Source organism: Spermophilus citellus, assembly GCF_964194105.1.
Source record: "Spermophilus citellus genome assembly, chromosome: 1".
Lineage (NCBI taxonomy): Eukaryota > Metazoa > Chordata > Mammalia > Rodentia > Sciuridae > Spermophilus > Spermophilus citellus.
The window spans coordinates 116832712-116904800 of NC_138182.1; the positions used below are offsets into that span (position 1 = coordinate 116832712).

At 40.7% G+C, this 72089-nt stretch overlaps 1 protein-coding gene and 1 pseudogene across 2 annotated transcripts; both read left to right on the top strand.

Moving 5' to 3' along the window:
- Window positions 1-11273: 11273 nt before the first annotated feature.
- On the top strand, window positions 11274-54294 carry LOC308647678 (olfactory receptor 2T33-like; the record flags this gene model as incomplete). The annotated part of the gene is made up of 2 exons (XM_081291990.1): window positions 11274-11312; window positions 53346-54294. The coding sequence occupies exon 2, from the start codon at window positions 53359-53361 to the stop codon at window positions 54292-54294; it is 936 nt and encodes a 311-aa protein (XP_081148116.1). The 5' UTR covers window positions 11274-11312; window positions 53346-53358.
- A 5950-nt stretch (window positions 54295-60244) lies between these two features.
- On the top strand, window positions 60245-61030 carry LOC308647717 (olfactory receptor 2T8-like; annotated as a pseudogene). Its single transcript has one exon. The product of its transcript is annotated as an olfactory receptor 2T8-like (transcript).
- Window positions 61031-72089: the final 11059 nt, after the last annotated feature.

Consider the following 72089-nt stretch of genomic DNA (forward strand, 5'->3'; position numbering starts at 1 on the left):
TTTTAACTTTTTTATTCTTTTAGTCAATAAACTCAATGCAATGAACTTTCCTCTTAGTACTGCCTTCATAGTGTCCCAGAGATTTTGATACGTTGTATGAGTGTTCTCATTTAACTCTAAGATTTTTAAAATTTCATCCTTGATTTCTTCTACTACCCATTCATCATTCAAGTGTGTACTATTTAGTATCCATTTCTGACAGTAGCTTCTATTTTTAATTTTATCATTGATATCTGATTTCATTCCATTGTGGTCTGATAGAATGCAGGGTATTATCTCTGCTTTTTTGTATTTACTAATAGTTTCATTGTGGCTTAAGATATAATATATTTTAGAGAAGGAGTCATGTGCTGCTGAGAAGAAAGTGTATTTGTTTGTTGATGTATGAAATAATCTATATGTGTCTATTAAGTCTAATTCTTGGTTGCATTATTTAGTTTTATAGTTTCCCTATTTAGTTTTTGTTGGAAAAATCTGTCAGGAAGTGAGAGAGGTGTGTTAAAATTACCCAGTATTGGTACATTTGACTTTTGAAATTGAGAAGGGTTTGTTTGATGTTAATAGATGTTAATTGTTTGGGACATAAGTGTAAGTGTTATATCTTGCTGATATACACTTCCCTTAAGAAGTATGAAATAACCTTCTTTGTCTCTTCTGAATAACTTTGGTTTGAACTCTTCTTTATCTGAAACAAAAATGGAAACCCCTGCTTGTTTCAGCAATCCATTTGAGTGATAAGTTTTTCCCCATCCTTTCGCTTTCAGACTGTGGATGTCTTTGCCCATGAGACAGCATATTGTTGGATCTTGCTTTTTAATACAATCTGCCAGTCTCTGTCTTTGGGTTGATGAGTTTAGGCAGTTAATATTCAAGGTTATTATTGAGATATGGTTTGTGTTCCCTGTCATCTTGATTTATTTCTGGTTTTTGATTTGTTCTAGTTTCTCCTTTGGTTGAATGTCTCTTTGGTGTAGACCTGCCCTTTGCTGGTTTTCACTATTTTTTTACACTTCATCCTCATGGAATATTTTGTTGAGAATGCTCTGTAGTGTAGACTTTCTAGTTGTGCATTCTTTTAATTTTTGTTTATTGTGGAATGATTTAATTTTATTTTCAAATCTGTATCTTAATTTTGCTGGATATAAAATTCTTAGTTGGCATCTATTTTCTTTCAGTGATTGAAATATATTATTTAGGACTTCCTAGTTTTGAGGGTCTGGGCTGAGAAATCAGTTGAGATACAAATTGATTTTTCCATATATGTAATTTGATTTTTTTTTCTCACAGCCTTTGAGATTTTATCTTTATTCTCTGTGTTAGTCATTCTCATTAAAATGTGTCTTGGTGTGGGTCTGCAGTTATATGTGAGAGAGAATCTTTTCTAGCACTGGTGAGGTCCTGGGTTTTAACCTCACCATGGAAACAAAAACAATAACAACAAAAATTACTTGGGGAGACAGAGGCAGGAGGAGCCCAAAGTTCAGTTCAGCATCTGCAAACTGTGAAACCCTAGCTCAAAAAACAAAAAATAAAAACAAGTGTCATAGATTCAGCTCAGAGGGATTATTTCAGAGCACTTCAATGAAAAACATTTCTCTATACACATATAGTATCAGCTGCTGCAATTTCAAGCAACTTAGCAAATTATGCTTGTTAGGTTCAGGGCAGGCTGAAAAAACATTAGCTGCAGGATAGCCCAGGCACTCAACTCCCCCCTCTGTCTTGTCCTTTATAACCTGTTTGCATCAAGTCTGAACACTCAACCCCACTCAAGGCTGAACACTCAACCCCACTCAAGTCTGAGCACTCAACCGCATTCAAGGCTGAACCCTCGACCCCAACCCATCTGGTGCAACTAAAACCCACATCTGATCCCTGCCCCATCTGCCTGAAGGCAGAAGATGACACCTTAGCAACCACTGTATGATCTAATCACTGTATGCCTACAAGGAAGCTTGCAGACCCAGAGACTCCATTAGATTTTGGCTATAAAAACTCCCTCCTGCTGTGCCCCCCTCTCTTGCTCTCTCTCACTGTCACTCTCTCTCACTCTCCTTTTCACCCTCTCTCTTGCTTTCACTCTTCCTCTCCCTATCTCCTCTCTCTCTCTCTGCTTTCCAGGTCTTTCTTTTCTCCTTCCCCACTCTTTCTTTCTCTCTCTCTCTCTTCTCCTCTTTTGCACTGATGCAGTAAAGATCTCTTGGTTGCTCCTAGTGTTGGGGTCACTTTCCTTTCAATGCTGCCCAGCCCAGTGGCGCATCCCTGCAATCCCAGTGGTATGGGAGGCTGAGGCAGGAGAATTGGATTCAAAGCCAGCCTCAGCAACTTAGCGAGGCCCTAAGCAAATGAGCAAGACTCTGTCTCAAAATAAAATATAAATAAATAAGTGAATAAAATAAAATAAAAATAGCTAGAATTTTTGGCTCCACAATTTTGCCTTAGTTGTGTTAGGTGCAAGGCAGGCTGGAACTTGATGAAGATGGTGACCTGTGAGAGAGAGAGCATGAAGTGCAGGATAACCTGGACACTCAAACCCCCGTCTGTTTGTTCTTTATCGCCTATTTGTCTCAAGTCCAAATGCTCAAACTCTGCACTCAAGGCTGAACACTTCACCCCCCCCCCTTCTCAAGGCTGAACACTCAACACCATCTCCACCCCCACCCCCCCAGCACCCCCCAAAGCTGAACACTAAAACCCCCTTATGCCAACAAGGCAGCTTGCAAACCCAGAGACCCTATTAGATTTAGGCAGCACAGCAGAAGGGCTACAAATCCCTTCTGCTGGGCTCCTTCTCTTTCTCAAACATCCATTGGAGAAAGGATAGTTTTTTCAAAAAATGATGCTGAAAAGTAGGAATTTAGATGTAGCAAAATGGAATTAAACCTCTACTTGTCACCACGTACAAAACTCAAATTAAAGTGGATCAAGCACCTAGAAATTAGACTGGAGACTCTGCACCTAATAGAAGAAAAAGTAGGCCCACGATTTCATCGTGTCAGATTAGGGCTTGACTTCAGCTCCTGCTCTCTCTCCCAGAGGTCACCATCTTCACCAAGTTCCAAGCAAATGCTTCCTACCTGAATTAGTATCCAGCCCAATCAAAAAGCTCCAACTGAAAAGGGCTGGAGCCAAGAACCTGTCACTTTAGCTAGTTTCTAATTATCTTCAGCTGTCAGTCAGGATACTGAGGCAAGCCTGGCCAATCAGGGACGCGGGTGGAACTGTCCAATCAGGTGCGCCAATGGAGGGGAAGGGTGGGCTTCTGCAATCTCAGGAGCTTTTGTCCTCATCAACTCCGCTTTGCCCTTTTCAAGGCCCAAGTGACTCTGGTGTGTGTGTTTAGACAGGGTCTTGCTTAGGCCCTTGCTAAGGGCCTCAGACCCATGAGTCACTGGGTTTACAGGTGTGTTCCATGGCTCCCGGCTTCATGCTAAATTTTAAGGACAATTATAGCAGTACCTGAAATACTGAAATGTGGTCATTTAATCACTAAATAATTTACCATTGAATTAGTAAATGACACCTATTTTCTGAAAAGGATATATACATGTTTCTGAAAAAGAGAGCTGATTCCCTTCACAAGCACTCTCACCATGTCACCTAATTCCTGTTCCCTCCCAAGTGCCTCCTCCTTGGGCCACCCCTTTGGGAGCTGAACTTTTAGCTTATGAAGTTTGGGAGTTACATAAATGCTCTGTCTACACTCACTGTGATCTATCCAACATTTTGGCCGGTCTTAGATATGGTCTACTATTTCTATTTTTAGAAGTAGTATTTCATAAGTTCACCAACAAGCAAAGCATACTGGTCCTAGATTTCACCGAATTTTCTAAAATACTCATTGTTTCTTTCTGAGAGTGTAGATCATGGGGGAAGTTCAGTCTCCTTGGTAAGAAACTGTATTGTCTTTCCATTGATTTCATTGTATTTTATGCCTCTAATTTTGTGCTTTTTCTATTATAATCATTTTTTTTTATCATTCATTAGATGTATTTTAGTTTTTGTTTTCCTTTTCTTTCTTTGTGTGTGTGTGTGTGTGTGTGTATGTGCTGGGGTTGAACTCAGGGCCTCATGTATGCTTGGCAAATCCTCTACTATCAAGCTGCTCCCCAGCCCAAGAAAATTAGTGTATAGACTGCAATTTATTTACTCATGTATTGAGTGTTGGGGATTCAAGCCTGAGATAAGAGAGTTATCCTTCCAAGAATACTTTCAACTTTATGAAAGGGTTTTCCAGGTGGGTGGGTATTTTACTCAGGATTAAAAATAGAGCCACTTGGGCACTGAGCACATCCAGCACATTTTTTTTTAAATTTATTTTAAATTTTTTTTATTGTAGATGGACAAAGTAACTTTAATTTTTTGATCTTTATGCGGTGCTAAGTAGAGAACCTAGTGCCTCACACATGCTAGGCAAGTAAGTACCCTGCCTCTGAGCAACAGCCCCAGTATGCCCATTTTTATTTTTGATTAAGACCAATTCTAACTAAATTTCTGATGGTCTCCACTGGGAGCTGGCTTTGAGACATTTGTGAAATGAGTATGTTTCATTTCTTTGAATGTTAATGTCCAGGTGCTTTGGCAACATTTTCCAAAAGAGTATGTTTTCCACTGATTTTCCTTTGCTTCTTTGTCAAAGATCAGTGGAATGTATTTATACAGTGTCAAATACTACACCATCTTGATGATTGTAGTTTTTTTGTACTTCTTAACCTCAGGTAGTGTCCATCCTATGAATTTAGTATTCATTACTGTGTTGGTTGTTCTGAGTCTTTCATGACTGAAAATCAAATTAATAGATATTTTATTAGGATTTTATTGAATGCATCACTACAATTGGTATGACTTGATGATAAAACTATTTCCATGTATGAACATGAAATATCTCCACATATTTGCATTGTCTTTTATACTCTCCTTAGAAGCTTGCAGTTTTTGTCATAGAGATTTTTTTCAGATTGCTATATGAGTATTTCTCTATTTTTTTCCTTAGTGCTATATAAGTGGTGTGTGTTGTTGTTAATGTTTTGTTTTCTGTTGCTAGGTGTTGGACTCAGGGGTGCTCTACCATTGAGCTACATTCCCAGTTTTTTTTTTTTTTTTTTTTTTTTGAGACAGTCTTGCTGAATAGCCCAGGCTGGCCTCAAAGCTGTGATACTCCTGTCTTTGGCCCCTGAGTCCATGAATCTTAGGCATGGCTTCTGTGCCCAGATTGCTGCTGCCATCAGTATAATGATAGTCCTACTTATTAACCTTGTGTTGCACAACCCTAATGTCATCTTGTTGATTTTCATAATTCTTTGGTTTATCTCACATAAGGTAGAGAATCATGCTGTCTCTTGATAAAGAAATTTGTGGGTTTTTTTTCTGATCTTGAGTGCATTATTTCATTATTCTTGACTTTTCTTAAACTGTTGATAAACTCATGATGTTTATTATTTAGCTTTTTGTTGTGATGGATGCTGTTAACTGGGTTTTAAATTTTGAATCAGCCTTGCATAAGTGTCCTAACTCCCTCTTGGACTTTATGTATAATTATTTTTTTTATATTTTTGGATTCAGTTAAGTAACGTTTGTGGAGGAATTTTGCATTTATGATCATGAGTAATTCATTGTTTTCTTATTTTATCTGTTTAATTTTGATAATATCATAACATATGCCTCAGAAGAAATTAGAATGTGCTTACTCTGCTTCTGTGTTCCAGAAAAAGAAAGTAGAAAATAAGTGGCAGTTCTTCAGTGTCTTGCAGAAGCCTGTATGACTCTCAGAGTCTTGTGTTTTCTTTTTTGTGTAGTACTTAGTTATTGAGTCAGTTTGTTCAGTAGGCATGGGCTCGTCTGTTTTGTGTATTTCTCTTTCTGCAGAAGCTATAGAAGATTGTCTTTCTTAAAGAATTGGCTCAGTTCCTCTAAGTTATCTGATTGTGTCAAGCACATGTTCACAATGTTCTTGAATTGCCCGTGAATGGTAAAGATGGCTCCTTTAAACCTAATGGGTTTCTCTGTCCTGTTTTCTTAATTTTTCAATGTTATTGTATTTTTTAAACCTTTATTTTATTTAGTTCTTATATGTTCTGGTGAGGATTGAACCCAGTGAATCATAGGTGCTAGACAAGTGCTCTACCACTGAGCCATAATCCCAGCCCCTGTCCCCCATTTTCCTAGCCTCATATGGGTTCATCAGGGATGCTGATGTTCATGAAGGACTTGGTTTTGCAGACTTCTGATTTCCTGATTGTGGTTCATCAACACCCTCTCTTTTACTTTCCTGTGCTTAACTTTCATTTACCTTGCTCTTTTTTCTCTGGTTTCCTGAAATGGAAGGTTCCATGATTATTTTTAGGTCTTCTTTTCTCAAATGTGCTTTGGATGCTTTCAATACCACAAAAGTACCATCTGTGATGTTTTTCCACATTGGACTTTTCCATTTTATTTTCCTCAAAATGGTCAACTTTTCCCTTGAGTGAACTCTTCCTCCTGTTTACAGACCTGTTTCACCTCCCATTTCCTGGAGGCTTTCCAGCTGCTCTGATCTAGTTTCTGATTTAACTCCCATGTTCTCTGAGCATGATCTAGATTTCACTGGTGTTACATGCTTGTTGAGGTGGGGTTTATGGCTTGGAGTGTAGCTGTTCTGGTAGCATTGCTATGACCCTGAGAAGGCTTTGTGCTTTGCTGTTGGCTGATGGCTAGAGAAGCCCTCCTGTCTGCTGCTCTGCTTCGTGGTCTCAGACCCGACTGAGTTGTGCTGATGTCTCCCAGTGTAACTGTGGATTCCTCATCATCCTGGGCAGTTCTGTGTGTTTCCACCTGATATATTCTGACTCCGTTTCAGGGGCATGCATATTAAAAAATTCTAGACAGTTTATTGAAATTTGAGCCTAGTGCCACCACAGTGGCATATGCCTGTAACTCCAGCATCACAGGAGGCTTAGACCAGAGGGCTGCAAGTTCAAAGCCAGTCTCCGTAACACAGGCCCTGAACTGCCTAGAGATTTTTCTCTCTCAAAATAAAAATTAAATTAAAAGAGCTGGGGATATGCCTCAGTGTTTAAGCACCCCTGGATTCAATCCCTCATCCAATAAACAAACAAACAAATAAATGAAAAGAAAAAAAATTAGCCTAGGCATCCTAGAGCCTGATCTTTCTCAAGGATGGTCAATTTCAATGGTTTATTTTCCATTCATGAGCCATGATTTCCTGTCTCTCAGTATTCTTTTTAAACTTTTGTTGTTGTGTTTGTTGAAAAGTGAATGAAATGTGTTTCTCCCCTTTCTCCTATGGTGCTATTTCTGTTTGTTGAAGGCTTCGTGTGTTTTTCTAGAGATATATGTTATATGTTCTCTGTGTAATGAGTTAGTGTTGTTCACTCATTTGACAGATTTTTCTGAATGGCAGTGTGGTAGGGCAGAATGGAAACTGCAGCAGTTTCAGAGCTGACAGGCTGTTTTTCACCTGATGCACAGCAGCTCTGCTTAATGACACTTCATGTAGAGGCTTAAGAAGCTGCAGGTGCCTGTAACAAGATAACCATGGCAGCAGAAGGAGGCAACAAAATATCGGGGAGTGAACAATGCCTTTTAGTCTTACAAGTAAGTCTCTAATCTGAATGAGCTGAGTCCTTAGGCTGTTGACAAGCTTGTGCCCACATAAGGAATATAAAATTGACCCTCCAATATATTACCCAACTCCCTTGCTTGATGTCCTCAAAACTTGCTTATATATAAAAGTAAAAGCCTGCTGTGCTCAGGGCTCAGGCTTGGGGAATTATTCCTCTGAGCTCTGGTGCCACTAATAAACTATTGATTCCAGATCTCGGATCTTGGCCCTCATTTGCCCCTACAACAGAAGCTAGGAAAGAGCCATAGAAATAGCAAATGCTCAGTTGTCATTTTTTTGTTGTTGTTGTTGGATTTTTTTTTTTTCTGGTAGTTGTTCTCGGGTCTCTGCTTGAACACACAGTGGAGATATTTAAAACTCCGCTGTGCCTTTACTCTGCAGAACCATCCTGGGGAGCATCCAGTGCTGAGCATGTTGGTCTTGGTCCTCTCTGAAGGGATTTCTCCTGGCCTGTGTGGGCTTCCTTCCATCCTCAGAACACCTTGGTTGTTTTATTTTGGAGAAGGATACTATGGTGTGAACCCTTGGGTGCTTAATCAATGAGCCACAGCCACAGCCCTCACCATATATATATATATATATATATATATATATATATATATATAATTTGAATAGAGTTTTGCCAACATGCTAAGGGCCTCAATTTGTTGCTGAGTCTGGCATTGAACTTGTGAGCCTCCTGACTTGGGTTTTTTTTGGGAAAATAAATTTCTAAAAGAAACTCTCCCTTCAATGTACTTTATCAGACTTTAAGTGATGGTTGAGTGGGGAAACAATAATTTGCTTTTCTTGCCAGATGCAGGCTGTATGTTTACTTAAATTCTTTTAAGGAATTTATGGTAATTTTTCACAGTGATCACTTCTGACTTAGGAGAGTGAGAGGTTGTTTTAGAAAGTAAGATAGTTTCCATAATGATTTTAATATTACATGCAGAAATGTGGATAAGATCTGCTGTGTGCACTCTGGATCCAGTGACCAGGGTCTCACAATGGGATGTGAGGCCACCATCCTACGTAAGAGAGGGGCCGTCTGAAGGGCAAGTGAAGGCCACATCATGCTCTCTGCTCTCCACTGCTCCTCATGACTCTTCCTGAGGCTGTGGTGAACTCTTCAGGGCTTTGGGTCATTATGAGGTTATTGTTCTGAAGGTTCTGCTTGTGTTTCAACTTTTCTCTGGAGGTTATGTATGTGGCGCACTCCCTCTCCCTGGAGCCATCGTCATCTTGGATATAAATGACTTTCCTTCTTCAGAGGTCAACTGAGTACATTTGTAGGAGTTTATTTTGGGTCTGTATTCTGTTCTAGTTTATGTCAGACTCTTGACAGTTCCAGACTCTCCGTTCTGTTCTATTTTATGGCAATATCATGATGGTCCCAGACTCTCGGTTCTGTTCTATTTTTTTTTTTTTTTTGGCAGTACTGTATTGGTTCCAGACTTCCTTTTCAGTCATTTTGATGTGAGTGTTTATCTTTTTCTTTGCTGCTCATCATGTTTATAGAATTATTTAGGTTATTCTTCTGTAAAACTAAATTTCCACTGGGTGAAGTGATGCATGCCTCTAATCCTAGCAGCTGGAGGCTGAGGTAGGAGGATAACAAATTTAAATGCTAGCCTTAGAAACTCATGAGGCAATTAGTGAGAAAGTTAGTGAGTACTGTCTCAAAATAACAAATGTGCTGGGAATGTGGCTCAGTGGTTAAGTGACCTAGGGTTAATCCCTGCTTTTTTCTTTTCCCCACCATAATAAATAAAACTAAATTTCTTGTACACTTCTTAAAAGTGTTTTAGTCTTTCACATTTGGATGTGTAATAAATGGACTTTTGTAGAGGAATGTAGTGCCTTTTGGCACCTAGATTCCAGTTTGTCTGGACCATCATTTTGATCTGTCTCTGCAACATTAATTTTTTTATGCTGTGAAGGCCAGCCAAAGAGTCTTGGTCCCTTGCTCACATCTTGTTATACTGTGCTCTCAGGAGGTCACATATTTAAGTCCTTGAGTATGCTTGTGTGTCAGGGGCACAGGCCATTCTGGTAGGTGATCTTGCTAGCTGTTCCATCGCTGTGCAGACATCATAGCATGCTCACAGATGCCCATGAGGTAGCCTGTTTCACTCCCAGACTCTGTCCGATACTTGAAGATTCTGGGTTGCAAACCTGTTGCTTTACCACACTCTGGAAGAGCTCATGTGTTGGTTTACTTGCACTAGCATTGCTACAGGCACTAGGTATCTCTTTCACAGCAGACAACCATTGCACATGGGTCACATCCTTGATGAAAGTGTCCTTGAACAGAATATGCCTATGTGGCACCTGACTACTTCATGCTAGGGAGCTGGTTGCTCTTCATAAGTGTTTGACAATCATTGGGCATACATTGTTGCTATGAGGTTTAGAAAAGTAATTTCTACTGTTTATTAAGGAGATTATTATGAGACTTATAACATGTTATAAGAGTGTTATTTGGACAATGTGACATCTTGGTGTCATTGAGTTATTTCTAAGAAAAGTGGCATCGTTCCACTTAGCCCATCTTCTTTGACATTAACCAGAAGAAATTATCATTTTTTGTGTGTGTGTTTATTAATCATTGTTCTTGTTTACTAGTTGGCTAAATTTGTTCTATAGTAAAGCAGCTAGAAAATTCTAGTTACTATCTTAGTGTAATCACACAGGATGAGCTCAGTCCCCAGTTAACACCTTGTGACAACCTGTGGAAAGGTTGCCTAAATGTTGTTTATGAGGGAAGCTCCTTAGTGACCCAATGCCAAGAGGCTGTTTTGGGAGAGCTGATTCTAGGCATTTATTTAAGAATGGAGCAGTGGACTTGCAGAAGGAAACAGGAGCTCAGTAAATACCATGTTGTTATCATTAACTATGTAGGCACAGTGAACCACTGTGGTTAGCAGGATCTGTCCCAACTGATGAGTCTCCTAATTTCAGCAATTTCCTACTCAGTCAACTTTCTTTTCTAAGGATAAGTAATATCCGGGGTGCTAATATTATCTCTCTACTGCACACGAAGTTCCTAGGTTGTGTAATAGAGGTGCAAACAACAAAGAAGTTATCAGTGATCAGGAAACCAGTCTTCCTGTGAACTCACCAAAAAAGAGTGTAAAACACTATACTGTTTGCTTTTTTTAGTGGGCCAATCCTAGTGTTGGAATGACTATGTAGAATTAATTGTAGTTAATATTTGATGGACCAAATCATGGAATTAACTGGAATGCCAGAGAATCACTGAACATCATGTATGTTGAGTCTAGATTCCTCATGCTGTCAATCTCTCTTGGCTTCCACTACACTTTTGTGGGATAGTTTAGATCTTAGTGACCCTTAAGGATGTGGCTGTGAACTTCACCCAGGAGGAGTGGGCTTTGCTGGACCCTCCCCAGAAGAACCTTTATACAGATGTGATGCAGGAAGTCCTCAGAGACCTGGCTTTTATAGGTAATAATGATGTTTTTATAATTAATCCAATAGAGAACTCCTATTTATTTCGTTCATTTATGTAGAATGTGAAAAGGGAATCACTTGGTAAATTATCGCGGCATGAAAGGCATGTGGAATTTGGGAAAGTTTTGCTAGGTCCTAAAAATTTATAATGATTGTTCTGGGTTGGTAATTTAGGAATCAAATGGGAAGACAAGGACATTGAAGATCAAATTGAAAATTCTGGGAGCAATCTAAGGTAATTGTACTCAGAAGTGGAAGCAACACCCTTGAGGGATACTGAGAATGCCATAATTTTTAAAAGAAACCAACCAAAGAAATATGCACAATTTGTATTTATTCTTATAAGATTGTTTACTAGAAACATATACTTAACTGTAACAGATAGTCAGTGTTTTCAAAGTACACGACATGCAATACATACTATGAAACTGGATATGTAAATATCATTATTTGGATAATAGTCATAGGGAAGCTCTTTTGCAAAGCATTGTCTCTTTCAATCTCTTTATTTTCAGGAAATTTGAATAAGTAAGAAAAACCTAGGCTTTACCTGCTGTTGGTAGAACTGTTAGCCTAAGACTTATTAATAAATAGAAAATCATGAATGAATCAAGCATTGATAATGTGCTGGTCATTCTTTAAAGAAGTCATATGGTAAACTTCAAAGGTAAAGAAGATTGTGTGGGGAAAATTTAAGTGAGATTCCAAATCTTAACCTGCCCCCCCCAAAAAACCCCAAACATTGTAAATCCATGTTACTTTATGACTGCATTATGTGTGCAAAAGACTTAATAGGTCCTTCATTCCTTCATAGGCACATCACATCTCACTCTAGACACAAACAGTACAAGCATGAGGAATGTGAAGAAAATCCATGTGAATTTAAACAATGCAGGAAATCTCTGGTTTCTCTCAAAAATGTACAAACACAAATGTTAACACAAATGGGAAATGAACCTTCTAAAATTACAGTGTGTGGGAAAGTCTTCAGTTGTTCCAGTTGTATTCAAGGACATGTAGAAACCCTTGTTGGGTGGCAACCCTCTGAAGGTAAACAATGTGGTGAAGAATTTTCTTCTCTAACAGATATTCAAAGATACAGGATAACACCCATTGGGGATAAAACTTTTACGTGCAAAGTCTGTGGAAAGTCTTTTATTTGTGTTCCTTATTTAGAAGACATGAAAGAACTCATTCTGGGGAAAAACCCTATGAATGTAAAGAAGGTGGTGAACCTTTATTTCACTCACAAGTCTTCAAAGTCACATGGTCACGCACACTGACGATGCATGTTTTAAATATAAGGTATATGGGAAAGACTTTGCTTATCCCAGTTTATTTAGAATATATCAGAAAACGCACACTGGGAGAAACCCTATGAATTTAAGCACTGTGGCAAAGTCTTCATTGAGTCCTCTACCCTTCATTCACATGAAGAAACTCATAGTGGAGAGAAGCCCTATGAATGTAAACAGTGTGGCAAAGGCTACACAACTTCCTCTTACCTCCAAATACATGAACAAATTCATAGTGGAAATAAGCCATATAAATGTAAGCAGGTGGCAAAACCTTTACTTGCTCCTCTAGCGCACTCACATGAACAAACTCATACTGGAGAGAAGCCCTGTGAATGTAAACAATGTGGTAAATACTTTGCTAAATTCAGTTATCTTAAAAAACATGGAAGAACTCATACTTGAGAGCAGCCCTATGTTTGTAAACAATGTGGAAAAGCTTGTACTTCATTTAGTCAGCTTTACTCACATAAACTAATCCATACTGCAGAAATACTGTACTAATGAAAGCAATTGGCAAAGTCTTCTGTTATTACTATTTGACTCATAACCATGTAGCAAAGTTTTTGGAAGAAAAAAGTTTGAATTTAAACTGTGGAAAATCAATATTCTCTGTCAACTTCAAAGACGAGAAATGGCTTAAACTGATATGTATGTATGTATGTATGTATGTATGTATGTATGTATGTATCTCTCTAAGAGAGATCTCCTATCTGAGTCTATACTCAAGGGACTATACCCAGGATTGTCTGGTGTGGCTGACGACTCCCCTTCTGCTGTAGATTAGTGGTATGCACCACCTACCCCTGTTGTCTAGGTGTGTAAAGACTCGCAGGGATGGGGCTGGAGATGTGGCTCAAGCGGTAGCGCGCTCGCCTGGTATGCGTGCGGCCTGGGTTCGATCCTCAGCACCACATACAAACAAAGATGTTGTGTCTGCCGAGAACTAAAAAATAAATATTAAAAATTCTCTCTCTCTCTCTCTCTCTCTCTCTCTCTCTCTCTCTCTCTCTCTCTCCTCTCTCACTCTCTCTTTAAAAAAAAAAAAAAAAAAAAGACTCGCAGGGAGCTCTCCTGTGCTGTGGAGCCCTGGCACACTCTGCCCCTAATCTGGGTCCTCTGCCAAGAGTAGAGAGGGTGGCCTCTAGGAGAGACCCTGGAGTCTGATCTGTTGTAAGAGTGCTATTTAAGTGACCTTTCTCTCTGATACTGGGTTTTTGGTGTATCACTTTTAGTGTTCATTTGGAAAGGCAGGTCAAAAGACGGTGTTATGGTGCTTCTGTTTTTAATAATTTGAGCTTAAGCTACCCAGTAGCACTTAGTTTTTAAAGGAGAATTTTGGAAGCTTTCAAGGATTAATGAAAACTTTCTTTCCACGTAATGAGACAGTCTGGAAATTTCCTAGTTTTATTTATTTGATTCAGTGGAAATATTGCATAGTGGTGTGTAACCACTTGATGCAGAGCCAGGATTTATCTAATAAATCCATTTGCCAAAGGCAGGAGTTACAGGTTTGCTACTGGCCAGTGTGAAGCACATGAGTAAATGCAACTGTCCTGGGGTGGGGGCATGCTCTGTAGGAGTTCAGTCTTAGTGAGTATATCTGTAGCTGAAATCAGACTCCTAGGAGGGCCACAGTATCTCCTGATAGGTCCTGCCTACTAATTCTGGGCAATAGTGTTAGTATGTGTGGTGGAAGGTGGATGGCAACATTCTGATGTATTGGGGTGAGTAACTGAGCCAGTAGAGAGGAGGTACAATGATTAAATGAGAAATAAAAGATTCTTCACTACTGAAGACATGATTTGGGAGCCAAACACCATATCAAGTAACCTCTTGGACTTTGAGACACATATTTCCCTTCAAGTATGCATTTTCCCACAAAGGAGACATGATGCTTTTGTGGAATGAACTGAGATTAATCTGAAGAGGATTTATTTAATGGTATAGTGTACTGGAAGTTTTGAAAACCTACAGCAGACTTAAATTCAAACTCTTGTTACAATTTTATAAAAGATTGTGAAATTCTCAAAATGGTTACAAATTGCCAGGTGTGGTGAATCACACCTGGAATCCCATTGGCTTGGTATGCTGAGGCAGGAGGACTGTGATTTCAAAGCCAGCCTGTACAAAAGAGAGGCACTAAGCAAGTCAGTGAGCTCCTATCTCTAAATAAAATACAAAAGGCGGCTGGAGATTTGGCTCAGTATTTGGGTGCCCCTGAGTTCAATCCCTGGTACTCCACACCCCAAGAAAATGCATATAAATCGTGTTTGAACATACAGTGCGCCTGTCCATTATACCATTTTATTCTTTGGATTCTCAGGAATGGTTTGGCAGTGCAAGAACTCTATACAATTAACAAATTCAACAAAAAGCAAGCATATGAATTTTTAAAATAATGATATAACCAGGGCCATGAGGAGCAGTTCCCTGCTCTAGGAATCCTCAGTAATTGTTGGTTATCACGAGTAGCCATGGTTTTCTTATCATGAAACGAAGTTGTGAAAGCCTCTGCATTGCAGAAATTTCTGAAGGTGCTAAGAGTGTCTGCCTGTTCAGAGTCTTTGGTGGAAGAATCCCATGTGGGCCTTCCCTATTCATAGACACCATCATCATGAAGTTCACGTGAGACTTACAAGCAAGGAACACATTGCAACTAGGTCCAGTGCAGCCTAAAAAATGTCAGATTTGCTTGTCTTTAAGGAGCGTTTCAGGGATTCTTGGAGGAGGATGTCTGCAATGAAAGGTCAACTCTCTGCTCCTGGAGAAAGGGGGATGCAGCAAGTCCCATTTCAAGGTCACATGTGAAAAGCTGTTGAGTACTCTGAAGAAAGTGTTTGGTCCTTTTAGAGGTAAGGACAATTTTCAATAGAATGGCTATTGAAATATACACAACAGAAAATATTAGCCAAGTCTTTCTATTTTTTAATGTAGAAAATCAAGCTATAAATTTTCCTTTCAGAATTGTCTTCATACAATCTCAGATATTTGGTATATTGTATCTCTTATTTGTTTAAAAAAATTCTTTTTTCCCTTGATTTGTTGTGGGGCAGGTCACTCAGAAAACACTCCAAGTCCCAGTTTTGTCCAAACTGAAGAATCTTATTTATCTGGCCAGCTGTGACATCTCCCCACAGGACCCATAACTGTTTCTGCAAGCAATAGGAGCCTGAGCATTTTAGGATATTTAAAGACAAAAAACACATCTGGGTTGATGTAGCTTCAATCAAGCAGGTAAAGAAGCTGGACTGAGCAGTTAGCAAGACAATGCAATGGGTACATTGGTATTTCCTGTGAGACCTATCAGGTTTGCATAGGAGCAAGCAAGCAGAAGGGAAGTGGGTCAAAAGGATTATAGTTGAGTACAAGTTTGAGAAAGGTACTAATGTCTAGACAATCAATATCTGACAGGGTACATTGCCCAGGAAAAATGGAAATCAAAGTCAATAATTTTACAGTGTATATGAATTTCTATTTTGTGTTGCCAAGTATGTTATGCTAGGTAAGTATTAATGGGTACACAGGTAGGGCTTTCCTATGGGAGAAACTTTTCTTACATGATATGGAGTCTCAGGGTAAAATGAAATCTGTCTGGCCATTGCTCTATAGCTTGGCCCACAATAGACTTTTTTATGATTTATTCTTCTTTCGAATGTGTACAATGTAATCTTCAGGTGTTATAATGATTTCTGCTTTTCATCTTATTGTTTTCTAATTTTATTCCACTGTGATCTGATCAGATGCAAGGAATTATTTAATTTTTGTGTTTGATAAACTTGCTTTGAGCCCTAAATCATTTTAGGGAAAATTCCATGTGCCTGAGAATGAAGTGAGAATGAGAATGAAGTGAATTTGGTTGTCAGAGAATTAAATAATTGATGGATGTCTGTTGGGTCCTTTTGATTAATAATTCTTTTTTGTTCTGAAGAGTCTTTACTCAGGATGGCCTATCTAATGGTAATAGACTTGTGTTGAAATCACTCAGTATTGTGTTCTCTAATTCTTTATATTGAGAAGGGTTTGTTGTGTAGTTACATGGATGTTTCGAGAATAAATATTTACAATCATTATATTTTGTTGGATGATGTCCTTAACCAGTATGAAATGGCCGTGGCTGATGTTAAAAGTGCTACCATAAGGAAGGGAGTGCAGGCATCTCTTTAATATAAATCATTTCCTTTGAATATACACCCATTACTGTTGTTGCTGAATCCTCTGAAAGTTCTGCTTTCACTTTCTAAGGAACTCCCCAGCTTTTTTTTTTTTTTTCATAATGGCTATACTATTTTCCATTCCATCCAACAGTGTATAAGAGTCCCTCTTCTTCAACAGACTCGTCAGTGTTTGTAATAACTTTTCTAAATTGAGTGACATGATTGCAGTTTAGATTTGCCTTTTCTTGACAACTTAGGAAAGTGAGAAGATGCAGAAATGAGGAAGTTTTAAATAATAAGGTATTACAATTTGTTCTTTTTGAAGTTTTATATATCCCGTCTCAATAATTTGATAGCTACAATTATATATATATATATATATATATATATATATATATATATATATACACACACACACACACACACACACACACACACACACACACACATATATAATTTTTATTTTTATTGCTTAAATATAAATTCACCCTTATTTCAGATTCATTACCTAAATACATTTCAGGTGTAAGTTAGTCAGACCATGCATTTTTTAATGCTTCTATGTTTATATTCATTTTCAGAATGCAAAACATACTCATGTGTGTGCATATGTGATACATGCATACATACATGTAAAGTTGTATATGATTTTATGTATATGTGTGTACAGTGTATTAGCTAGGGTCTAGGGAAGTTCTCTTAAACTCCTGACTCTCAATTGTGTCATTTTTTAAGATGTGCATGATGATATCCACTTAATGGGATTAAATCTGACAGCATATAGGAAGGCTCCTGTCACATACCAGTGGCCATTACATGAGAATGGTCAACAAATGTTCATGCATCTTTCCTCCATTCTTGTAGGACACAGTGCACATTCAAGTCTCCATTCTCCTACTGGGTGAGAAACCTTCATTGGAGTTTCTCACACCCGCTCTCCTCCTGTGTGCAGGTTATTGCTACTGGGATGGAGACTGCATGATTTGAGGGAAAAGCAAAGCAAGTAAAAATGTTGTGACATGGGCTTCAGGCAAGTTACCTACAGCTGTTTCAAGGGATAAAAATTAAAGTGGACAAATTATCTCAATTTGACTTTTTACTTGAGAAAAAATGTTCTCACATTATTGAAACAAATGCATAATGAATAAGGCTGCTTCTATGTGAGGTGTAGACTCTATTTTATTAACAACTTCATATGATAGGTGTATGATTTTAGCAGACTGGAATATGGGTAATGAAATAGATGCTGTGTTGGCTTTTAAGACTCACAAGCAAAGATATCAGATGTATGTGTCATTCATTATTTTTCTTCCATTGTCTTTTTTGAAAATTTTGAATCAGGATAATTTTGGCTATCCAATGGTAGGTGAGTCATGGACAGTTCTGTAAAAAAAACAGAAATGACAGAAATTATTCTAGTATTAGTTGATTTCAAATAGTATGTTTTTACTTGCTAATAACTAATTTATTTAAGCATCATGATACATGATGTTATCAGTTTAATGTGCTTGTTTCATGTTGATTTGAAATGGCATTTAAAGAATAATTCACTCTCCCCATTTTTTTTTTGTGGGAGACCATCTTTGCACATGATTGAGTTTCCTCCATGGCTGGGTGTGAGGTGCTCAGTCAATTTTTAATGTGGCAAAGAGCTTTCCCACCCTTCTTGGGTTTGAGAGCTTGTCCATGTGGAGGTGTGTCTCACCACTGCCTCAAAGATCCAATCATGGCACCTGACCTTGCACACTGCCCCCCTTGACCTTCATTGGATGGGATTTTCCCCAGAATTCTTTGTTCCCCAATAAAAGCCCTCTCCCCAGTGTGCTCTCTCATGCTATCCTCTTCAGTAAATCTTGTTGGCCCCCTGGGTAGCTTGAGACTGAAGGCTCCAGGAGCCAACCCGGAGCTGATTTAAAGGTAAAATGGAGTCTGTGTCTTTAATTTGAACTCCCTGAGGATTTTCCTGCATGAAGGAACACTTCACACTATCTGCACTGGCTGCAGACTAAGTTTTTTCTTTTACAAATTATCAAAGCTCATACCATAACTGAATATCAATTACTCCATGAAACCTCAGAATTCTGCCTAAATTATTTTAAAATACATCTGTCCATCCACATTTAGAATAACTGAAGTTCATTTAAAAGTTTTGGCTTTTATAATAGGGTAAAGATACATAAGATATAATGAAACATTTCAATCATTTTTAAGTGCATAATTTTGTGCTATTAAGAGAATTCACCATCTTGGGGGACAGTGGTGGAGATGTACATCAGGTTCATGAGGGAGAGCTGGCTGAGGAAAAAGTACATGGGGGTGTGAAGATTGGGGGTCCAAGAAGATGAGGGCAGTCATCCCTGAGTTCCCCCAAAAAGGTGAGAACAAATATAAATAGGATCAAGAGTAAGAGAAGTAGGGTAGTTTAATTTCGAGAAAACAATCCCCAATAAAGTAAAATCATTTGATGTTTCATTCCATTTCTCCATGAAAATGTACTGCCTTAATTTCCTTTAAAGAACAGTAAAAAGAAAAACCTAAGTAATAATCATAGTCAAACAGGAAAGGAGAATAATAGAAATTAAGTTTATTAGTGTTTTTTAGAGTGAATTGTTATTATTCCTACAACACTGCAGCTTACATTCAATGGACTTTTTTTAAAACAAGTATCTTTATGCTTCAGATAATGAATTTTATGTGTAGCAGTAGCTAATATGTTTCTATTTCCATATTTTTATTGCTGCATTATAACTGTACATAATGATAGTACTTGTCCACATACACAATGTAACTACATAATGTGGCTTATATCCCTCTCTGGAACTGTCTCTCTCCCTCCTCACCTCTCCCATCTGGTCCCTTTCCTCTATTGATCTACCTATGATTTTCATGAATTCTAACCCCCCACCTTTCTTTCTCTTTGTCCTCTGTAGATTCCACAATATATGACTACTGGCTCTGAGTTTGTCTTCTTTCACTTAATATAATGGACTCCAGTTCCTTCAAATAAAATGTTTTTTTTCTTTATTGTTGAATATATTTCCAATTGTGTAGATGAGCCACATTATCTATTAATGGACAACTGGATTGGTTTTGTACTTTGGCATTGTCAATGCTGCTGCTATAAGCTTGGGTACACATGGGTCACTGTAGTATGATGACTAATTCTTTAGGATGAACTCCAAAGAGTGTTCTATCTGGAGCATGTGGTTGCTCCATGCCCAGACTTTTGAGAAACCTCTAGTCTGATTTCCATACCAACAGTGTAAAAGTGTTCCTTTTTCTCCACATCCTCTCCAGCATGTATTATTATTTGCATTCTTGATGACTGCCATTCTGACAGGAGTGGGATTAAATCTCAGAATATTTTTGACTTGCATTTTTTTAATAGCTAATGGTACAGAATAGAAGATACAGAGACAAAGCCAGATACCTGTAGTCACCTGATTCCTGAAAAAGTTGCCAAATCATACATTGGAGTAAAGACAGTCTTTTCTACAAATAGTGCTGGAAAAGCTTGCTACCCATAATTAGAAGAGTAGAACAATACTCTTGTCTCTCACCCTGTGCAGAAATCAACTCAAAAAAGAACAAAGTCCTAGGAATCAGACCAGAAACTATGCAATTCCTTGAAGAAAACATGGGGTCAATATTCCAGCATACAGGCACAGGCAATGACTTTTTCAAGAGGACACCCAAAGTTCAGGAAATAATGCTAAAAGTTTATAAATGGGATGCCATCAAGTTAAAAAGCTCCACACAAAGGAAATAATTACTAATGGTATAAAAATATTTGCTAGGTACTCTTATGGCAGGGAATTAGTATCTAGAACATATGAAGAACTCAAAAAACTTATTAGAAAAACATTAAAAAACTCAATAAATGGGCAAATGAATTAAACAGATGCTTCTCAAAAGAAGAAACACAAATGGCCAAAGAATATATGAAAAAGAATCAATTGATTTTAATATATGAATTGAATGTTCCTGTCTCAATTCTCCCTTGTAACCATCTTAATTCTAAATACAAAGTCTACTACCAGGTTCAACAAATACAAATGAAATCGCTTAAGGAGTCCTTCCTAGATAATGCTGGGCAGGAGCATTCCTAGGAATATGCACCAGGCTCAGCCCCGAGGAAGCCAGGACCCTGCTTTCCCAGCTCCCCAGCTCAGCATCAGGTTCACCACAGACATGGCCTGTGGGGTGCAGAAGTGCCCTGTGTGCTTGAGTCTGCATCCTCAGTGACCTCGCCTCCTCCACACCTTTAGTGCCTGCTCTCCCCTCCCCACTGGTACTGCTGCAGCTGAGCAAGCCAGGGTCTTCTCCCAGAGCTGTGCTGCTCACCTCCTAAACAGAAGCTGCTCAGCTGGCCCTTGAAGTGGGCCACCATCCAAAGCATTGTTTTAAAACTGTGAAGGTATCATGACTCCTAGAAGATCACCCTAACTGTAACATGTTCCTTGGATATTGTCTCTTTCCTAATGAGGTTTCCATCTGTGGAAACTTTATAAGCTTAATATCAAATGTGTAGGATTTCTTATATGTTATCCTTTTCTTCAAGTAAGCAAATTATGCAGGATGAAATTGAGAGTACAAATAATATACAATAATTCCATTCAATAGTCACAGTGGCAAGCTAGAAATACGAACATGTTTTGAGAGCTGTCAGGTTGACAAGCAATGAGAGTGAAAAAGGCACCGTCAGGAAGCCAACAGGAGTAGAGCATCACTGCACCTGAGGAAGTGATGGGATCACAGGTCCCTGGCATCCAGCATGGCCTAGAGACAAATCTCCTGAGCCTACAGAGAAAGAAAACCACGATGTCCCTAGCACTGAGATGCATTCATCCCTTCAAAATGTGCTCATTGCTTCTGTTTTGTGGCAGTGCTGCTGGGGTTGATTTGCTTTAGCAGTTCAAATACACAAGATTTCACAACCCAGAGTTAATCCTTAGTGGGTGACACAGACAATAGAGCAGCAGCTCACACATGCTCTGAGGTGACCCAGCCATTCATATGGGAAAGAACCATAGGGAGGAAGGACAGAGGGACAGCTGGGCAGCAGCACTGAGCACCACTCCAAGGAGGTGTTGCTGGAGCCCTCAGGCTCTGGACCACTCTGCACAGACTGAGGAGCAGGACCAGCCCTGGAGGGATCCTGCCTGGGTCATCAGGGCAGCAACAGGGACAAGAGGGCTCTGGAAGCTCCAGGCCCCAGGGCAAGCGTGTAGGGAGTGGAGGACTCAGACTCTGCTCTGGACCAGGTGAGAGGCCAGTGGGTGTGGCATGGGGTCAGGTTCCCTTCTGGAGCTCACACAGGAGGTTTTGGTTGAGCAGAGAGCTGACAGGAGGAGCCAGGGCAGAGACTGGGCAGTGGGCAATGAGGACAGCTGGGTTTAGCAAAGGAAGCCAAGCATGCCAGGGATCCCTGAGGCCTGCACATCAGCACAGCTGGGTGCTGCTTAGGGACAGGATGGGACACATTGAATCCTCTGTCTCTGGTCCCCATCTCAGGGGCTATTGCATCATAGGCTCTCAGCAGATCTGCTGATTAACTAAACCAAATGTGATGCTCAGAGTTAAATTAGCAATATAGATCAAACAAAGAAAATGTGATTTAGGCTTGGGTTGTGGCTCAGTGGCAAAGTGCTTGCTTCACAGATGTAAGGCACTGGGTTCGATCCTTAGCACCACATAAAAATATATAAACAAAGATATTGTGTCCATCTATAACTCAAAAAAAATAAAAAAATGTGTCTAAATAATTTTGTAAATCAATCTTTGACATACACACTTTGCAAATCAGGGCATGATAGACTCTTGGGTACTTGCTTCATTCCTCAGTTTAGTCCAAGTTTAACTTCAGAGGAGGAAAGGTTCCAGCAGTCCTGGCAGTGCCAATGCCTGAACACACAGTCTGCTGTACGTTTATGACTTCCTTGGGCAAGTCATTCTGAAGGAAGGCATTCTGTGGCTTAGGATGCCATAAAAATGTGTTGATAATAGTCCTGCAATATTTTTATCCTAAGTTGAAATTTTTAATTTTGTCAGGTAATTGATGATCATAGTTATTTTCCAGTCCCTGTAAATCTAGGATTTGAAGTTTTTTGGATCTAGAACATTGGCATTAAGCATGGAATCTATTTTCACTGATGGAGAACAACTTTCTTTTTTTTGATATGTATTTCGATGATTATTTTCATTCAACACTGGTACATTAGTATTGCTTCAGTATATATACATCAGATGATATATCCTTTCATACACAAGTTCACAAATTTATATGTACAATTCACTTTCAATCACTTCCTGTGTCAGAACAAATATATTCCTCTATGTTTCTTTACTTGCTTTTTCATGAGTCTTGAGAACAACTTTCTTAATTGGGTATGGGACATTACTTCATGCATCAATATCCCACGAAACAGTTTCCTTTGGTTACATTATACCTTGGAGGAGAATATTGTTCAGTGGCCTCAAAGGGGGTCTAAGAATAGTGTTTCCATCAGTTTGCCTATAAGGCACATTGCTCAAATATACAGGGTGGAAAAAATTCATTAGACAGGGCTTAATACAGTAAGCATATCAAATGTTGGACCCCAAGTTTATCTTGCAAAGGTAAAAGTATTACCCAATTTTTTTAAGTATTATGGACAACCAGCCCAAGAACAATAAGAAAATTATTTGGATCTCAGCTAAATTAAACTCAAAAATATTTTATAAAAATCTAGAGATAGAAGTGATCTCTGTGTGTCTAGCACATACAGAGTTCTGAGTGTGTGCCATTTCCTCTCTTCCTTCTACACTTTAAACATTGAGAATACTCAAAAGCAAAGTAATCACTGCCTCAACTAGGGTTGTACCCCTGGAGAACAGCACCTTGTAGACTCTTACCAGGTTTATATCATTTCATGTTTATACTTTTTAATTTATTTTATTGGTTCTTTTAGTTCTGCATAACATTAGAATCCATTTTGATAGTATTATACAAGCCTGGAATATATCTTATTCTAGTTAGAAATCCAGTCTGTAGATGTAAAGTTACATTAGAGCAAGAATAATTGCCTTCTACAGTCTGGTCAGTTTCCAGAAGAAATTGTTGGTGTTTCTGACAGAATTATATTATGCTATAAGAAGACAGTTTCTTCTATTTGAGGAGAGGTAGACAGTTGGTTCATAAAAATATAACACAGTCAGAAATTTAACTAAAGGGGAAAGTAGACTCAGAGGTCTTTTGATAAAATGAGGACTTACAGTCAGAGAGAGGAGTCCAGCCTGCCAGATCCACCCTGACTAGGAAAACGTGTTGAGACAATTTTGTAAGACACTAGTTTTTTGCCAAATCTTTAAAACAAGACTCACATTCTGTGATCTAGCTGGATGTATGCATGCCCAATGTCTGCAAAGTGTCTGTTTCAGGAGTAGGAATGGACAGACATGACAATATCTTATTATCTTACTAAACTACAGATTGGCAAACCAGAGAATGGTACATTTCAGGTTGTTTTGGGTACTTATCTGTGATGTGGAGACTCTTATCATAGGAGGAGATGTCAGAAGACAATTTAAGGACATTGTACACATACATATCAGTGACCCATTATATGGAAATATGATGAAGTACAAAACTTAACAAATGAGTTCCATTGCTTCAAATTTCAGTTATAAACACACAGAGATTTTTTATTGCCATTGTTCATCTTTTGTGGATATCTCCTGTCTCTCCCTTATGTAGAATTGTACCTTTTGTTTTACCTGCAAAACTCCAACCCAGCTAATCCCCATTTCCTGCCTGTCACCAGGACAAAAGAATCCATATGGAATAATGAAAATGACAGAAGAAGAGTACAAGCCGTACTGATGGATCTAAATTCAAACTTAGGAACAAAAACCTCATATTTGTGTCTTTGGTGTGTCACAGTTATGTTTTTATTCTCTGAAATCTAGTAATGCAAGCCTCCTCTGAACTCCAGCCCCCTTCCAAGGGCTGGAAGTGGTCCAGCTATTGCACCAATCCACTTGTCCACTTTTGCAAGGGGCCATGTCTTCATCTCCTCTTTCCATTGTTTCTCAGTTGGACTCTTCTCACAGGTGAGTAAATGTGATTTTTTTAAAATAGGAAAAGTAGGTGTATATGTAATTTAATACTCTTCTTCAAAACAATGTAAAATTGAAGAATCTGATATTAGATTGAGTTTCCCCTTCTGTGGAGAAGAAAGTGTTAGGGTCTGTAAACAAGTCAAGATGGCGCCTGGCATTTTGCCAGAGGGAGTGGTTTGTGAAGTAACTCAAGCCAGCCATTAAGTGTGGAGATTCCTTATTGTTTGACTGCTGTATCTAGTTTATGTTAATTAAGATAAGCTGTGTGGAATGTATATATACCCCTCCTGTCCTACAATAAATGGCTCCCACTCCAGCTATATCAATCTACACAAGTTGCTCGTCACCACCCTCCTACCCCCCACCCCGGTTATCCGGTAATTTTGCTGCAGCCGGACTGCGGCAAGAAAGTTCTCATCATAAGTAATGATGATTGATGAGTAATTGTGACTGATACCGTTTTCTTTGAGGTCACAGTATATTATTCCAAAGGTTTCTGACTTTTAGGTTCTGGGCTTGGAAATCAGTACAATTCTCATTGACATACCTCTAAATTTGACCTGCTACTTTTTCTTGCAATTTAAAAATAATAAATCTATTCATATCCTGTTTACTAGGCATTTTAATGGAAATGGGCCTTGGAGAGGATTTTTTTTTAATCTTGCCTATTTGGGGTTCTCCATAGCTCTTGTGTTTGGATTTCTACTTCATTCCTAAGATTTGGAAATTTTAAATTTTTTTTCAGTGAGAAATTCATGCAATAATTTTGTTTGTATTTTGGAGTATTTTCCATATTTCTCAAATTTGGCCTCTTAATGCTATCTCAATGTTGAACACTTTGGTACTGGTCTCTTAATACATTTTCTTTGTTGTCAACTTTATTTTCAAGTTAATATGCTTTCTCTTACAGGCCTGAGAATCTGTCTTCAGCTTGATCTAATCTATCAGTGATGCTTTTAATGGAATTTTAAATTTGATTTATTGTGTTTTACATTTCCTGGATATCTGTTTGATTCTTTTCCAGGAACTCTCTCCACATTGAAATGATCTTTCACTTCCTATATTTTCTAAGTTCATTTGTTACATCTTTTTTTTTAATTCATTGAACATTTTAACAATGAATTTTCAGTAATCTTCCCCTGATATCGAATCTACTCTTTGTCAATGGGATCCATTGCTGAAGTCTTGTGAGCTGTTTGGGGTGGTTTGTTTTGTTTTTTCTTCACAATGTCTTTATGTTGACCCATATTTTTGGAAGATTATCACTTTTATTTTTGAGGAATGGACTACTTAGTGAGCTTCTTTCTATTAACTACTCCAGGCTATTCAGGTATTGATATTTGCATTCAATGTGTATCTTGTGCTATTCCCAGTGTCAGTAAAATTTTGAGAGAAGACACCAAGCCCTATTGACTGTGAACATTTTAGAATATAGTGACATACTAACAAACCTTACAGAAATTACAACAACCAAAACAACAGCAAATTTGTTGAAAATATTCTTTATAGTTCCTCTAATCTTGGTATAAAATTGCAATAATACTCTGGGACAGGTTGAGAAATTATTTAGTAAAGATTATGAATTACCATTATAATATGTAGGGACTGGAAAGGTGTGGGGGAAATACCAGGCAAAAAAAATAGAAAGTAGAAATTGAGATAAATAATATAAATCAAAGTAAAAAGAAGGAAAAGAGGGGCTGGGGCTGGGGCTCAGCAGTAGAGTGCTCACCTAGCATGTGGGAGACATTGGGTCTCCACTCCATCATTTAAAACACTGGAAAAAATACAGTAAAAGGGGCTGAGAGTGTAATATCAAATGATAGGGAAACATCCATCAATTCAAAATGGAAAGTAATATATACAAGATTAAAATCATAATTAGAATTATTTAGAATAATGTATGCTGAGATACAGAAATTTCTTATTGACTCTTCCTGGTTTGGATAGGTCTGGTCCACAGCTATTCAGCTTTCCCTCCATGTCTCCCTGAGTGGGGAGATGGTGACCACAGCAACCCACCTCTCGTGCCTCTCTAGGAGACCTCTTCAGTCTTTGGTGTGTCTAGGTTCTCTCCAGCTTTCTTTGGGCCCAGAGATGTTCCCAAACTGTCTGGGACGGAGAGGCCTGGTTACTCCCTGTTAGAGGTTCTAGTCATGTGTGCCCTTTGAAGAATAGCCCCATGTATCCAACACTGTGAAATCCTTGTGGGCTACCCTGTGTGTATTTTGGAATATGTGGGGTGCAGAGGCCTGAAATAGAGGGAATGTAGTTTATTTGACGTGGCATTAGGTGGTCCATTGGGGAGGAGAAGGGCTTCTGCCCTCTGCAGTGGGCAGGTGGCAAGTCATTCATTGGCTGGTATGAGGGCTCACTGGTTGTTGACTGGTGTCTGTGAGGAGTTCCTCTGTAGGCCCCTTTGTGGGGTGTACTGTCCTGCATATGTGTGTGTGTGTGTGTGTGTGTGTGTGTGTGTGTGTGTGTGTGAAGAAATTTTAAAAGTTGAAAAAAACATACACTCATGTAGCAGACACAAATGCAAATACTGAATTTACTAGAATTCTGAGGGCAAAAATGAGTGGGAATTTTGGTGGTCTTTAGAGAGGAAAAGATGTCTTAGATATTATACCAAAGGCAAAATCAGGAACAATATTTTATAACTTTTTATTTATTATATTTTGGGTACCAAGAATTGAGCCCATGGGTACTTAAACACTGAGCCATGTGCTGAGCCCTTCTTCATATTTTATTTGGGTACAGGGTTTTGCTGAGTTTCTTAGAGCCTCACCAAGTAGGTGAAGCTGACTTTGAACTCAGAATGCTTCTGCCACAGCCTCCCAAGCCACTGAGATTAAGGAATGCAGCAGCATGCCAGCAAGAACAGAAAATATGATAAAGAGTACCTCATCAAATTTTTAAAATGTTCTTTAAACACCATAAAGAATATTAAAAGTCTCTAGATTTAAGCATTCCAAAATGTGTGCATACATAAAAACATTATTAACACATAAAATTACTCTTATATATTATAATTATAAATGTAATTTTATGTGAAATTATTTTTACAAACAAGTTGCTCAATAGGAGAAAATTTTTCACATTCCATATTTGATTAGTTTCTAATATCTAGACTGTATAAGGAACTCCAGTGAGTCAGCAATAAAATGACAGTTGCCAAACTAAAAGATGGATTCACAATTGTGAAACCCTCATAGTGGCTGCTGCCTTTCATGGTTTTTGCTGAGGATGACGATCAACAGGCCAACAGTTAACCTGCGGTTCCCGATCATGGGGATGATCCTACAGGGAGGCCGCCCCTCTCCTGGATCAGGACATGGTGCCTGCAGGGTTGTTTTAACTCACCTGTTTTCCCAAGGTTGTTGATATGCTCTGTGCAAATATGGGGCACCTCAGAAGCCTGGGGAATCTGAGGTTCTGTCTCCTCTCCCTGCTCAGGTGACACATTCTGAGGCCAACATGGACTCAGAGTGGTGCAGCCATGTGATCCTGCAGGAGCCCGGGAGGGGGCGCCCTTCCCACACACTTCACACTTCTTCAGTTTTCTTAATTAGATCAGAACTGATGGAGTCTGAATCTCATTTATGCTTTCACTGCAAGTGAAGGAAGAAAGCAAATTTTAAGGAAAATGAAAGGAGACAGAACAAAGTACAGAGGCATAAGCAAAAGCTGCTCACCTGAGCTGCTAGCTTTGTTTATGTCAACAGGTTACTTCAGGTCATGGGCACCATTAGTACATATTGTTGGAGGTATCACCAGGCATGTTACAGACTTAGCCACATCATGCAGCCTATTCCTCAGTCACATACTAAGTTTCCATGTGCAAAGTTAGGAGCTTTGTGTATCTCTCAGAAAATCCATTGTATAAAGTTACTGTTATGTGGACAGGTTTAGGATCAGTGAAACATTGTGGTTGTCCAACAAGAGAGTTCCTTTATTCCTAGGAGTTATGGGCCTGAAATCAAGGTGGAGGCTAGTAAGACTCTAACACAGAGCCTCCTCGTGAAGGACATTTTCATAGCAGCCAGGCATCCTGTGTCTCTGCACAGAGGTTTCCTAGCAGTCAGGTATTCTGTGTCTTTGCACAGAAACTTCCTAGCCACCAAGCATGCCACAGGCATGAAGCTATCAGTGACCTCAATCCCAAACACGGAACCCTTACAAACACCTCCAAAGCTGTAGAGGATAAATCTTAGTATCATACTCAACTCTAGCATTAACTAACTATAAAAATTAGGGCTGGGGCTGGGGTTCAGTGGTAGCACATTTGCCTGGCTTGTTTGAAGCACTGGGTTTCATTCTCAGCACCATGTATAAATAAATAAAAAATAAATATTTATCAACAACTAAAAAAAAATTAAAAAAATGAAATGTTTCTCACCTTTATCAGAATAAGAGGAGGTGGGGAAGGGCTGTCAGGGATGCAGGAAAGGGACAACTGCTCTTTCTGTAAATTTCCTGGAATCCCAGGAAGAGGCTTGCCAGTTTTCCTGTCTTGTCAGAGCCAAAGGGGCTGATTGGAGCTCCAGGGGCCTCAGATTCAACCTCCTGCTGACGAAGAGGGTCCCCCTGACCTTGTGTGAGGAGGAGGTTCTTCCACTGAAAGGGCTATGACCTGCAGGCCAGGAGGCTGCACAAAAGGTGGGGTCTCCACAGGGCCTCCCTCAGAACGGTAGGCCAGCCTCCTCACCCACATTGCCCAGTATGATCCAGCTATGGTCACTTGACAGTACAAATATGTGAGCCTGTCATATGGAAAATGTCCCAAGCATTGTATGCACACAAGTGAAAGATGTCACAGAATCATTTAGCTTGGGAAATCAGGAGACTAATTTCCAGAGACTGAAGCCATTTTGTGTCTGTCAAGTAGACACAAAAGCTGGAAATGACCACAGAATATTATGTGATCTGCCCTTATAGCCTCCCTGGATATGGATGCTTTTCAGTTTCTACATTAGCAAACCCAAACCAAACTCAGAAGAACTTAATTCTAAACTCTAATTGACCTCAAACTAAGGACTTTCTATCTTTCTAATAAAATATTTTGGTTTGTTCCAGGCATGGTTGTGCATGCCTGTAATCCCAGCCACTCAGGAGGCTGAGGCATGTACATCTTGAGTTCAAAGCCAGCCTCAGCAATAGTTAGGGGCTAAGCAACTCAGTGAGACCCTGTCTCTAAACAAAGTACAAAATAGGATTGGGGATGTGGCTCAGTGGCCATGAAACCTGAGGTCAATCCCTGTTAACCCCCCTCCCCCAAATAGAGGCCCTCCTTCCCTCTGATGGGCAGAATCACAGCCTCGGGACAGAAGCCCCTGTGCTGCCCCTTTATGAGCAAATCACTAAAAATTCTTCTACCCTTTTTCTCAAAGCTGATTCCTCATTATTGGATTGGCATTTGGAGCAAGGATGGAGCTTTCAATAACACCTTAATTTCACATTTCCAAGCCTCACAGCTGTTATCTATCAGTACATTTTTGGCTTTGAACTATCTTGCCTGATGCTAGGAGAGGAGCTGCAGACAGCTCACTCCTCTGCCTGTCTGCATGGTGGATGGTTCACACCCTTTTGTTTTCAGTCTCTTTATACATTTGCTCCCAACAGTGACCACTGTAGATAGCACAGAAGTGGGCCTAGTTTTCATTCTGTCTGATGACCTCTACTTGGGACAGAGACCTTCAGTTCACATTTAATGTCACTGTTGATATAGTGAGGTTTAGGTCAGCTGTTTTACTTTCTCCTATTTGCTCATGGCTTTTTTTATTTCTCCATCCCTATTTATTGCACATGTTTTGTTTTACTGAGGATGGAGCCCAGGGGTGCCCTAACACTGAACTACATCCTCTGTCCCTTTTCAAATTTTATTTTAAAAGAGAGTGAGGCTAAGTTCCTGAGGGTGGCCTAGAATTTCTGATCCTCCTGCCAAGGTTTGCACCACCATTCCAGCTCCTGCTCTGTTTTGTGTGGTTATTGGTTTTTTTTTTTTTTGTTTTTTTTTTTAGTTGTTGCTGATTGCTAATGAAGAATGTCTTCAATGATTTTTCTCCTAGTTTTTTATGTACCGGTGTAGTAATGAGTTACCATGTGTGAGAAATGTGCTCACTATTTAAACCCAAACAACAGACTTGTTACAGAGCTGGGGCCTATCAAGAAATGGAGGAACTGTAGAGTCTCCCTTCAAACTCTGATTCTTACAATCAAAACAGAAAGGGTTCATACATGTTGCCCAATAATAGGAATGAACTTATTGAAGAGATAAGAAAAGGGAAAGGGGCACCTGAAGTGAGAGAGTGGGTTCTCTCAGTGAGGAGAGGACACTGGGCTTCTCCTGCACTCCAGTTGTATTGGGGTCCCAGAGAACTTTCCAGAGAGTCCTACCCAGGTCCACCTCTTGGCTTTTGACTGACAGCATGGTGCTAACAGACTTTCAGCTTCTCAGTGTCATGGCAAGTCTATGTCACCTTGGCCCCTGCTGAGCAGTTCTAATTGGATTCTTAACAAAAAAATTACCCTTATCTTCCATAATCTGGCCTGTGAAAAGATTCACTAATTCTCTCCCTGAAAAATAACTTGGGCTCCTACTACATTGTTTCCTGCCAGCATTTCCCCTGCACATAAAGGTAGTTTGCTGAGGAATGTGACATCTCCTGTCCACTTAGCTCAGGAAGGGCTACAGGTAAATTGCTTTATGGCAAAGAAAGCATGTGGGGGTCAGCACATGGGCCTATTTTATACAATTATTCTTTTAACCTTGTGTTCCCACCATTCTCATCTGTCTATCCCTTAAAATACTGAGAGACAAAGGTTCAGAGAATACATGGCTTTTACTGATGGTCTTACAAAATGGAACATCTGAGGGACCAGGCACACCCAGGGCAGTTATGATCAGCATTTTATCCTCTGTCGCACAAGGCTCTCTACCCACCCCAGTTCCTCAATGGCTAAGAACTATGGGGTGTACCATCTTTTAAACCATCACCTGGGTTTTGCTGTCATTTAAATATGCTACTGGCACAATGGCACATGTCTGTAATCCCAGTGGCTTGGGAAGCTGAAGCAGGAGGATTATAAATTCAAAACCAGCCTCAGCAATTTACCAAGGCCCTAAGCAACTTATCAATTACCTGCCTCAAAATAAAAATAAAAAGAGCTGAAAATATGGCTCAGTGTTTTAGCACCCCACAGTTAAATCCTTTGTATCAAAAGACTGTATACACACACACACACACACACACACACACACACTGTGTGTGTGTGTATCATTGCTTGTCCTCACCACCCTTTCTTCCCTGTGGCAGGAGAGCCTTGTTGGATTGAGTGCATCTTGGCATGTAGACAGTTTTTACTTCACCTTAATTAACAGGTGTTTCAATCTCTGTTGGTCAGGTTGACCCCTCCCCCACCTCCTGTGTGTCAAGGGGGGTTCAGATGCATGGACTCTAGATCTGCCATATCTACAGGCTGTGGTGCTGTTCCTGTAACCTCACATTCTTCTCTATTTCCCCTCAGACTGCTCTTCTTATACCACAATGTTACATTTAAGGCTAAACACTGTATTCTGAAATGGATCTCTCAACTTTTTGTTTCTCACACCATGAAACTCTTATCAGAATCATTCACACATTCTTACTAACTACTCCAGATAGAAAGAAACATTATTCTACATAGCTCTATATTCTTCTACACATAGAGCTGTAAATCCTTTTCTATATTCCATTTTGGCATATTATTTTGACTTATATCATATCTGTAAAAATTACAAATCAAACAGTAACTGTCTCAAGTAATTATCGCACTGTGTAATTCTATGTATTTTGAGGAAGTTAAAGAAAAACCAATAATATAATTAGATTTTTTTTTCTGTACCAGGGATTTAACTCAGGGGCATTCTAACACTAAGCCACATCCCCAACCCTATTTTGTATTTTATTTAGAGATACAGTCTCACTGATTTGCTTAGAACCTCACTTTTGCTGCAACTGGTTTTGAACTAGCAATCATCCTGCCTCAGTCTCCCGAGCCACTGGGATTACAGGCGTTCGACACCATGTCTGACCTAACCTTCTTATTTGTCATTTTCTTCATTTGATTGATAATAGATTGGAGACACCACCTGGAGTTATTTTCTCAAACCCATCACAGATATGTTCCACACACCTTCTTTTTACCACAATGAAAAGGGAGTGGGGATGCAACTCGGTGGTAAAGTGCACCTGCCCTGGGTTCAATCCCTAATTCTGGGGAGAAAAAATAATAACTACGGCAACAAAAGCACCTGGAGTTCAGCCCTCATCCCTGGCAGATATGTGGCCTCAACTCCACACTTGTGGGGATATGAGCTCCCCTTGAATCCTAGTGGGAGGGTGGGTTGTTACAAAGCAGCACAAATGAGGAAATTCTGAGAAAATTGTATAGCATCTCTTTCACTGAGAGAATTCTAGGATTGTATTACAACTAGATAAAAAAAAGCAAATGTTGAAAAGGTCTCAGATACACACAGAGAAAGCACATTATCTAAAGTGGTGGAAAGGAACAGAAAATATGGGAATCAGCCAGTGAACAGAGAAAGAAGAAGATGGAGGGGATGAGGAGAAGGAAGGCAATCAGAGGACACCACGCCCAGAGGGGAAGACAGCAGACATTCCAGGTTTCATTCCTTCCAGAGACTGTAAGCACACTTCAGGACCCAAGGAAGAGCAAAGGGTCTGGACTTAGAAAGACAACCATTGGGGATGCAGATGCAGGACATGAAAAGTAAGATGGGCTCATCACACAGGCACTAGCTCAGCAGCTAACTTCGTAGCCTCAGACATGAAGCAGAATGCATTTTAAAGCACACACATTGCCAGATATTAACTGAATCTTATCGATACTGTAAGGCAGGTGTTATCAGTCTGCCAGCTGTCCATATGTCCCTCTGTTTTCAGATGGGCTTACAGCTCCCCTCCAGATGTGCTTTCTAGAACGTGACAGATGATATGTGATACCCATGACCTTGTGACAGTTGTCTGTCCTTATGACATCCCAGTGCTGGCCCCAGTGATGGGTTGGAAGCTCTGCAGAGCAAAAGTCAAACAGATCCTCATTCCCTTCTCTCTCTCTGCTTCAGTGGGGGATGTTGGCTGAAGTTGAGACTTCCATTGATTCCAATTCCCATGAGAAAGACACGCAGCACAGTTGTAGACCTCAGGCCTGAGAGGCTCAGGAGTCAGGCTGCCAGTGCCCCTCTGCTTCCCAGGCCTCAAAGCTCCCATGCTCCTTGTTCCTGGCTGAGTCATCTTGCATGGCTCCGTGGTCCTCATGCCTCCTTTTACTCTCTCTCCCTCCCGTGATTTCTCTCGGTTTGAAATTCCAGTGTGCCTTTCAGTCCCTTGACCTGATTCTTGGGGAAACTTCCTAATTTCACCATAAGGAGACCATGCATAAGAACGTTCAGGTTTGGAAAGACTCGAGCTGCTCAGGGCCTTTTTTTTTTCCTTATGCTGAAAGAAGCAGGAGGAAAGGCAGAAGGAGCATCTCTGCCATCCCTGCTCAGGACTTGTGGGGACACAGGCACTCAGACCCAAGGCACTCAGACACAGGCACAGAGTTTGTGAGCAGATGCCTCCCAGGAGACCAGGAGCAGGTAATGCCCACCTGGGAAACAAGGCTTACCAACCACTCACCGCCCATGGGCCATGGGGGCTTGATTCAGAAAATGACATCGCAGCAAGGAGAGCATTTTCCATAATTGTCCTGCAGATAAGGCTCTTAGAAAATGGAGACTAACCCAAAGGAAACAGTCAAAACAATGCTGAAAAATGAAGGTGGGAAAACTTTTTCCAAAGAAGAAAATACTGTCCTTATTTTTGATGTTCCTCATCCAGAATGCAGAAGGTGCTCATGTATTCCCTCAGGGATCTGGGACTGGGTAGCCATGATGTGCGGGTTTTCTGTTCTCACCTTTCCCCAGGAGTGGGTGCTGCTGTTGAGGACTCTACAAAAGGTGCCATGTGTTTGGTCGTCACAGAGAGAGCCCTCGTTGAGCTCCACTTGGGGATCAAGGGCCAGAGCCAGGAAGCATTAGGCTTCTCAGCAGGTGGGTGCCACCCCTGGGTGATGGTGGGAAGTGGGAAGAGGCCACAGTCAGGAGAGGGGAGAAGGAGCAGTATGGACAGATGGGATGTTAAATGTGGGGGAAGGAGGAGAACTCATGCTCAGGGTACCTTGTTGCCTGAATGGCTGACAGGGTGGAGTACTGGTGGAAGCCAAGACAGAAACAGTCCCATCATGCAGTTCCCTGTGGACCTTCCTTGGTAAAACCTGCGCCTGGAAACAGCAATCATCATTTTGACTTCATCACCATTGTGCAGAAATGCTTTTGTCTTTCTAGCTTCTTTTCCTCAACCTGTTTATAATATTTTACATGCTTCATATTTTCATGTAATTATTTTTTTACTGATTAGCATTATACTACATGAATATATAACAATCATTTTTATTCTGGCATTGAATATTTGTGACTATGAAGAAAGTAACAGCCATGAAGATTTTTATGGTGATCTGTTTTGCTTTTTTTCTGATTAGTAGACATATAATCTCAGTCATCTTTGATATATACTTGTGACTAAAATTGCTTGGTTTTGGGTAATGTCTATTTTTAAAAGAAACAGACATTTTCCAGAATAGCTTTAACACCTTATATACAAGTCAATGATGCATCAGAATTCCCCAGTGCCCAAGGACGATGATAAGTCAGTACTTTGCTGAAAACACTGGAGTGAAGATGTGCAGAGTGTGATCCAGCAGCTAATAAGCCCAACCTGGCTGCAGTCACAGGGAAGAAAAGACACATTTGATGTGAAATGTTCTGGAGAGTACATGACAAAACCTTTATATCCACTGTCAATATTTTTACTCATGGGCGTGTGCAATGGCTTCGCCTTCATTTTTGGTTGACATACTTGTTGAGAATGAATGGCCCACACTGGTAACAGCTCCTAACATGATGTGCGACAATAGACCCAGCCCCAACCCGAGCAATAAAGTTGCATGGCTGCTCAAGTCCTGCCACTCCTCACATACCCTCCTCAACCTGCCCCTTCATTCTGAATTTCTAGTTTATCATCCTATGGCCATAAAGATCTGCAGAGAAGTGGGTATTAGCCCAATGTGTGCCCACAAGGCACCACTGAACACACCAGGACTGCTCCCCATGGACGGGCCAACACTTCCCGCCCATGAAAATCCCCACCTTCTCCCACTGTCCACCCATTCTTGCTTCATGTACAGCTGCGATGTTTCTAGTGACACACTGGTTGACTGAGCCTGTTGCTGGAGTGCTGGGCATGCAGCATGTGTCTTGTACTTCTGTGTGCCTCGGCCTCCCCAGCTGTTGGTGACTTCTGTCTGTGGAGCTCTTGTAGGTGTGGCCAACTCATTCCCACTGCTGTCTTGTGTGTGGAATCCTGTTCCATGACTCATAAGACTTACCAGAGCTTCCCTTTTGACAGGGACAAGCTGCTCCTCTTTGGGACACCTGCAAACACTGGTGTTGTGAGCACTCCAGCATTCGCCCCAGGGCACACATCTGGATGCATGTCAGATTGGCATTTGCCGGAGAGTAGAACAGCAAGATCCTGATGTCTCTGAACATTGGGATGGAAAAAGAAGTCATTCAAACCACCAAAGGAATGGAGATTAAAATAAGGTATGATAAAACTTAGAGAACATTATGAGCTATGTGAACAAATATTAAATTTACATTACCACCAAACAACAATTCAGAATTATGAAAGTTCTACATAAAGACCAAAATCTTTCCTGAGGAAATATTAATATTGCTGAGAAAAAATGAATTAAATCATAGCTAATGGAAAAACATAAATTCCCTATCAACTATACAATTTTTTAAAAGGGGAATTTTTCTCCAACTTCCTAAATTCATTCAATATTTCCCTCCATAAAATTCCCTCAGTGAGTCGGTGTGTGTGTGTGTACATGTACACACTGCAGAACTTTTAATCATGTTAGAGAATAAAGTAGCTCCAAACAGACTTCATTTTTTTCCAGTTGTCTTCCAATTCCACAAATGAAATTGTTTGTGCTATAGAGTAACAGAACTTACTTAAACTGTGATAATTAAGTAATTATTATTGTTGAGCAAATACAGGTCAATAAAGCAAAATAGGGCAACTACAATAGAGCTCATACCCTGATTACTGGCTTAAGACAAAGGAGGCTGTGGGAAAGCTCTTGTCTTTGTGTGGAAACCGGCTGACTCAATTGAATTTCCACATACACTTAAAGAGACTTATTTTGTAGCTAATCTCTAAAACCAGGTAGCTTTTTATCTTAACATTTAAGGTACAGCAATAATTTCAAGAAGATAATACAGGCAAATGTTATCAGGGTTTAGGTAAAGAAGTATTTTATATGTGAAAAAAAAACACCTTGCCAAGCATGAAGAAAAATATTGATAAGTTAGAGAAAGATTTACTTTAAACTATACAATGCATTGAAATGCAAGCAGCTCAAACCAGCTAAATAGCCATGTAGCTATGCTGTGAAAGAATCTCTACATATCTAGATAATGTCTCAGAGCTCAGTAAACAAGGCCAATTGTCTTTTTTAAAAAATTTTAACGTTATATATGACAGCAGAATGCATTAAAACTCATATTACACACATAGAGCACAAATATTCACATCTCTAGTTGTACACAAAGTAGGGTCACACCATTTGTGTCTTCATACATGTACTTAAGGTATTGTTGTCCATCTTATTCCACTGTCTTTCCTACCCCCATGCTCCTTCCCTTCCTCTCCCTCCCACATTTCCCTTTGCCCTATCCTCCCATGCTCCCCACCCCCTTATGGCCACCACAGCCTTAAATCAGAGAAAACATTTGGCATTTGTTTTTTGGGGGATTGGCTAACTTCACTTAGCATTATAGTCTCCAACTCCATCCATTTACCTGCAAGTGCCATGATTTTATTCTCTTTTAATGCTGAATAATATTCCTGTGTGTGTGTGTGTGTGTGTGTGTGTGTGTGTGTACTCATACCACATTGTCTTTATCCTTTCATCTACTGAAGGGCATCTAGGTTGGTTCCACAGTTTAGCTATTGTGAATTGTGCTGCTATAAACATTGATGTGGCTGTGTCCCTGTAGTATGCAGTTTTTAAGTCCTTTGGGTATAAAACCAAGGAGTGGGATAGCTGGGTAAAATAGTGGTTCCATTCCCAGTTTTCCAAGAAATCTCCACACTGCTTTCCATATTGGCTGTACCAAGTTGCAGGCCCACCAGCAATGTATGAGAGTACCTTTTTTCCCACATCCTCGCCAAAACTTATTGTTGTTTGTATTCTTAATAGCTGGCATTCTGAATGGAGTGAGAAGAAATCTTAGAGTAGTGTGGATTTGCATTTCTCTAGTTAGTAGAGATATTGAACATTTTTTTCATATATTTGTTGATTGATTGTATATCTTCGTCTGAGAAGTGCCTGTTCAGTTCCTTGTCCCATTTATTGATTAGGTTATTTGTTTTTTGGTGTTAAGATTTTTGAGTTCCTTATATATCCTAGAGATTTATATTGTATCTGATGAGCATGTGGTAAAAATTTGTTCCCATATTGTAGGCTCTCTATTCACCTCACTGATCTTTTCTTTTGCTGAGAGGAAGCTTTTTAGTTTGAATCCATCTCATTTATTGATTCTTGGAATTAATTCTTGTGGTATAGGAGTCTTATTAAAGAAGTTGGGGCTTAATCCTAGTCCAATCATCTTGAAGCGTCACTTCACAGCATTGTTAGTCAGTGTTGGAAAGGTCCTCAGCCTAGCAGACATGAGCAAAACTCAAATGATGTCCACTTCAAACTCAGAAGGTCTCAAGTTAATAAGAGAAAATAACAAAAATTGCCCGATACATAAAGGAGAGTCTTTTACAGCTGGTTGGGAAAGCCATTGTAGGAGACATTTTTGTATAATCTAAAAAATTAAACTCCACATTCTCTTTGTCCTGCCAATTTCACTTCTAGGTATAGATGCCCCAAATTTGCATAAATATTTACTGAACACATGCACAAAAGTGTCTGGAGAGCATCATTTCCATCATCACAAAAATGAAAACTAGTCTAACATCTACTAACATTGGAACAGAATGAACAGGTAATTTTGCACCAAATCTAATATTTAGGTACCTATTATTGTATGGATGAATTTCAGAAATACAATTCTGGAGAAAATACGACAAATGTAGCACATGCTGTCTGATCCCATTGACATGTACTTCACCTTATTAGGGAAACTAAAGGAAAAGTTAGTGCTTGCATTTTCACAGGAGAGGCAGAGCTCTCAGAGGTGCACTCATTACCCTCCCTGCAGCAACCACCAAGGACATGGCAGGGATTGACCGCTATGGCCTGGCTCACCTTGGAGTGAGCAGGAACACACAGCACCACAATAGGGTGTGGGGGTGCAGGTCTTGGTAAGAGAGCTTGGGAAAGAGCACGAGCCCTGAGCCCACAATGTGGGGTGGTGGTGGGAGGGTCACCGTTCCTGCAGTCAGCAGACAGGAACAAGCCTATGAGGGATCTTCTCATATCCCATGGACAGGGAGGGCACAGGAGGTCAAAGCTAACAGTAACTGGTGTCAGAGTGACAGCCGGGAGTGTGCTGGCTTGGAGCTCTAAGACTTGGCACGTGCCTGGCTTCCTCTGCCCTGACCTGATTACAGAGGGTCTTGTGTTGTGTTGGCCTCTCATGGTCAACAGCCGTCCTGGGTGTGATGCTGATGGTTTGTTTCCTGCTGATGCTGTAACACTGAACACACCCTCAGTGACTTCAACAGTTCAAGTGCATTGCCTTCCTTCTGGAAGACACATGCCAAAATTGACCTCAGGAGATTAATATCAGGCTGCCTCCTCCTGGAAGCCCTAGGGAAGAACTGTCCTTTCCCCATCCCACCTTCTGGAGACCCCTAGAGCTCTGGCCCCTGGACCCTTTCTCCATCCCCATCCATATTTGGAGTATTGGGTAAACACCTCATTCTGGCATTTCAACCATTCTCTCTAATGCCTCCCTCTCACTTGTAAGCATCCTGTCATTACTTTGGACTCACTTATATAATCCATATTTAATATCAGCCTATTATAAGACTTAATTCTGTCTGCAAACTTTTCTTGGCCTTGTAAACTAACATGCTGACAGATTCATGTGATTGCTACATGGAAGTCTTTATGAAGCCATTTTCTGCCTACCATGCTGGCATTAAGTTAACTTCGCAATTTTAAATAAATTCAAGGCCAGTTTTTAGCAAGACCAAAGCTCAATTGCTAATCCCCCCTCAGCTCTGGATGCCTCAGGCTGTGTTCTCTAGCCACGACTACCCAATTTCTCACCTCGACAATCTGTACAGCAATTGGTAGCTAAGTTTACTTTGGCATATGCAGTTCACTATAGCAGTATGATTCTTTCATTTCATTCATTTATCTATTCAATGAAATTAAAATTGAAACTACTTCAATAGCTATTTAAAACATATTACAAATATTTCAGCAGAAATAATAAGATTTGACTTTAAAAGTAGACTGTACCTATGTGCTCTATCAATCACATTCTGCATCTGATTGGGATTGGACACTTTGCTAAGTCAACATCTACAGACAGGAAATGTGAGAGCTCTCCCCAGCACTGTTGCTGTTATAATGGATGTTGTTACCTAGACACAAAAATACAAATATACAAATAAAATAATACTCTCTTTCATAAATGCAAATTGGCACCTGTACTTTAGCATTGATTCTCTTAAATTTAGTTAAAAGGGAGCAAAAAAAATTAGCTGAATTCTACCCTTGGCTTCATTTCATTCCAGTTATACTTTCTGACAGTGGCTGGTGTCAGTGGTTCAGTTTTTAATCTTCTCTTCTATTGAAATTCAGAAAAGAAATACCAGGATCCTATAACTTCACCCATAGATGTGTTTTAAAATCATGACCTTTTCCCAGGACACTTATTTACATTTTCTTTTTACCCCAGAATGATCCTCTATTATTTTATGATTCATAGCTTTCTGAAGCATACAAAGTATGTCAGAATCCTGGGGATCTTTGAAACACCCCTGAAATCCAAACCTCTCTGACCCTGAAGTATCAGGTCACGTGGCTCTGGCTAATGAGAGTGCTTCCAGCCCCTGTGGGTACAGGTCACACACCCTGTAGCTGTGCATAGGCACTGATATACTCCAGCTGGACACAGCAGTAGCAACTCACTCCTGCAGCATGAGGGGACTGTGACCATGCTTCTCACAGAAGACACAGATGCAGCCTGCTGCAGTGACTGTCCCCTCACATGGGTAGGGGATGCCAGTCCTAGCACTTCATGCTCATCAAGTATGAGAAAATCCTCTGTTGCCTGCTGTGCTTGTTACCCCCAGAGAGCTGCAGTATGTGCTAGCTGGTGCCCACCAGCTGGATTCTTTATCAGCCCATTGATTCCCTCAAATAAAAGATGTGTATGATATTATTTGTTACAGAAGATCATCTCAGTACACTGGGTAAGAAACTTAACATTTTAATATCAAATTTTGGCAATGAGTCTGAAAAAATTATAGAAAAGAAAATTACAGGTACTGCTTTAAATTTCCCATGATTACCTAAAAGCTTTTTTAAAAGGAAGAAAGGGCAGGGGAATGCTGTGCTCCTCACAGCATTGCAAAGACATGGGAAAAGCAAACATTTTCACATGACTCTAAGAAAAAGCTGTAGAAGCAGATGGAAATGTGGGTAAGAAATCTCCAAACCCATGAAGTCAGAGGGAAGAAAGAAAAAAAGAAATCTTTGGTTTTCAGGATAATACTTTTTCCCAAACCTGGGATTTGTGCTTCCTTTCCTCCTTTTAGTGGCATGTTGTATTCTATTTGCAAGCAGAGTTAACGCTTTATTACTCTTTTACCAACACTTTGTATCCATGATCATTGTTCTGGAAATAAATTCCAAATAATTCTATTTGCATAGCTTTGCAAGTATTTCTGACTAGTGTCAACTTACTTCATTTGTGTAATATAAATATATGGATAGTTAATTTTAGTAAAGTCAAGCATTATCATTTCTTACAAAAATAACTACCTGGGATTCATTTTATTATTTGGAGAATTCATTTGCTCTTTCTTTGAATTTAAATGCTATGTAATGCTGACTGGAAAATTACGTTTGTAATGGCAAATCACATTTATATACCCATTCTACCCTCAAAAAGTATATAATAAATCCCCACCTCCTTTGAAAACTTAAGTGTTAGTGATTTTTAATTTAAAATGATTTATACACAAATAGAAACTTCGTAATGAACTGAAAAGTCCTGGGAGTTGTTGAATTTATTCTCTAAAACTCATAAACCTCTTTTGGATGACTTAAGCAAAAGGATCACTGAAGTTGTCCTATTTCATGTGACATCTTATCACTTTATTAAAGTAAAAGCTGTAACTTCTGCTGTCAAATGTCCATTAAAATTATATAAATGTTTAAGAAAGTGCATGGAAGTGCAAGGCGGCCATGGATGTGTACAGGAATAAGCAAAGTGTGCTGCGCACAGCCAGTGAGGCACTAGTGACTCTCGAGAAGAAGGGAACAATGACACACCAAGCAGCATCCATGCACCCGAGTCAAGGTCATGGACAGCAGGTAGTGCAAACAGACAAGGACAGGAGTGACTTCCTCCAGGTGAACTTCTTAGAGTCACCGATTTATAGAGGGAGAGAGACTGGAGACTGCCAGTGGCCTGGGAGAAGAATGGGGAGTTCTCTCTAATGGTGCATGGTTTCATTTTGGGGAGATGAAAAGAGTTTTCAAGGTGGACACTGGTGAGAGTTGTACCATTATGTGAATATACTTAATGTCACTGTGTCACTGTTCACTTAAAGATGTTTAATACAGTACAAAAAATTAAAGGAACTTGCCCAACATCCTAGAGTTACTGAATTACATAATGATTTCTAAACAGGTCTAAAGCTTAGTCTGTCTTTAACACTGAGAAGTTGGAGTAAGGAAGAATGGATTAGGGTTTCCTCCAGCCTTGGGAAGCCAGTGAGAGCCATGGCCAGGGTTTTCATGTGGTCACCAGGCACACAGATCATGCTTCAGAGATTTGGGGGTGTGCAGAGCACAGAGGTTGGCAGGTGAAGACATATTTGACAAAGAAGTATGTGCACAGGGTGGAGCAATCCAAGGCAGGATGCTCTCCAGTCATGACTAGCATTTGGACTTAGGGTGGATCTTGGCACTCCCTAAGAGCTGCACACCTTCTGAGATGTGTCTATGATGAAGCAGGCAGCATCCCTGAGGACAGACTAGTAGCCATATCTGTCCATTTCTGGGCTTCTTCATCCAGTTCTAGCAGGAGAAGATCAAAGACAGAAACTGATTTAAAAAGTTTGACTCTAAGTGGAATGAGAGAGAATTTAATGTTTCTGCACACTTTTGTAATAAAGAACCAGATTTTTCCTTACCCAGAAAATAGTGCATCTTTAAATCAATACAAAGCACTGTTGAAGGATTAATGAGAGAGTGCATTGAGCAATAGATCTCCACACTAACTAACAAACTCAAATAACACTGATTAAGTGTAAAACTGTGGAAGTGACTAAGGTACTACCAACTTCACATGAGGTTATGCTTCTGTCTGCAGATGCTGTCTTCCTGCCTTCTAGATCTGAGAAGGTAAACCCTCCAGTTTTAGAAAGGGCTTTCCAGATTCAGTCAGCGTCAGGGCAAACATCATGATTTTGGTAGTTTAACCAAGTTTCATGTGTTTTAGATTTGGAATCTTCATTATTAAGTACATCATTTTTTGAAAGTAAGATATTGACAATTAATCTCTAAGAGTATTGATCATGCAGGACACCACTAAAGCATCAATCTGAATGACACATGTACACCATTTCCTGCTCACCTATTTATTTGGGCACCAAGTAACTAAAAAGCCTCTCTTGCATGTCAGTTGCAAATTCTCAAGAATTAGGATTTAGTATGCCAATTAATCAACACTCAACCTATGAGGCATTTATCACGTGAAACTTCAAAATGAAAAAAAATACTTTAAGTTAATTTTATCTTGATTTAAACAAGTTTAAAAAGTAGATGAAGCCGGACGCGGTGGCACATGGTGGTAATCCCAGCAGCTTGAGAGACTGAGACAGAAGAATTGCAGGTTAGAAGCCAACCATAGCAATTGTGAGGCACTAAGGAACTCAGTAAGACCCTGTTTCAAAATAAAATACAAAACAGAGCTGGGGATGTGGCTCAGTGACCGAGAATTCCTGAGTTCAATCCCCAGCACAAAAAGAAAAATAAATAAAAAATAAAAACAAGAAGAAAAATGACAGAAGAAAGATTTGAAATAGGTTTTATTATTACAAATGTGATGATTTAGAAGGATATAAATAACATGGGGCATTTACAAAATTAACCTCTCTCCTATGTTTCCACTGACAGTGTCTCTTCTGTTGTTTGAAATCATGGAAAGTGGGAACACCAGTTCCGACTTCATTCTCCTAGGTCTCTTGGGCCACTCCAGAGCCCAACAGTTTCTCTTTGGGATGGTTCTGACAATATCTTTCATGGCTCTAGTGGGCAATGCCCTCATGATTCTCCTGATTCAACAGGACCTCCGGCTCCATATGCCCATGTACTTCCTCTTGAGCCAACTGTCCCTCATGGACGCCATGCTGGTTTCCACCACTGTGCCCAAAATGGCTGCTGACTACTTGACTGGAAACAAGTCCATCTCCCCTGCTGGCTGTGGCTTCCAGATCTTCTTCCTTCTCACTCTGGGTGGTGGAGAGTGCTTCCTCTTAGCAGCCATGTCCTATGACCGCTATGTGGCCATATGCCACCCTCTGCGCTACCCCATGCTCATGAGCTGGCCACTGTGTCTGACGATGACCATGGGGTCCTGGTTCCTGGGAGCAGCTGACGGGCTGATGCAGGCAGTTGTTGCCCTGAGCTTCCCGTTTTGTAGCAGGCGAGAGATAGACCATTTCTTCTGTGAGGCCCCTACACTGGTGCGCTTGGCTTGTGCTGACACGTCTGTCTTTGAGGATGTCATGTACTTCTGCTGTGTGTTGATGCTCCTGGTGCCCTTCTGCCTCATCCTGACCTCCTACAGTTTCATCCTGGCTGCAGTCCTCCGCATGCGCTCCACAGAAGCCCGCAAGAAGGCCTTTGCCACCTGCTCCTCACACGTGGCTGTGCTGGGGCTGTTTTATGGAGCTGCCATTTTTATCTACGTGAGACCCAAATCCTACAGGTCAGCTCACCACGATAAGGTGGTGTCAGCCTTCTATAGCATCCTCACCCCTATGCTGAACCCCCTCATCTATAGCCTGAGGAACAGCGAGGTCAAGGGGGCCCTGAGAAAGTGTGTGGCCAGTGTGTGGCCTTGAGGCTTTATTAACAATACACTACATTGCCCCAGCTTTTGTGGTTGGGCAGAGTGACTGGTGGGATTTTTAGAGGGTAATTACAGGGACCCCTCCTTATGAATGGGAGACACGATCCACATTGCCCAGGGGATACCTGGAACCACTGATGCTCTCTTTGAAAACATTGTTGATCTTAGCTGAATGCTGAGTGATGTGGCCATAACTTTTGCAACTTGAGGTTCAAGAGCAAAAGTAGCATGCTTTTGTTTTTCCTTCTTTGCAGTTTCACATGTATATTTACTCTTAGCAAAGATCTCTGCAACCTCTGCCTATAATTCTTTTCTCATTAAGTGGAGAGGTTCATCTTTTCAGGTCAGACTGGAGCATTGCTGTGCCAGATTCTATACTTATGGATTATTTATTTCTGGATTTTTAAAATTCAAGTTTTCACTTTGTAGTTGATTGTAGGTAACTTAGTCTATGGTGCACAAAACCAGAGATAAGGGAGAACTACTGGATTCCCTTGGATCTGTATATCTGCCCCCCCCATATTTTACTTATCAATAAACCTTCATGTTTTAATTAACTTTTACTCAAAAAGTGAATTCACTATTCCAGCAATTTTGGGACTATTATCTATGTTTCAACTGAAGAATACTTTTTAAGAAGTACGATGCTCACAACCCAGCCTTTTTTTTCAAGCAATTTCAATAAATACAAGCTTAATAGTCTACACTGTAATCAAGAAAGGCTGCATGCACCAGCCTCCCAAGTCCCTCAACCACCAGTGAAGCACCCTCCAGAATGAACATGGATCTGCTGTTTATCCCATTGTTTAGTTTGGCCTGTTCTATTCTTGTCCTTGGAACCCCATGATGAATAGTCCTACATCCTGTGTTTTTCTCTCAGTTCAAAGACTCCTCTGCAACTCTGCTCTCAGCAGTTTTTCACCCTGTTTAATTCCTACAGGTCTTCTATTGTCTAAAATGCCACAATATGTTACCCCATGTGTTTTGGAGGATGTCTGGACTATGTTCAGTTTGGATCTGTGGAAATTAAAGCTCCTTTGTGGGATCAAAAGTTGTTGTTGTTGTTTTTATTTACTATTATTTAGGTAGACGGATGGTGATCTTTTTCTTGACTTGTTTGCTGAAACAGAATGTTAATATGACATTTCCACCACCATAGCGCTCAAGATTCTTTTGCATCCATTGTTATCAGACGTTTTTTAGAACTTCTAGTGAGTATGTTGGTAACTTATTTTGTTTTTAGCTTGGCTTCCCCTGATGTCTGTGAAAGTTTTATATTTTTGTATTATTTTACTGTGTGATTTTTTTTTTAAATTTTGTTAACTGGATGTTTTTATTCTTGGAAAGAAATAATAAAGCATGTAGTCTCCCCAATGAGCCCATCTTGGTAGTTCATTCATAGACCATATATGACATTTTAAATGCTATATAAAATTTAGTATAAATAAAAAAATAAAGTTATATATTCAGTGGTTTGTTATGTATTTTCAAACACTCACTTTAATTTAATGGCTGAAGATGCACTGTTTTTACTAATTGTGTATTTGTGTAATATATCTTCATCCTCTTTCATTTTACTTGAAACAATAAAACTTACATGTTTGGTTATACTATGCATTTTGTTTTGTTCAGTATTTTTATGTTGTGCTAGGGATAGAAGCTAGTGCCTCATGCATCTTAGGCAAGCGCTCTACCACTATACCACAACCCCAGCCCTAGAGTAAACCCTTTAACACAGTCTTCCATTTCCATTGGAAGAATGATAACATTGAGAATCTGAAGTTTTATAGAAAGATTTTATGCTAAATTATAAAATATTAGATAAAAATGATAAAAATAGAATTTCAAAAATGATGTTTCAGGTGGTCAGACTATATGTTTATCTTTAACTGGTGAATTTTTATAAACCTATAATAATTTCAGGCAAGACATGTGGCAAGCTTGGAAAGCTCTTAATTTTAAGATAAAATAATTAAACATATTTATGTGTTGTGAAAATGTCTAGATATTTTATTTGTATAAAAGCCAAAGGAAAAAGTAATTAGTACAAATTCAACTCCAAGACAATAAAAATAAAATACTCAGAGATTAACTATTTTGTTTTTTACTTTGACTTATTTTGTTCACATCTGAATTAATTCTTTCACAACTTTTTATTTTCTTGAGTAACATTTAGTCAAAATTTTGTTTTCCACTTTAAAATAACATATTTTAGAGCAAGGTATTTCTAAGACACTCTATCCTCTGTAGCTTTCAGATCTTTCTTGACACATGGATATTGCTAAAGTACAGGCCAACAGAGTGGATTGCATTCCCAGGAAAGAGAGAATTTATTTACAAGTACCATCTCATTTATTGTTGGAAATCTGCTTCCTTGCAATGAATCATATCCTGGTAATAACAGTGCATTAGCCCTGCAGGAAGTTTTCTTCAGGGATCCAATATCCTGGGATTTGAGAATCATCTGCATTGAGTTAATAAGAAGAGAAAATGTCTTGTCACCCCATCCTAGTGAACATGCTCCTGTTGAGACTTCCAAAGCCTGATGGTAAGGTGCTCTAGGACTTTGGATGGGTGCCTCTCATTTTACACAAGCATCAGAGCCTTTTATACAAGTACACAGTGGTCCAGGGCCAGAGCCTGGGAGCTCTGTGGCCTGCACAGTGGATGCTCAGGAGGCAGGTCAGTGCCAAGACTTAGCCTGAGTGCTGGAAAGAGGTAGTGTTCTCTAAAGCTTACGTTGCTGTCAATTTTTTTTTTCATATTTTTAAGGCCTGTACATAACTTTAAAATCAAGAATTAAAGTATCTTGATCACATCCAGTAATCTTTTAACTTTCCTTTTACTCTCTGCAAACACATTTTGTAAAATATGCAAAACATAACTGTTACCTCTGTCAAATAGCATGATCACTGTGACTGTCACTATGGTTTCCCTGGTAACAATTTCATAGTTGTATAATAGTTCTCATTGTCTATTGAAAAGGAACTTAAAGAAGGGACAACTTCAGTGTACTCAAGGTGCTTTTCCTTCCTTTAGGTTATTTCCAGGTATGAGGTTAGGTCTACATTTTCACCCCATGTTAGTGAACAAATTATATTTTTAAATTCCCACAGTGTAGTTGATAGTAAGCTATTCCAACAGGCAGTGAATAGTATCAGGAGAAACTGAAGTCTGAATGTTTGTGCATAAACACAGTAATTGTATTAGACCTGTCAATTTCTACAGAGACTACATATTTTCTATGCTTAAATTAAATGATTTCATTTTATCAAGTTGAATTTAGGCAAAAAAAATATTGGTGATGGGGAATTCAGGAGCAGTGAGAGATGTTCAGGTTCAGCTCTGGGTTAGATGAATGCAGTGAATTCTCTCACTTAAACCAGTGCACCTAACTCCGGGAGCAGTGGCAGTTTTTGAGTAGATGAGAGCAGTGGTTTCTATGATGAAGTGAGAGCTGACTAGGAAACAGTAACAGATTAATCACTCTGTCTTCACTCCTGTGTTTTCCTTATGACTTTGGGATACGGCTTCTATCCACATTTTAAAACACCGATTGCAGACAGGCAGGATGGCAAGTGTGCCTACCCCTCAGGACCTGTCACTGCCATAGTAGAAACCAGTAATAATGTCATGCACAAGCCCACCTGCATGCCGTCAACCCACTCCTGTGGAATGGGGGGTTCACTGGAACACACTGATGGGTTGGCCAGTGATGAAAACTACAAGGGGGACGGAGCCACTGCTTCCCATGGGTTAGGTCAGCATTCCTATAGTCAAAGAGTTTCCATTTGTGGTAAATTAATAAAGTATTTCTCACCTACTTCCTTTGTGCAATAAGGGTGTGTGGGGCACTGCATCTGCTGAGAATGACTATCACAGTGGTGTGCCCTACTTGAATTAACTTGTCAGTTACCAGAAAGCTTATCCTTGGAGCAGCCTAAGCCTTGGAAAGTCCATTATTTATTTCATGTTATTTGATTTATTCAGTACATGAGTCTTGACACTGTTGTAATTGCAATGGAACCTGGGAATCAGGAAACCTAGAAGGACTCTCTCAGGCCTGCATTCTAGAGTCATGTTCTCTGGTTTAAGAACAAACATTTCCCTTTGATTTTTCAGGAAACTAAAAAAAAACCCATTTTTTAAATACTCTCTTTCTACATCTGCAATTCTAAAATGTAAGCACAGTCTGCCTCATTTATCTGTTGTAACATTTGATAAGACAATCCTTGATCAAGTGGGGCTTAGGGTGATATTTGCCACCGCTGTTATCATCCATGTTGGAACCAAGCTACCACTCTGTCCTTGGGAGACCTACTGAAGGGTGCTTTATGGTAAATTCTGTGATTGATTGAAGAAAACTACCCTATTCAGGACAAATGTAAGTATTGGTCAGCAAGATATGTGACGTGCACCTTCAGTGGAAAGATTGTAGTTTTTCACATTCTGGGGAGCCACACTGAAGTGGGTGGACATACTCTGTAGATGTAAGAAGTGAACTCTCCATAATCACAAAGCTTAAGTAATTGGGAAATAAGCAACAGCAGGATGTAATTGTTTTCAATATAGAGAGGAAAAGGGCAGTGAACTGAAAATTCTTTGTCCCCAAAAATGTTTCTTGAAATTATTTGTATGGAGGCATACATAATTGTATTCATTTGGTACAACTTCTTTTTTTTGTGATGAACACATTCTAGGATTTTATCATTTGACTTATTCCAAATTTTTTAAAAAAAATGTGAAAATAATAGTGTACATGAAAATATCCATGATATATTAACTCAAAATAATTCTTTAGCATATTAATTTTACTAATTCAATTCTTTAAGTATATTAATTTTACTAATTAAAATTAATTTGGTAATTTATTAAGAATTTCAAGACTAATAATGAAAGGGCACAATAGCCTTACAATGATTAAATTAGCAGTGCTCTTGTGGGACTGTTGTGTATTCAAAGAATTTATGAGACATGGACAAAGTTCAGAATCCAAAGTGATGTTGAAAGTATTGTCTTTTAAGTATATATATATACACACACACACACACACACACACACACACACACACGATAACACAATCCTAAAGTATTTATTAATTTTTCCAAAATATTTGGGTAGGCAGTATCTATTCATGACCAATTGTAATAATATTCTAAACCTAATAATTATGGGTGATATTTGTGGAACTGAAGGGTTATGCATGCTGCAATGTTTTTGCATGAATTTTCTTTTGTAACCACCAAACAATGGAAGAAGTGCATACTAACCTAATATGTATTGTTAGGCTGTCCAGTCTGTACAGGATAAAGTTGAGGTGAGTATTGATTTAAGTTACCTAATTTTATCCAACTACTGGTAAGATATATAGATTGTTCAAAATTAAGTCCCCAGACCACAAACCTGTATTTCTGTATGCACATAATTAAATAAATGATTCTATTGAGATAAGGAAAGGAAAACAAATACATATTAGTTCTTTAATTTTTAGAATTTGTCTTAACAACTCACATAAATTTCTGGATTTTAGGTGTCCAGTTGTTAATATGCAGACATTCCACAGGATACTTCATGTGGAAATTTAAATAGAAAAGAGTGTTTAGTGAGTGACAATTTCAATCAGATCACAAAAATGTTTTAAAATACTTTTAGTATCAAATGATTTTCTTCTTCACATATGAATAGAGAGTGCAAATTACATTGAAGTATTTTATGCTCTGCAGATTTCGTGGGAAGCTGGTGTCGGCACAGCTGTTGCCGTTTTTATAAAACATGGGTCAGAGAGTAAACCTATAGCATCAGGAAGTGGGGCTGGAAGCTTCCAGGGCAGTGTGAGGTTCTCCCACGTCTGGGACCTGCCAGGGCATTTTTCAGGGGGCTGGTGAGCTGCCCACATCTTACACAACTTTTCTGAGTAGATTTGTGCAGGACTTGGATGCTTTCCTTCCACTCTCAGGCTAACTCAGCCACCCATAATCACACCTCTGTCCACGGTACACTGTGCTGCCTGGCTTAGCCATAGCAAGCCTTCCTTCATCTGTGGTTGAGCCAGTCACAGAGCACAGCTTTTCTGTCCACACCAAGCAGTGGGAAGACAAGCTTGGACCAGTGCATTTGTAAGATTGAGATATATGATAGCAGTATTTGCTAACAGTGAAAATCAATACCAAACTCACAGTGATTATGAATATAGTTTACATAGCAATCAGTGGCACCTTTATCCCAAAATTATACAGAGCATTCAGTTTTGAAAAGCTACTCACATAATGCATCCCATCCACATATGAGTAACAGCATGTAAGTGCACAAACATGGGGGTATATAATGCAAAGTTTGGTCCTAAATAGTGTTATAAAATTTTGGATTCTATAAATTAGTTCAGGGAAGATATCTACAATACATATAAATGATAAAATAAAGCAATTGTGTATAAATAACAAGATGTGTAAGAAACATTTTCAACAGAAAGAAGAGGAAAATATTTTACAATGGGTTTGCAGATGAATCCAGTTTCTGCCTTAGGAAATGTGACTCAAAATTTATTTTCAAGGTATTATGACTGACAAATTATTACTGCTTCTGAAAATATCTAACAACATCACAGATGCAGGAATTGAAAAAGATTTACAGCTGAATATAGTGAGAAAGTAAGGGATTCATTTATCCTCAAAAAATAAAGGCAACAATTTACGATTGATTACTACAGAAACTCTTACCACATGTAAAGGACTTAGATCACAATATGAGTATTACAGAGGAACCAGGAATTTATAAGTGTAATATGCTATATGCATAATGTCTATCTGATGCATCAGTGATTAAGAATTGGTAAATTGGATGTATATTTACATACATATGCAATTAAGAGGGCATGACAGTAATGTGTTCAATATTTAACAATAATGTTAAATATTATGATAATTAGACAATGGCTGTTTTGATATCAAGAACATCTAAGTATTTAAATTTAAAGACCATTGTTGGCATACTACATTAGTCACTATAGCTGCAGTGTTTACTAGAGGTGTGCTGCCCACTTACAAAATTTATCTTGGGTTTTAATTAAATTGAAAAAATAAATCAGAAATGGCCTGCTACACATAGATTATGACTGAACCCCCGCATTGTTTTTTTGGTAGTCATTAATCTATTACTCTCTGTGCAAACTTGAATTTATAAGGAGAAGATAAATCTCACTGAGGTGTGAGAAGAGAGCCTTTCACCCATGCAGGACATCATGGCAGAGAAATGCCATCTGGAGATTTCAGTTACAAGAGAGCCATCCTGTGATTAACGGAGAGGCTCTGTGTCCTGTTCATAATCCATGCTGAGTGTTCAACACTAACTTCATGTGAAGAAGCTTGTTTGGACCAGTCTTAATTAACAGACTGGCACTTGTCTCCTGTCTGTAAGAACATAGGATTACTTAAATGTGAGAGCTTGCAAGTAGCACAGTTTGTTTCTTCATGTAATTTAAGTTCCTCTAAGAAATTATCGACTTTTAAAATAAGAATTTTCAGTCTAAAATAGCAGCTCTTTGAGTACCTACTAGATGTGGAAGACAGTTGTCCAGAGGGTATTGTACTGACCAATGGCTCCTGGTCAGGAGGAGAAGAGGTGACCAGGTGAGGAGGTGGGCATGGTGGGGCACATCCCTGACTGTGTGGAAAAGAGTAATTTAGTCATGTTTTCTTTCCTAAACATCAAAGTCTGATTTTAGTGATTATACATTTTCTTTAGGTTGCTTATTTATATTTTAAATTTCAATTCATCCTAGCATTGAAGGAAATCTCCAGAAACTCCCTTAAATACAAGTGTGGGAAAACTGAAAAGTTACAATCACAAGAGAGAGTGTAACATCCACTAATCTACATGAATTCAAAAGTCCTCCATCAGGGAGATATTTCAATATAGAAACCTGGGATTACACAACATGGCTTCTTTGGCCAGGATGACAGGAAAGGCACCACACTGGCAATCACAGGCCAAGCATCAGCCTTCTCAGACTAGCACTCTGCTGCAGCCTGAGAGAGAGGCTTGTATAAAAGCTGTGTATACATTTTTTCTAATTTAGCTGGAATTGAGAATATACAAACTCCTGGCAGCTATGAACCATGAATGCTAAGGATAATGTTTTTCTGGAAAGAAGAAAATTAAATAACTAGGCCTCCAGGATAAGGCTTTCTGTCAGGTGACCAAGCCATTTTAAGGACGTTCCAGATCCTCATTTTAACCAGGCCCAATTCCTCAGACATTCTCCTGCCTTCCAGGTTGCCCACAGCCATGGAGAACTCTACTGATTCCACAGGGATGAACTTCATTCTCCTGGGGCTCTTTGACCACACACAGACCCATCGAGTCCTGTTTTCTCTGGTGTTCATGACCTTCATCGCCTCCCTGGTGGGCAATGCCCTGATGATCCTGCTCATCCACACAGACCCCAGACTCCACACCCCCATGTACTTCCTGCTCAGCCAGCTCTCCCTCATGGACTTGATGCTGGTCTCCACCATCATCCCCAAAATGGCAGCCAACTACCTGCTGAACTCCAGGTCCATTTCTCCTGCTGGCTGTGGTTCTCAGATTTTCCTGTTCCTTACTCTGGGAGGGGGAGAGTGCTTCCTCCTGTCAGCCATGTCCTATGACCGCTATGTGGCCATATGCCACCCATTGCGCTACCATGTTCTCATGAGCCACAAGCTGTGTTCCCAACTGGTAGCAGGCTCCTGGCTTTTGGGAGGAATTGATGGGCTGATGCAAGCCAGTGCCGCTCTGAGCTTCCCCTACTGCCACTCCAGGGAGATAGACCACTTCTTCTGTGAGGCACCTTCGTTGGTGCGCCTTGTCTGTGCGGACACCACTGTTTTTGAGTTTTTCATGTACATCTGTTGCATCCTGATGCTCTTGATCCCTCTGTCTCTCATTGTGGCCTCATACAGTCTCATCCTGGCTGCTGTGTTAAGAATGAATTCTGCTGCAGCCAGAAAGAAAGCCTTCACCACCTGCTCCTCTCATCTGGCTGTGGTGGGGCTGTTCTATGGCACCCTCATGGTAATTTACATGAGACCCAAGTCCTACCACTCAGTGGGCCACAGCAAAGTAGTCTCTGTATTTTACACTGTCTTCACTCCTGTTCTGAACCCCCTCATCTATAGCATGAGGAATAAAGATGTCAAGGGGGCCTTCAGAAATTGGCTGGGCAAGACACATGCTATGTGATTCCAACAGGATTCATGCTGTCATTACAAGTTACTAGTTTATTTGCTTTATTGAACTGCTGATTTTGTGTTTTTTCAATTTATTTTGTTTTCACTTTGCCATTTTACCTTTTAAGGTATTTCTGTGCAGTGTTTGGTGAATCAGTTAAAATTTTTATTGTGATAGGCCCAGTCTGATTCCCTCTTAAAATTGGGAGCCATCTCGCCACAAAGACATGAAAATCTAATTTTGGCTTTACTATAAATTACTGAAAATTCTGATCTTGCTTGGAATTCCTGCCCTTGCCTTGAACTCACCCATGCCTGGCTCTCTCTGACCAGATAGTAGCCCTCTCTAAACTTTAATGATGCTTCATAAATCTTGGCCTTCCCTGGCCAAGATAAGGACCCTCACTGAGGCTGTAATGACCTTCATAAATTCTGATGTCGGGGCCAGCAAAAATGTAAACTAGCATTAGTGTTATGCTCCTCAGAGTTTTGTTATCTGTGACCGCCCTTTGTGTAACTTTCTGGGCTATAAAGCTGGGCTGCAAGAAAGATGCAGTGCTGTCTTGTTCCTGTGGTTTTTGTTGGGAGAGGCAGCCCAGCTGGTTGAAATAATAAGCTTGCTTTAATTTGATTTTAATTGGAGTCAGTGGTCTTTTCTTTGTGTTCTGGTCTAACACCATCTCTTTGGGTAGATGCCAGAGTCGAGTCTTTGGATAAGAACATGTTGGGGGCCATGTTCTTGCCTGCCCACTGCATCCACTTGGGTTCAGGTGCAGTTAAACCCAGGGCTGCTCTGTGGGATTTCTGTCTGGTTGAGGTTCCCATTGCTGAAGGCAGGTGTTGAAGGTGCCTGTCATTATTACACTGCTGTCTCTGTCCTCACATCGAACAGTGTTGCTTTATATATTGGGTATGTTTTATTCTCCTGCTGAATCATCTCCTGTATAAAGATGGTGACTTCAACTCTTCTTTCTTTCAGTGTCAGTCATTTTATTTGAATTCAAGCCTAGCTGGCTGCTCTTTTTGGCTTCCATTCATGGAATATCCTCTTCTTTCCTGGAGTTTCCTCTGTGTGTTCTCACATGTGAGGGGTCTCTTGGAAGCACATGAGGTTGCTCTTTGGTGTTTTTAACTATTCAGGTGCTTAACATTTTAGAATTAAAGAATTTATTAATTGTATGTTCAATTTATTCATTTTATGTTCAAATGATGTAATTATTAATAGGTAAGAACTTATTACTTTTCCTTGTTTTTTTTTCTATTTTTGCTGTATGTTAGTTCTTTTTTTTTCTTACTGAATTCCATGTAGTTAAGCAATTTCATCTATTGTTATGTTTTGAATCTTTGCTTTTGATTTTCATTGCATCAGGTTGTTTGCTTAGTGATTACCACAAACTCTGTAGAGACTACTTTACAGTAATATCAGGTTATATTTATCAAATGATTACTTTGATTACCTTCAAAAAGAAAAAGAAAAAAAAACTAAATCAAGACAAGTGTCTCTCAGTTGCACAGCACTTGTCTAGGATGCATAAGGACCTGCACTCTGTCACCAGCCCCACAAATATAAATACATAATTATGAATACACTCCATTTTAACTCCACTCCCTCCTCATATTTACAAGGTAAGTTGGTATGATCTATAACCTTGTATCTTGAATACTTTTGAACAAATAATGGTTATTTTTATTAGATTCACTTTTCAAACTTTGAACTAAGGAGAACCAGGGTACATGCCCAGTTGTGTTGTTGGTGTTTTGATTGTGAATTCAGACTTCTCTGTTCACTGGGCTTTGTTCATCTAGTTGTGTTTCTGAGGCTCATGAAGGCCCTGTCTTTCCCTGGCCCTTGACTTGGCACCTGTGTTTACTGGTGAATGCCACGTGAGTGAGGTAGGAGCTCTGCTGTTCCTAGCCTACTCTGTGAGCAGTGTTCTGCTTGACGTGGACCCTAAATCAGGAAGTCACATGCTATGAGCAGAAACTACCCTTTCACTACTCCAAGGGGAATGATGTACAACACAGGGAATCAGCTTGAGTGTATGACCAGGTAACTATGCAGTTGTGGGAGAGAAGTGAGTCCAAATTCTGACAGTAAGACATTGTGTTTGTCTTTTCACATTGTGTCAAATGTGCACTTGTACCAAAACACAGAATGGAAGGTACAGATTTATCCACATGTGCTGTCTTCCTATATGACTGAGGAGGTGTGATCACTATCTCTGGAGACAAGAGAAAGATTTCCCTTGATGCACCATGAGCAGTAAACCTTTTTCTTCCTCTTTGATGTCAGGGTCACTTCAGGACTTGTGCTTGCAAAAGAAAAGTGAGTGACAGAAGGTAGGGTTCTTGTGGAAGCAGAAGCTTTGGGAGCCTTCCTCTTGCTCCTCATTTGCTTGTCTGCTGTGGTTGGGGCACAGCCTTCCTAGGGGCCAGTGAGTTTGCAGCAGTTTAAGCAGAAGGAAAGTTCCTGTGGAGCAGAGGTGAGGCGCACTCACACGCACCAGGACATGGATGGGGCATGTCCTGCACTGGGCACCATGGAGATCTGCGAGTGACACACCCACCTCCCAGCTCCAGGTCCACTGCAGGTAATGTCTGGCCACTAGCAGTGATCCCATTCCTCTTGATGATGTTTACAGAAAAGAGTTTAGCATGCATTCCAGTTAGACCAGATGTACATCTGTGAAGACAATTTTCAATGTTATTTTAACAGTTTCTTGAGTACAATCTTATAAAATACTATGAATTGTATATATAGAATTAGGAATGTGGCTCTCAGTTTTTAAAAGAAAAACACCCACATTCAAAAAGAAATTGTAACTCTATAAAATAGAAAAAGTTGTAGAAGTGAAATCATTATATTATCAATCTATGCTTCGCCCCCCCTCCCCCGACTCAGACAAAGGCAAGGCCCTACTGAGGTGGATGGTGCTAGGCATCCATCCTCTGGAGGAGCACAGTATGTTTCTGAGAATGGGCTGGTTTGTTTTTGTATTCCTGTTAAGAAGTAGAGTTGGGACTTCTCATATGACCATTAAGTATGAAGGAAAAAACATGACTTTCCCAATTAATGCAACCACTTCCAAAGAATAAATCTGTTTGCTCTAAATGCATTGATTCAGCTGTGGAATGTAAATTGTTAATGTTTAATGAGAAATCCCCTATAGGAAAACAGTCAAGGAAGTTTTTGAGAAATTAAATTAAAATCTAGTGAAGAAAAATTAATATTAAGAAGACGGATTAGTGCTTGGTACTGGGCAACTTGTTCTTGTTCCTGTGCACAATGGTTTGGTGTTCTTACTCTTGTTTGATTAAAATTAGTAGCCTCTCTTTTCAAGTTAACCACATGCCATAATCGCAGCGCCAGTTCTAGTCAGTAAGTCAAGATAGAATAGTCAAGGTATAGGCCAATAGTCTAGGACATTTCTAACTATTATTAAAAGCTAACTAAGCAGAAACAGCTCAAAGCAAAATGTGAACTGAAAGTAAAAATGCTTGCTTATGCATAAGCCAAGATATATTCTTCTTATCTAATTGTAGCTACATGATATTTTGTTTCTTTCAATAATGATTCCTGTTTTGTAACCACAAAATACTGTGAGCCTGCCAAAATGAAAAGTATATATGATTAACCTCACAAGTAAAGATAGGGATTCAGCACCTTCACTTCATGTTCGTGTTGTTTCTTGGCCACCTTTCACGGCCTCCTCACCATCCATTCGTCTCCTCAGTCTTCCTGCCGGAGCTGGACTCCAACAAATCTACTAAATTAGATGTGCCTCACAGTGAGCAGAAAACCTTCACCTGAAATTATTAGGTGTTTGAGTTTCCAGGTTTTTTGTAGAGGGAATTGTTTATACAAATTCAACATTACTGAATTAAAGCAGTGCTGCTCCTCTGGCACTGCTGAGCATGTTGATGTAGCTCCCCTCCCACCCATTTATGCCACATAAGCAATGGTGATGGTGACTGGCTTGGAATGTAGATTTGCTCTTGAAGGCATGGCCTCCAGCAGGGAGAGGAGGGACCATGTCCAGGAACAGTGGGCCTATTGACGGACCCATTAGGTGTTTAAGAGCTCTTTTCATTCCATCCTTGTTTAAATGTACCCCTGTAATCAGCTCTACCAGAGAGTTATTTCCTTTAAGTGATGAAACATCTTTAGCACATATTATTAGAACTCTACATTATCAGTGATAACATAAAGAGATGCTTAACAATATTTGATATTATTGTCCCAATTTATTTTCATTCCATTTTAATTTCAGGCCCTATTTTTCTACATAAATCATACGTGGCACAGTCTTTAATTGCCAGATATCACCATGTTATTGAGTTCAACATTTTTATACCTAAAAAACAATAAATGCAACTATTTTTTTCAAGGCAGACACAACTATTCACAATCAAATATAACTAATTCATATTCTGTTTTTTTGTCCATATTAATGTAAACTAAGTGTCAGAAAACTTGAAGAGCGTGTTCATCTTTAAAATCTCAAACATCTGTGGACAAATTATCCTGATATTTTGCAGGCAATATTTATTGTGTTTATTTTGAGCTTCTACCCAATGGCCACAATTCCACCTCACTCATAAAATCCAGTGCTTCTCAGAGGGATTCACACGCTCTGAGATTTTGTCCCAGGAATCTCTGTGCTCTCCTCCCCAGCTGTGCTCCCTTTGCCTCATGCCAGCTCTCCAGCTCCACCATCTAGGGCCTGCTTTGTCCTTTGCAGGAGAAGAATTCCTCCTCTGAGCACCAAACTGATTAATGTCCCCACCCCCTTGCATGGCTCACCTCTCTCCTCTAGAGCTCTTCTCAGACATCAGGTCCTGCACCCAGGCCTCAGTCAACCAGGCCATTCAAGATGGCACCTCAGAAGTGAGCACTGTTTCTGTTCTTTTCACCTATCATCCACTTTTAATTTGTATTTGTTTTTTATCACCTGTAATAATATGGATTTATTTGTTCATTTATGTATTTTCCCGCCTTTCCCCAGAAGTTTCTTGTTTTGTACTAAATTCTTAAAATGCTACAATGCCAACACTTCCTGGGATGATTAATAAATTGAATGGGATCTAAGATGAAGTCATAAAGGCTATATTTTTATACCCATCTAGTGTTTCCTCATTGTGGAATGTCCCATATCATGTGTGGGCCCCATCAGCCTCAGAAGTTCCTGCCATGGAGTAATGAATGTAGCATTGCTATGTCATATGCATTGACACTTGTGTCCCACTTCAGTGTGGTCTCCTGGGGCATCTGGTTGGTTTTCTGTGGCTGTCCTTGCTTATTGACCATGACTATGAAATCATCTGTAGCCACCACTTAATTCTCAATATGTGAAAGCTTTGCAAGGGAAAAAAAGCAGGGGGTGGGTTTAACCAGAGAAGCCTCTGTGTCATCACAGGGCCAGCAGCTGCTCAAAAGTGATAGTTGGCTCAAGGCACTGACAGGAGCAGAAGCAGCACGGCCAGAATGTGTGTCTTTCTGTCTTTACTGTGGTGCAGGAAGTTGGAGGCTTTCAACTTTCAGCTCTATTTTATTCTGTTTCCACAAAGTTTCCTCCTGATGATTGTGAATTGTGACATATATTTTCCATCCAAAGATACTAGAATGCAAATGTGCATCCTTTCCTTTCAACCATCAATATCCCATGAGGAATCACAAGATTTAAGCAACACCTTAACTGTTTTCTTTCTTCATTTTTATCCCTCTCACCAAACTTTTACATTAAGACTGCTAATCTTTCCCTCAAGAGTCTAAAATTTTAGTCAACCTGTCCTGCAAAAAGTGAACTGCTGGTGCCTCTTCTGTTTGAAATCATGGCAGGTGTGAACATGAACACTAGCTCCACCTTCATCTTCCCAGGACTTTTGGGCCACTCCAGAGCCCAACATTTTCTCTTTGGGATGCTTTTGACATTGGCTCTCACCTCCCTAGTGGACATGCCCTCATGATTCTTCTGATTCAGTGAGACCTCCGGCTCCACATGCCCATGTACTTCCTCCTGAGCCAACTGTCCCTCATGGTCGCCATGCTGGTTTCCACCACTGTGCCCAAAATGGCTGCTGACTACTTGACTGGAAACAAGTCCATCTCCCCTGCTGGCTGTGGCTTCCAGATCTTCTTCCTTCTCACTCTGGGTGGTGGGGAGTGCTTCCTCTTAGCAGCCATGTCCTATGACCGCTATGTGGCTGTATGCCACCCTCTTCGCTACCCCATTCTCTTGAGCTGGCCACTGTGTCTGAGGATGACCATGGGGTCCTGGTTCCTAGGAGCAGCTGACAGGCTGATACAGGCAGTTGTTGCCCTGAGCTTCCCGTTTTGCAGCAAGCGAGAGATAGACCATTTCTTCTGTGAGGCCCCCACGCTGGTGCTGACACGTCTGTCTTTGAGGATGTCATGTACTTCTGCTGTGTGTTGATGCTCCTGGTGCCCTTCTGCCTCATCCTGACCTCCTACAATCTCATCCTGGCTGCTGTTCTTTACATGCACTCCCCTGAAGCCCGCAAGAAGGCCTTTGCCACCTGCTCTTCACATGGCTGTGGTGGGTTTCTTTTATGGGGCTGCCACTTTTATTTACAGGAGACCCAAATCCTACAGTTCAGCTCACCACGATAAGGTGGTGTCAGCCTTCTATAGCATCCTCACCCTTATGCTGAACCCCCTCATCTATAGCCTGAGGAACAGCAAGGTCAAGGGGGCCCTGATAAAGTGTGTGGCCAGTGTGTGGCCTTGAATAATTGAGGGACAAGTGAATGGAGTACTGCATACATGGAATACATTAAGGGTGTCTAAGTGGCAGGCTGCTCCCCTGTGCTAGGCATGTGAGCAGCAGGCCACTTACCTCATAGGCACAGCCCTGGGCGTGAGGCCATGTGTTGAAGTACCTGTGCTTGCTCCACAACCCACTCTGATTTGGTCGCTACAAAGACAGCAGCAATTGCATTAGTGGCTGCCTGTAATCTGCTTAGCTACTGCCTGAGCATTTGTACATGGTAACTGCACATTAAAATCAGACCTGTTTCTTGCTTGGTCTCTGTAAGTCTTGATTAGCAACTCTGCAGCCACACTCCCCTCTACTCTGTTCCATGGACCTCCTTGCTGGACAAAAGAAAGCCTACACACCTGGCACCTGAGCAGGCTTCTGAGATAAGCCTATAAGCCAGGGTGTGGAAGGGGAACCTACTGACTCGCAGCTGCAAGTGCTGCACACTCTCTTAGATACTAGAGGTTTAACCCTGAAGAAGAGAGAAGCCCAGAAGTTCTGAGATGTAATAATAATAAAAAACACTAACCCAGGGATCAATACTGCTGATGATTTTGATCCTAGGATATGGGACAAGATAATGTCAAATGAGCAGCAAGCTGAACTGAGACAGGGTATAATTTATCACTACATTTTTTCTATTGTGACAACAATTCAGCAAAGTTTAGGGGGCCCTGCAACAGACTCTTGTCAGATAATGATGGCCCTGAGGGAAGATGAGGCTGGAGAGACAGATGGTGGACAAAGTTGGGGAAACCATCTACCTCAAAACAAGCAACCTCAGCAGGTGCAGAAGGGAGAGAGGCAGGAAATGGTACCTCTAGCCTTCATGGTGCAGGAAGAGGTGACCACAAGTAGTGCAGGTGTGCCTTCTACTGACAGGCAAAGGTGACATCCTTCCCTGAGTCAATGGCACCTGCCTCCTTATGAGGCAATGCCAAAGCCAGCAAGGGACTATGACAGCTTAGAAATGACCAGGCCACTGGACAGGCCCATGCCATGGTCTCCCAGAAACCCATTCCAGGAGGCAGAGATCCTTTTGAAGGTCTATGTAGGATAAGAGATGAGAAGTGGGGTGAGGGAGTACAAGCCTTCCCAGTCAACATGGTCCCCACACCAGAGCACCTTGCAGAGCAAATGCTGAAATCCCTCAGTCTTGAACTAAATTTCCCTCAGGACTGGAGAGACCTAGCCAGAGCAGCTCTTGAGCCTGCAACATTTTTGAAGTGGAAGGCATTCTCCTGTGATGAATGTGAACAGCGGGGGTGGGGGGGGAGGGGTAGGATCCTAACCACACCACAAATGTTAGCCTCCCAGCTGACTGCTTGCAGGGAGAAGGAATCTACAGTTCCCCTGTGGTACAAACCACAGGCCCACCAAATTATTTCCATCAGGTGTGGCTCTGTGCTCTGAGAGCCTGGAGGAAGCTGCCAGCTGGGGGAGGGACAGTTTCCATACAGGGCTTAAGGCAGAAGGCCACTGAGGACTTGCCACAGTTTACTGACAGGGTAAACAAGGCGGAAGAAGGGAAGGTGTCTCATGAAGGAGCCAGGGTGGCTTTAGCCAAGGAGTTGATCTGGGATGGACTAAATAAGGAACACAGAGCAGCAGTGGCGCCAGTATGCAATGGCACACTGGATGAGTGGATTTTGGCTCCCAGGATATAGGGACACAAGCAGCTCAAGCGTCTCTGCAGCCCTCAGCCATGACAGTTTCATAAAAGCAGGACTAAGGAGGCTTGCAGACAGCTAGTCAGAGACTGCAAAAAATGTGCACCTTTTCTGCCCAGTGGCCCTGTACAACCTGCTGGAGTAAATCCCCGAGTTACAATCCAATGCTTTATGGCAAGTAGATGTCACTCATTGTGCATCTTTTGGAAATTTAAAATATATTCATGTAATTATTGATATCTATCCAGGCTGTGTAATGGCCACAGCCCCATAGGAGAAACCACAAAAAGGCCATGTCCCATCTACTTAAATGTTTTAGAAATACAAACGTTCCCATGTCTATTAAAACTGACAATGGGCCAATCTATACTAGCAAGATATTTCAGGAAGTTTGCAATGATTGGCATATACAGAACTTAACTGGGATCCCCTACAACCCTTAGACTCAAGGCATCATAGAAAGAATACACAAGGAATTAAAGACCATGAGACAAAACAGAGGGTGAAACTATACCAAGTCCCCTCTTGATGCCTTGAACAAAAACTTATTTGCTTTAATTTTTCTTTCAATGTCAGAGTCTCCTATGGAAACAGCAGCCCATAAGCATTGGGCCCCCTTTTGGGGGCCCTCCTATCTCCCTCTGATCTCCTGGAAGGATCCTATAACAAATGAATGGGATGATCTGGGGCCCTTCCTAACCATGGGTAGAGGGTTTGCGTAGCTTAAGAGGAGCCTCACCCCATCTGAGTGCCTGCCATAAAGTCAAGCCCTGGACCCCCAGAACCACCAAGAAGATGAAGAAACTAACTCTGGAGGAGAAACCTCACAAGCAAAGGACTCAACAATGCAAACAGACCTCATGTAAAGTAACCTGGGGTGATAAAGGTCTGTTGACCAAGCCACCAGGTGGGCCCCTTTGCCTGGTGACAATCTCATCTCTAGGCCTATGATAATGGTCCTAGTGTGTGCAATGCTCACTGCTAACAGTGAAGCCTCCCATGAGGTAAACTGAACTTTGGTCACTAGGCCACCACCTTTATATTTAGTCAATTGGGAAGAGCCCTATTCAAGCTCTTTTTCAATAAGTCCAACCTTACTGATCCTGAGTTATCCATTGGGTAACTGTACCTGAAATACCAGCATTTCCATACCTATCCCACCTATTTATTTCTCCATAGTTGATAATAATGAGACCTACAATCAGGACAGTCCCCTCTGTTTTGCTCTTGCCAGAGAAACAACTGTAGACAGCTATAATAAGCCATATGTTGGGCTGTCTCTCACTGACCTTAGAGTTATAGTTAATGCTACCTATAGTAATAGACTCCCCCATGGCAAATGCAAGAAACCCTTGCTGCCAACATGCTCAACAATGCTTTTAGAAAGTACCCCTCAGATAATGATAGCATCCCATGGAATCAATGTGTCACTGCCACACCTTATCTCTTTGATAAGAGGAATTTCTCTGGGGAAGAACAACATCTATGCACCTGGGTGGGCACAGCTCCCTGGAATGTAACTGATGTGCCCCAATACCATATGGGCCACTGCAGTAACTGCTCACGGGACAAGCCATTACCAACCAGTAGGCAGCAAATCAGTATGGCATAATGGACATCACGCCAATATTACTAGCTGCAACAGCCGGCTGGATGAATGGGTCTATACTGAGTCCAGACCCTGACCATGGACTTGCCTTTGTGCCAAATTATACCCATACCCACGATGCACAAGCTTGTGTGACACCACCCTTTGCCATGCTAATAATCAATGATACTGATGGCATAAACATCACGCATACAGAGATCCCTTGTGAGTCAATACATCCTGCTGGCTCACAAATTGTCTAACCCCAGCTGTGAAAGCTAAACCTATATTTATCCTCAGAGTGCCCCCAGCAATCTGGCTTCCAGTGACCTTGTCCAGAGTGGAGTCTATGGGGCATGGAGATGAAGAACCTTCTGAATGAGATCCTGCACCAGACAAGGCGTGCAATTAGCCTCATCATCACTGGAATTACTGCCCTGGTAGCTGCCATCACAGCCACAGCCACTGTCACTGCTTCCCTCACTCAGAGTATCCAGACTGCTCAGACTGTGAACAATGTGTCCACTGCCATGGCAGAAGCCTTTGCCATTCAAAGTGACTTAACTAAACTGTCCTGAGCCACTATTTTAGTCATCAGCAAGATCTAACCCTCACCAGGAACAACTAGATATTCTGTTTATGTTGCAGAGGCTCATTTGTGACCCTGAGTGTCATAGCATTTGTGTAACCCAATACGCTGTATTGAAAATGTAACCTTAGGCTTCTCCAATTTTTCTCAGTATATTAAGAGAACTCAGTATATTAAGGATGCTAACTGTTATGACTATGCATAACCTTACTAAGGCAATTGTCAAAATCAATGAGACAAAGATGTCTATCTTGATAACCTCCTCTTTCTTCCAGGAATTGACTGAACATTGGAAAAATCTGATAGGCAAATTAACTAATCTTTATAATGCTATTACCCTGGCCCTACTGGTTATAATAGTGATAATTTTTTCCTGTGTTGTGAGGCTTATGTAACCATGTAACGGTCACCAAACAAAAAACAGCAATGCTGGCTGAAGTTCTTGAAGCACAGTCAGTGGGGGAGATGTGGGGACAATTGCCTGGGGTACTGCATACATGGCATATGTAAAGGGCTTCTGAGTGGCAGGTCACTCCCCTGTGCTAGGCATGTGAGCAACAAACCACTTACTCCATAAGCACAGCCCTGGTTGAGAGGCCAGTGCTGCAGTCCCTGTGCTTGCTCCATGGCCCACTCCTCCATTGGTCGCGCAAGTACAGTTAGCAGAAATTGCATTGGCGGCTGCCTGTAATCTGCTTAGCTACTGCCTGAGTATATATACATGGTAACTGCACACTAAAATCAGACCTGCTTCCTGCTTGCTCCCTGGAGGTCTTGATTAGTTACTCTGCAGCCACACTCTCCTCTACCTTGTTCAGAGTACCTTCTCGCTGGAAAAGCAAGCCCATGCAAATAATGACTAAAAGGTCATCTACTTGCCCAAACAGGAAGGCCTGCACAAAGACTTTAGTATTTCTTAGGGAAAAGGTATTAAAGTTTCATATATACATAGATATACATATAATTATATTTTTTCTGCTTTACTCTGGATCATGCGTGAAGGTCCACACTTTGAGTTTGTTTACTGAGCTGTCTTCAGCAGGTCAAACTGTGGATTGTTAAAACTCTGTCAGTTAAAATGTCAGTAACATTTCTATGTCATGCACCACAGTGGTTTTCTTTTTTTAAATAATGAACTAAGTGTCTAGTGATTTTGAGGATTGAGTTTCTTTGCTGCCGGTCAGTGTATGATTTCCACAGTTAGGTGTTTAGACTGCAGGCATCCTCTTCAGAGGTTTCCACAAGTCTCTGCACTCACAGCTCACACCCACCTCAAGCAATATGGCCCACTGAGTCAGGAAGGCAGAACACCCCTTGGGACAGGACCTGGGCCTCAGCAAGGGAACGAGGCAGGGAGGCTGTGCCATCCTGGAGGAGACATGGGCCTGAACAGCACCCTTCACTGCCCTGACAGCATCAGATGCTGGGGCTCTTCCTTAGTGTCCTCCCTCCCCCAGCCACAGCCAACTGCAGAACCTGTAAAGCGCCTCCTCCTGACAGCAGAGCCTCGCCCAACCCTCATGCTAATGGAGGCTTGGAAACTAAAGGAAGCTTGGAGTTTGAGCACCTGAGACAGGAGCCCCCTGCCAGCGCATATGGAGCTGCAGCGTCGCAGGACGGCGCCCCCTGCCGGTCCCACGAGGCTGAGCCGCTGCGCGGTTACCCTGGCCCTGGGCGCGGCCGCTCTGCGACTGTGTCTAGAGGCCAAGTGGCTGCAGTGCTGTCTGTGCCTGGGTGTTTCCCTCCAAGGTCAGGATGCTGGTCAGACCCCACTCCGCACTGTCGGTGTGTCTGCTGTTTTCCTGCCAGTGGTGTCTGCTGTTTTCCTGCCAGTGGTCCTCCCTGGCTGGTGCCTTCGCGTTCCTCGGCCCATCGCTTAGCAGAGCGGCATCTACACAGTGTGCAGTGCGAAACACCATGACTGAGCTGTCTCCAGCCTCTCTATGTGTCAAGTGCCTCTGTTCCTCTTGGGATGGCGGTGACTTACTCAACCGCTTTTCAGAGTGTCTATGGACTTCAGCCAGCAATGAACACGGATCCCAAATGTTCCCAGTATTTTGGAAACTTTTTCATTTTGGCCAATTCTTGTGAGCACTTGGCTTTTCATTTGAATTTTCCTGATGACGAATGGGCCTTGAGGACTTGCCATTAGCAAATTGTCTATGTGCTTATGTTCCTTTTTGTCTTTTGAACTATTTCAGTTTTGGAAAAGGAGTCTGTGGATACTTCAAAACCAAACACAGCCATTGATTCCACAACAGAAAGTATAGGGCACTCAGAACATTGTTGAGAGTTTTAGAAATAAGAGTCATGTGTTATGAATTTTCTAACATATCTTATAATTCATTGCCCAATTTAATTGGTGTGTGTCTGTGTGTGTGTGTGTGTGTGTGTGTGTCAGAGAGAGAGAGAGAGAGAGAGAGAGAGAGAGAGAGAGAAAGAGATTTCTCTTCCAACTCCTCTGTTTTGCTAGAAACTGTAACTTTATTTCTTTTAATTATGATTTCTTACAAACTACTGGTCTTCCATTGGAGGAAAGATTCCACTGAAAATCTAAGACCTTTTTAAAATTGGGACTTGGGTGTTTTGGAACAGTCTTTGTTTAACAAATGATTACATACTCAGAATAATTAATAAGGAATGAATTTGACACCTTTAAACAAATTGTTGAATTTGTAAAGAAAATAAATTTGGCTCTGCATTTTTAATAGACCTATCTTTCACACATATTTGTGTGACCTTGAAAGACAAAGCTAGAGAATTCAAAAACCCTCCCAAGACTGTGGTTTAAAATACCACCTACAGTGATTACTGTTGTGTTTCTTTTCTCCTCTTCTGCTAATCTTGTCTTGATCTGGTTCCCATCTTCACCACCTTTCCTTCTCTTGATTGAGGCTCAGTAGTTGTTCCTAATCAGGTGGTGGAAGCTGCAGAGGACTCTAAGCAGAGCAGGAATAAATCATACTGAGGAAACAAAGCAGGGTGCAGAGGCTCAGGAAAACAGCCTCGCCATTGCTCCCCCTGGAGTGCCAGGGCTGCCCTAGGTGTCCACCACTGTCACCATGATACTTATGCCTGCTCCCGCCACCTCCTGGCCAGGCCATGCCCTGCGGACCTGGCTCCTTCTGCTGCCCTATGAAAACACCACTGTTTTCTCCCTGAGGCCACTTGCCACAGGGCTCCCAGTGAGGACCTGCCTCCTGTGCTTCTGCTTGCTGGTTCCAAGTGACTCTTGTGCAGTGTGCTTGCCAAATCCATCCCATCTGAAGGAGTGCCAAGTCCAGGCAGCTCTGGTGCCCTCAGCCACTCCCTTGGACGTGTCTCTTTGCACAAGCCAGGGCTCAGGGCCATTGGGGTGAGGGTGACTGATGCCCCAGTGAGTAGAGGAGGCTAAGTGAGAAATGCTGCCTGTGGTGTTTACCTGGTCCAGGGAGGTGGAGGCAGCCCTGCAAGTGCACGTGTGGGACTCGGGGCTCCGGGGTGAGCCTGGAGCAGAGCACACACCCACCTCAATGTTTCACCAGTGCACTGGGCATCCATCCTCCCAGGCCTGCCTGGTTCTGGGGGACTGATCTGTTTGCTGAGAGCATGAGGTCCACATAGAGAGGGACTTTACCACTGAATTTGGAGAACTGAAGATGCTGAAGCCTCTGAGAGTGCTGGGTGGAGGGTGTGTGCTGCAGAAAGCAGCCAGGAATGGAAGGGAGGCAGGTAGGTAAGATTCACCACCCAAACTTTCAGAGGACGCCAGAGGAAGACCTGTAGACCAGGACTTAGGAGGAGTGAGGGAATGTGATGGAGCAGAGTGGTGTGTACTTAAAAGTGAGTTCCAGAAGAAATGTCTGCATTAGGATAAAACTGTATGTATATGGGCAAAACTAGAGGCAGCTAATTAATTCAGTTTTCTTTATAACATACTACTTTAAATTTCTATCTCATGAAATGTTGAGTGCTAAGCATTTTGAGTAAAAGGTACTAGAATTATCCTTGGTTTTGGTTGAAGATTCCCCCAATTACAATTTAATAGAAACTTTAAGAGCAGCCAACTGTCATGAGAGGCAGTAGATTTTCCCTTCCCAGATTTCACTTGCCCGAGTTAGTGAGTTTTGTTTCCATTAATATGTTCCTGGAATAAATTCCTATTTCAAAATGTAGAACATTCTATAATTATATATATATATATATATATATATATATATATATATATATATATATAAAATGTTTTATATGTATCCATCCATACATAAAATTTGTGAAAAAATTAAAATCTGAAACTCATGTGGAGAGCATATTTTGGGGCCAGCTTCCAAGGTTACAGAAGAGAGGTGGGTAGGAAGTCTTTGTTTCGTGTCTCTCCAACATTAACAAGGATTTGTGGAGTGAGGTGGGGAAACAGACTTCACCCTGGGAAAGAGTTGCATGTCCAGGGGAGAAGCTGCCAGGTGTGTACCAGGTTGTTTCTCCCCCCTTACACATTAACTAGCTGCTGCTAGAGCACTCATCTTTGGATTCAGGTGTAGCTCTGCTTGTCAATCCAGATGGCACTGGATGGCACAGAAGGTATAATTTCATTAATAATCCTGGCATCTTAGGAGTGTGCTCCAGATCTGGGGTGATGGGTGGGCAGAGACATGAAATGTGCCTGTGGAAATTCTAGGTGGCTCATAGAAGTTGCACCTGGAGGTAGAAGCAGGACACTGAGAGAGACAGGAGTGAGAGATGTTGGTTTCCCAGGGCTGCAGGGAAAATGTGGATGTGGCTGTACACCACAGGAACACAGTTAAGTCAGAACTGCACAGGAGGAAGAACTTAGGAGCAATTGAAAATATTTCATGTTGTAGTCCATTTAAAAATTCTGTGTGGGAGGCCATCCTCTCACATGATTTGAGTTACCTCCCTGGCTGGGTGAGAGGCACTTAGATACAGCTGTGTCAGAGCTTTCCCCACCCTTCTCCTGGTCCCAGGGCTTTTCTGTGCAGAGGCGTGTCTGACCACTGCTCCAAAGACCCAATCATCACCCCTGACCTTGGATTGTTGCCCCCCTTAACCTTCATTGGATGGAATTTTCCCTGGAATTTTTTGTTCCCCAATAAAAGCCCACTCCCTGGCGTGTTCTCTCTCTCACTAGCTTCTTCAGTAAACCTTGGTACCAGATTAGGTGGCTGGAGGCTGGAGCTAGGAGAAGCCATCCTGGAGCTGGTTTTAAAGGTAATTAGAGTCTTGTCTCTTTAATTTAAAACTCCCTACCGTTTTCTCACAATTTGAACCTTCTTTAATGAAGCCAGCGCTGGTTGCTGGGCAGAATTCTGTCTGTGGTAAGTCTTTAATGGCACCTGCAATGGGCACAGTGTCTGCTAAACACAGGGATCTCAGTAGTAAATGGTCAGGGGGTGACTTCAATGAAGTGGAAAACTGAAAAAGCAAAACCAGATGGAAAATATGCTTCCAGAGACACAGTATTGCTCAGTTTGAGTTGTGAGTGATTTTCACTGATGTGGGAAATATTTGTGACCAACCAGCTCACAGGAGGCACATTGCCTGAAGTCTCCACCTGAGTGTGTCATCAAGGCTTCTGAGCTGTGGGTCAGAGCCTTTGGAACAGCCAGGACAGGGGCACAGGCAGGGTCCCAAACCTCACTCAGCGCTGGTCTTCTTGACTCACTTCTAGGTCATTTCATTAAAAAAAGAACCACAGCAAAATGCTGCTAGCAGTCCAGGGAATTAGAAATAAGGTTAAGAATTGATCTAGTGCATGATACAGAAACAGCATTTATAAAAAATATATGCAAGGCTAAGTCATTTATGCACTGTTAGTGACTTAATTTTCATATATGCAAATATTAAAATTAATTATATTTAAGCTCAATAGTAATTATCAATGAGATGATCATTTTTTTGTTCTTAATTATATATATATATATATATATCAATTATATGTCTACATATTAATTAGACATATCAATCATAGATGTATATAATCTCCATATTGAGGTAGAGATTATATATACAGAACATTACAAATAAGTATAAAGTAAGGATACAAGTAACTACCTTCCAAGTATAAATAAATAACATGAACACCTATGACTTCCCATATGTAGAATAAAAAAGTTATGATTCAAATTCTACATGTTAAGAAAATAGGGAAAAGTAAAATATATTTGTAAAGATACATTGTTGATTTTGACTACACATAGCTTTCATTTCTTACATATCAACAAGGACACCATTTCAAATCATCCTACATTTCATCCTCTGTAAGTTTTATCCACTTAAAAATTCATTTAAAATGAAGTTTCATTGTCATAATATTTATGTATCTATTTGTATATTTACTCATTTGTTCATGGGCTGCTGTGGTGCATGCTTTTGTGAGAGGACTCTCACATACCAGGCTCATGGCAGAATGGTCTCTCTAACATGGCCCATGTATGTTATTCATGAGCTCAGCACCTATGATTGAGCAACCGCTGAAAGCCAGATCAGTCCTGGGCAGTGTCCATCATGAGGTTAACCCTGGTGGAGCAACGGCAATGAGAGGTGAGTGGAATTGACCTGTTCACTTAATAAACAGAAGGCGAAGGTGGACTGCAAACCCCACACAGCAGAACAGTAAGGAGACCAGAGAAGTCCGGGTCCAGTGGGAGCATTGGGATTTTAAGAAGCCTATGCAGGGTAGGCCTCCTTGAGAAGATAGAGCTGACCAAAGACTGGATTTCAGTTCATTACGTGAAATTAATTGACACTTTGAGACCCAACATAGACTCAAAGGCCAATTGAGCAAGCTAAGCATGACCAAGGAGTGGATCAAGTGCAGGCCCACTCTGTGAAACAAGTATGCACCAAATAATTATAACATATATCAAAAATTTGAGATAGGGGACTTTTCAGGTTAGTGACCAGCTGGTTGAAAATAGGTGGTTTGTATTCATAACCTATCAAATGACACTGAACTTTCATGGGAGAGGCAGAAGTCAGATGCTGAATCAATATAAAGGTGGATGATGTGGTTCCTGTTGTGTTACAAGAGGTCTTGTGAAGAATGACTACAGAAAGACGTGATCCCCCACCTCATCTAGGTAGGAGCATGCCCTAGGCACAAGTAATTATGGAAAAATGGTAATGGAAAACTCTATTTCCTGTGAAAAGAAATAAAGAAGGAAACTTAATCATATATAGTTT